Source organism: Camelus dromedarius, chromosome 35 (genome assembly GCF_036321535.1).
Source record: "Camelus dromedarius isolate mCamDro1 chromosome 35, mCamDro1.pat, whole genome shotgun sequence".
In the NCBI taxonomy this organism is placed as follows: domain Eukaryota; kingdom Metazoa; phylum Chordata; class Mammalia; order Artiodactyla; family Camelidae; genus Camelus; species Camelus dromedarius.
Genome location: NC_087470.1, coordinates 15,988,848 through 16,046,850, shown reverse-complemented (window position 1 = coordinate 16,046,850; position 58,003 = coordinate 15,988,848). Strand labels below are relative to the sequence as shown.

Below are 58,003 nucleotides of genomic sequence, written 5' to 3'. Positions count from 1 at the left end.
CTTTCAAAGACTCCTTCCATCACATCGCCGCCGCCCTGAAAGGGATTAAACGCAGCAGGAACTCAAAGTGAACTTGTCAGTGAAAGGGAGGTCCCCGTCGGCGGAAGAGTCCAAGAAGGGATCGGAAGGAAAAGGTGACAAGAAGAAGAAAACGGAGGCCCGTCACGATTATGTCTGACGGGCAGGGCAGGCGTGCGATGCTAAGTGATGCGTCTTCTTGGCTGCACTGGCTCGAAAAGAGACCTCTTCAGCCTCACAAAATATCATCAAACCTCTTATGATGATGCTGGCCACACTGCAGACAGCGTGGGGCTACAACCCCAGAAGGAGGCAAGGCCTAGACTCTCCACGGGCGACAAGTGGGGCCCCGCTCGCACGCACAGCTTCTGCAGGGCCAGACTGACCGGGGGCAGGGGCCCGTGGGGGCCGGCCGCGGGTGAGCCCCAGGCCCCTGAGCAGGGAGCATCATGCCCGGACCGGCCATTCCCGGGCCTAACCCGCCTTGGACCTCGTGGGACAAGTCACCACTGACACCCCCGCGCCGCTGCTCTGCCCCGAGCCCTTGTCTGACGGGGCCGGCCAGGCGGGGAGGTGCCGTTTCTGAGGCTGGAAAAGATCCGCAGTTGGAGAGAAGGAGGCTGGCCCAGTTCCAGACACTTGGCAGGTGAAGAAACAGTTATTCAGCAAATTTGGAACCGAGTATGGAAATGAGTTTGCTCAGTTCCCCAGAGCAGGTGGATCGACTTGGAAGCTTCCCGGGAAATCTATTTCAAGGAGAACTGGGGTGGGGGCGGGGGGTAGGGCAGGATATAAAAACAGGACTCTCTGGGGATCAAGACTTCTGAAATGTAAGCCCTCATTTCAGCGGACAGAAGCACCTGCTTTTTGAAAGTAGGGGCCTCCTTTCATTCTGAGAGACTTGCTTTCTCAGGTTGGGTTTTTCCAAAGTAAATAAATATTCAGGGCAGCCTGTCCAGTAAAGGCACTGATTAATTTTAAGAGTTAATCCATGCACCAGCCTACACTAACCCCACGGACCCTAATTACCCAGTCGGCCAGATCACCCCAACCAGGTCCTGTCTGTCTCTGCAGTAAAATGTCTGTGACAACACGCATCTTCTAATAAAGGGACATCAAAGCTGTTTCTAACTCTTGAAATGGCCTGGCCCTGCCTCTGACAATTCCAGTGTCTTCCCCATGTGGGTCAATTTTAGTTTCTTCGGGGATGGATGTCTGCCACTCAAGCTGATTTCCGCCCACGTTGGCACGGGAGGGACACGGCTCTTCCAACCCAGAGCAAGTTCAGGGGGATGCAAAGCTGCAAAAAAAATAAATAAATAAATAAATAAAATCAGGCAATTAGCTGCTGTTGCCAGGACAGATGGGTGTCCTGCATGACCAGGGAGATTTTTAGTCATATGCACCCTTCTTGTAGACGTGACAATTCTATTTCTCAGAAAAATGGACACTACATTCACAGAAAGAATTGTGTAAAAACGCTCACATCAGCTTTTATTCTGAAAGCCAGAAACAACCTGAATGTCCATCAGGAGGGGAATGGGAAAAATAGCTCTGGTGGAGCATACGAGGGGACGTCACTCAGCCATCAGGTGAGCAGCTCCCCGGCGTACGTGACACGTGAAAGCATCTCGGAAACGTTAAACAGCGAGTGAAACTGGGGACCAAAGACTCTTGGGTGCTCCGTGGTTCCAAGTATGGGAAGTCCTTAACCGGCAAAATGATGGACGTTCTCCGGGACTCAGGGGCGGGACTGCTGGGCAGGCAGAGAAGGGACTGACTGGCTGTAACAATGTGTATCTTGGTCGGTGCGCGGTAACACAGGTAACACACACTTCTCAAAATCTAGCCCAGGGTATAAAACCTGTGCAAGTGATTGTAAATTGTTCCCCAAGGAAGTGGTGCGAAATGCAATCAGCGTGCTGGAGATGCTCAGAGGACCGCCCTCATGGCAACAGGGCTGTGAGTTCATTTTTCATAGCGCAGGATGCAGGCCTGATGGTCGGTGCAATTTTAATCCTCGTGGACCCAATAAGAATCGGCAGTGACCCTTCATTCAGAAATACTGTCGTTGCGATGAGGGGGTGGCCAGTGCCTTCATGGGAGGCCATGCTAATAAAGCGTGGGGGTAATCTGAAGAGGGAAGAAGGCTGGAGAATCCAGGCCCCACCAGGCACGAATCCTGTCACCATGCTGAGCCCAGAAGGACCCACGGGCTTCCTATCCTGCGAGCAGCTACAGATCTTCAGGAGGGTTTGTGCCTCTGTCCCCGTAAACGAACGCGGTCCATTTCAGTTCCATTGGCTTTGTCGTTTATCTTATCTCCGATCTGTAAATTCCTTTCCATGCTTGCCTAAAAGCCAAAGCCTTTAAGAGTTTGTAGTATCTTATGTCTGTATATATTTAAGTGAAATTACAATAGAACGAATGTAAGGAAACATTTGGGGACGTGCGAGCTTGTTTCTCCTTTTACAGCGATCGATTCGTTATTCCAGGCTGGAAGATGCTGAGTATTTCTAAATGGTGCTGTGATTGGAAGGGACCCAGAAATCTTGATTGGAGGCTGGGGTTGCCAGGAAAAAAAAAAAAAAAACGTAGCAGGGCTACAGAGGCAGATTCGCTGGGAGTGCATGAAAGGGATTTTTGTGTGGAGAGAGCAGTGCCTGGGTTTCTAAGTGACAGGGCACCTTTGAGAAGATCGAGTAAAAGGCTCGAAGTATTCGCAGTCTAACCGTGCTGGTGGAATTTTGTGTCTGCAGATACATTTGGGGCCCCCTGTTCGAATGATGACATCGCTGAATTCCATCAATGAACCATTTCATTTGTCAGAGCTTTTGAATTTGCCAGGGAGGGGAAACTCCAGTTCAGACAGGCTTGGGCACAAAAGACATGCGTTGGCTTTGATCCCTGGAGACACCGTGAAATAAAATTAAAAAAAAATTTTTATTTTACTCTCAGATGATTCAAGTGGAAGTGACAGGCTTGGCTCTCGCGGCCCTCCCGAGGACCACATGCACATCCCTGAACCGTCCACTGCGGGGAGGGACCGTGATGCTGGCCAGACCTGTGATTTAGCCCAGCTGACAGCCCTGCCTGAGAAGCAGGTGTCTGAGAATGGAGCAGTGCTCGGTTCTCCAGAGGGAAACAGGCCAATGTTCGTTATCAGAAAAAGAGAATGGATATCGAGGGGCAATGTTTATTTATCTACAGTTATATAAATATGTGTACAGTATCCAATAAAATCAATGTGAGCCTGAATAAGGAAACCTCGAATGGATGCAACAATAAAAAGAATTTTGGGGCACCGTAGGAGGTAGAATTTGGATGCAAGATGAGGAGGTGGCTTGGATTGTTCGAAAAACTTTACTCCAAGAATATGAATCCGTGAGTGAGTTGCTTTCAAGCTGGAAGAAAGCCGGCAGTGAGAAGTCCGACCCTCCTGCCCTCGTCACATCTCTGGGTGGAAGTCTGGCTGGTGAGTTAATTTACTGGGAGGCAGAATGAGGATTATGGGAATAAGGGACCAGGCTCCCTGAACAGATGCCACGAATGAAATGAAGGCTGAAGATGACGTCCATGAGGCCAGCTCCACAATTATAGGATGCAGAACGCTTGCCCACTGTCGAACTCCAGTGGACCGCCGAGTGACCCCTTCACTGACCAGGTATGAAATCTTGCAAGCCTTAATCAAATCCTGCAAGATTTCCCTCTTGAATATTTCAAGAAATTAGAGCATAATTGGGATGCAGAAGGCATGGACAGAGCAAGAGAACAAGACTTCTTGGCTCAAGACTGCAGAGCAATTTCAGCCCTCCTTTTACCTGATGCTTAAATAAAAGTAGCTTCTCTTGACAGCCAGAGATGGAACATAACGTGCACACTCTTGAGTGAGGAGGAGAACGGTGAGAGCCTGGGACAGCCTGGCAGAGGATGGGGGAAAGTCGGGAGACTTCTGAGTGCGCCTGCAGGGCCGCGACACATGGCTAAGCCCAGCGTGGAGGCGGGGGAGTCGCAGGAGGGGCAGGCAAGAGCGAGGTCATAGAAGATCATGCTGTTTGCATTTCTTCCTTAACTCATCTGATAAACATTTGTCCTGTCCCTGCTACGTACACAGGAGCGAGGCTACAAATACAGAAGGGGCTTTTGGGAAGGGAGTTGAGGCATGGAAGGTGAGAGAGATAATTAAAGAAATACGTGTGTGTGTGTGTGTGTGTGTGTGTGTGTGTGTGTGTACAGTGGAATACTACGCAGCCATAAAAAAGAATGAAATAATGCCATTTGCAGCAACATGGATGGACCTGGAGATTGTCATACTAAGTGAAGTAAGCCAGAAAGAGAAAGACAAATACCATATGAGATCACCTATATGTGGAATCTAAAAAAGTGACACAAATGAACTTATTTACAAAACAGAAAGACTCACAGACAAAGAAAACAAACTTATCGTTGCTAAAAGGGAAAGGGGGGAGGAGGGATAAAGTGGGGGTTTGGGGTTAGCAGATAAATTATTATGTACAGAATAGATAAACAGCTTTCTAGCACAGGGAACTATATTCAATAACTTGTAATAACTTACCATGGAAAAGAAAATTTATACATACATAGCATAACAGAATCACTATGTTCTACACCAGAAACTGATGCTATGTTGTAAACCAACGGTACTTCAATTAAAACAAACAGACAAACAAAAGAAATAGATGCAACACTGTCTTACAAATGCTGCAGAGTGTAGATCTGAAAAGCAAAGAAAGGCAGTTGGCTCCGCGGGCAGTTCGATGGTGTCAGCCTCGTTTCTGGTTTGCAGGCACGAATCACCCCGCCCCCCCGGGAGGCCCGGTAGAAGACGTGGACTCCCTGGAGGGCTCTGTGAGCTGCAGGAAGACTGGACTTGTGCCGGGACTGAGCTGCTGTGAAGTCCAGCCCATCGCGCACGTCCCACTCTCCCCCTCGGTCCTTGATGCCTCCTGGGTTAAGCGCCAAGCACCAACCGGTTCCTTCTGCTTTTATCTCAGATCGACGATTCAGGCACTGTCCTTGTCCCCCTCCGCCCCAGACCCCAGACGTCCGGATGCGCCCACATGTGGGTTCTATTCGGAGGCAGTTTGGGGGAAGGAAGCACCGCCTATGACCGTGGGCCCATGGTCACTGGACCACGTGCTCACGTCGGAAGCCCAGTGTCTGAGCCCGCGGAGCATGCCTGGCTCACCGTTTCCAGAAGGAATCTCTTGTGGGCTCCCTCCTCGGGTTCCACCATCACTCGTCGCTGGTGACCCCCGGGAGAGCGTTGAGATGCCCAGAGACCTGCCAAATCCCCTCGGCGTACCTTGGAAGGTTCCAGAAGCCCAGCCACTTGGGGCCTGGGAGAGAAGTCACTGCACTCTGGAAATACCCTCCTTGCACTGCTCTGTGCTCTGCCCGCATCCTGCCTCGGGTGGGGGGCCAGGGAGCAGAGCTGGTCCCTGCTTGTGCCTGGCTTCTGGGAAGACCAGAGGCCGTGAGAAAACCCACCCCACCTTGGAAGTGCTCCAGGGTGGGCCCCGGGCTCCTTTTAGACTCAACGTGGTGCCCTGCACCTGCCACACTGCCTCGTTAGGGGCTGCCCAGAAGGAGGAGGAAACCTTAAAACCAGAGCCGCCGAAGGCTTGTCAGCCCCGCCCGAGGCACCCGGGCCCCCTCTCCCGGGGCCTGCGGGGTGTCAGCAGAACCCCGCAGGCCCGCGCCGTCCCCGAGCCCGTCCGTCCTGTGCACCCTTGCTTCCTTAGGGTTATTTCTGAAACTTTCACATCCACCTCCGTGTCTGTGGTCTGGGATGCGAATGTAGTGGGTGACTTCACAGTTTCTCAAAAATGGATCCTGGACACCTCCTTTCAAGAAACACGCTTCTGCCCCCAGTTTTACAGCAATACCCCTGAGTCATCCATTTGGTCACCTGGACAGGCGCTGGTGGCTCTGGGCAGGAGAGCAGGAGGGGTGAGCCTCCGAGGCGCGGGGCGATCAGGCCGCCTCTGCCACGGGCTGGCCCGGCCAGACACGCGTCAAAGGCTGAGCGGGGTGCAGCCACGGCCTCTGCCGGAGGGTCCCCGGCTCCCTTAACTGCCGGGGTTGCGCTGGGCACAGTGATAAACCTGGGCTCGCTAAGTTGAGCCCGTGATCCACCTTCTGCCTCACCACAAAACTGCTGGCCCTCGATGGCGGGTAGAAGCGGTTTTTATTTCCCTCCAACGTGGGAAGGTGAAGATTTTACAGCTTTGCCCCCGACCCCCTGGGGCCAAGTCCAGAATTCACGTTAAATGCAGCGTCACCAAAGGTGCGAACTAAAAATAAAAGCAACCCTTATGTTTTGTGCCCCGGCGATCAGCGACGAGCAGGACCAAGCGAGAGGGTCCGTGTTTTCTGCAAAGGCTGGGGTAGGTGCCCCACCCCCATCCCGTGCCTGGCACTGGGGTTCCCAGAGGGTCAGCTTCCTGCAGGAGCCCCTCCGCGTCTCCCCTTCTCCACGGCCACGCCTAGAGACGCTCCCCTCTGCACCCCCAAGAGCTCTTTGCTGGTGGAGAAGATGCACATGGTGTCAGGCCACAAAGCCCACCTCTGCCACCCCAAGTCCCCGCAGGTGACCGTGTCTCCGGCCCTCGGAGCAGGTGGCCGACTCCTGGCACCTCTTCTCCTGTGCTGCCCGGAAGGGACATGAGGACACACAGCCCGCTCTGGCTCCTTTCATGGTCGCCACTTCTCAGTGCTCTCAGAAGCACAAAGCCCAGGACGTGAAGTCAGGTGGGATCGGCTGAACTGGGGGGCGGGGGAGACCCACGTGGCCTGGGTCAGGGACACAAGGGAGCTGACAGGGCGCCACTGGAGACGGGCAGCAGTGACGCCTGGGGGCCGGAGTGCTGGAGTTAGCCTGAGGTTTCACTGTCCACCTGGCTCTTGTCCTGGGAGCAGTGACCTTGGCCAAGTCTCAACCTGCCCACCGGCAAAACGGAAACCAAGAATGGGGTCCCCAAGATGCGGAAATGACGGAGATGGCTCTGAAGGTGGCCGGCATGTGTGAGTGACACGCACGTTTCTTCAGCCTTTCTCCCTCCCTTGGTCCTTTCTCTTCTCCCTTCCTCCCTTCCTCGCTCCTCCTTTTCTGCTCCCCTCCTTTGGCTCACGGGGGTCCTGGCCTGTAAGCACAGGCAGGTGGATGAAGCCCCACTCGGCCCTCTGTTTGCTAAGCCACCGTTTCAGGGGTGGGTGCAGACACGCTGGTGCCCAGAGAAAGTCAGCCGCTGCCAGGCTGGTCCCAGAGACAGAAACCGTGCCCGGGTGACGGAGGGGAAAGGGAGACTGGCCACGCCCAAGGGGACAGGAGAGGCCACCTAGGAGGCAACTTTGACCCCGACCTGGGACCAGCCTGCTCTGCCCGCTGCTCCGGGTGGGCCTGGGTGAGCACGCACGCCCGGACTCGCTGCTGGAGGAGACCGAGCCTGTGCCGATGGGTGGCGCTCAGGCTCCTGGACAGAAAGACGGACGTAACAGACCAGGGGGACAGCGGGCAAGGGTCTCAGCGCACTTCGGGGTTCCTACCCACTTGGAGGCCTTCTTCTTCCTTCTAAAGAGGAGCCAGTGAAGATGCTCAGACGCCGGGTGATGGTCTGAGGCCACCAAACCGGCCCCTGCTGCAGCCTGAAGACACCCGTGTGACCTCACTCCCCGGCCAGGGCTCCTTCTCCCGCCGCCTGTCGCTCTGCAGCCGCAGGAGAACGTAGACCAAGAAAGAGAGCAAGGAAGAAGGTGGCTCAGACCCCTGCGAAGCCTGCGAAGTCCCTGACGTTTCCTGGCATCTCCCAGCTCATCAGAGCTGCACGGGCATCGGGCTTAACCAAGGGTGCAAAGCCTCCTGAAGTCCCCCTTCGCTCCTCTGCGCCGTCACACCGCCTCCGAGGGCAGCGGACAGAACCAGAGGACCGGGCCCCGGGCGGTGTGAGTGACGCCGCACTGTGTCAGGCCCCTCCCTGCGCGTCCCCGGTCTCGTCACCCTGGCTCTCCACGGCGCTCACACGAGCTGGCACGAAGCTTTCTGATTCAAGGGGCCCGAGACTGAGCTCGGAGCGGGAGAGACGCCGTAATTCTCTCCATCAGATCGGACCCCCAGCCAACTTTTTTAGCCATAAGTAGAATTGTTAGAGCAGGCAGACAGCTAGATATGTGCCGAGAAAGGGGGACGCTGGCCACATGGCAGGAACTGGGCAGAAAGGAGGGGCGTGGGCCAAACGCAGGGAACCACACATCATGTGAGCACCAGGGGTCCCCGGGCAGAGAAAGAGAAGCAGGGACCTCTGGGCTGACAAGTGGTCACAACTTTTGGGGTGATGAGCGACCTGGAGGCCGACAAAGAAAGGTGAGAAAAGGCAGGAATCTCCAGTGTCCAAATGGAACCTTTTGCTCATTCTGCCCTCATTTCAGTAACATTAGCCTTGCAGGTCAGAAGTCCCCATCATGCACCGAGGCCACGACACGTCCGATCCAGACTAAAGAAGGACAAAAATGCCTCCTCCCCTCGGGAAGGTGGAGCTGGGATGGAAATCAGGGAACACGACCCCAAAATCTTCCCTCCCCAATGAATATTCTGCCCATTCATTTTCACACCCTGTGTAACCAACTTGCCAAAGCAGCTCGGGGCAGCTGCTCACCTGAGTCTGCCCACTCCCCCCTTGAAAGTGTCCTATCCATCCTTTAATAAATCCTCACTTTCCCATCTCAATCTCTCCATCTTGTCTCTGAATTCTTTCTGGGACGGGACAGGAACCTGGACACCGGCTACATCCACCAGCAACAGAATCTTCCGTACAGACTATTAGGGTTTAATTCCTCTTACTTCCCACCTGTTTGGCAACCACGGGAGAGCACTTGTTGTCAAAACAAAAACACAAACATGATGTTTACCGACTGGAGAAGAATCAGTCTGGGTGGCCAGGCTCCCCTGCCCCGCGGGCAAGTGTGACCTGTCTCTTGCCGCGAAGTGACAGGAAGAAAAAAAGAGGGTGGGGACTGCAAAGGCAGAAAGGCTCAAATCTTCCTGGGCACAGAAACACCCCACCCAACTTTTTTGTTTTTTATTTGATCTTGGTGGATAAGTAGAAGCGCCTTGTCGCCCAGGCCTTCGCGGCCTCCCTGTCTTTTCCGAACTTCATCTCAACCTGATTTATCCCCTTGTAAGGTAGGGGAAAGTGGAATTTCCTCAACGCCTCCACCACCGCCCAGCCCAGGGCCCTTCCCTAGAGGGGAAAGTTGCGTGTTTGCACGTCTGAGCATTTTCAGGGGTTCTGCGATGACAGGATTAGGAACCGCGGCCTTCCGGATGTGCATCTCCATACAAAGTCCACTTTGGGGGTTAATTTGAACAGTTACCTTGTCTCCTTTATCCAAACAGAGCAGCGCATCCATTGGCCAAGATCAAACAGGAAAAGGCCTGAACCACTTGGGCCTCTGCTTAGCGGTTTAGCATTCTAGCCAAGTTAATCCGAACCGTTCCTGTTCGTGACCGGAGGAAGTACGCTGAACGGATTTTTATATGACTTTTCTCTCTTACAGGACTGTGCCTCTGGGATTCTGAATGTAAAGAGGAGGGTGCAGGGGAGAAAAGAAAAAAAAAACCCTCCAAAAGGCTGCTAAGCTAACACGGCCTTCGAATTCCAAACTGAACACGCAGTTCGGTTCAGATTTTTCAACAGTCGCAACACCGAGCTGTCCTCAGGGAGGAAAGCCAGAGGGGGCCAATTAGGGAGGAAGAAATTAAAGAATAAAGCAAAGGGAAATGGCGAGATGAAAGGGCCAGGGGAGGGTGAGTGACAGGGGAGAACGGGGGGGGGCGGCCGCGCGGGAGGCTGACAGGTGGGTCTGGGGGGCCCGGAAGGGAGCAAGCGGGAGGGAGGCCCCCCCCCAGAGGGGGCGCGGGGCCCGAGGCGGCCGCGGCGGGGGAGGCGGGGAGGCCGGAGGAGGGCGCTCGGGCTCCCACTCCGGCCTCGGTGCCACTCGCCCGCCGCGCTCCGGGCGTCTCTTCTGCGTCCGACGCGCCGCGCCTCGCGCAGCATCCCTGCCTGGTCCGGGGAGCCCGCCGTCCCCGCCGGAGGAGAGGCGCCAGGCCGAGGCGGGGTGCCCCAAGGGCGCAGTCCGTCTTGGGGACCGGAACCGCGGGGAGCAGACCTGGGGAGGAGCGGCGGAGGGCGGCGCGGGCGCTGACGCGACCTGGAGCCACGAGCGGCGGCCGCGGGCGGCGCGACGAGCCAGCGGGCGGAGCCGCCCTAGCCTGGTGCACGCGCGGGGCGGAGCGCGCAGGTGGGGCGGCCCTCTCCGCGGTGCGCCCCGCGCGGGTCCCCGGCCGGCCGGAGGATGGGCGCCGGCCTCCCGGGGCCGCGCCCGCCGCTGCTGCTCCCGCGCCCGCCGCGAGCCCGGCGTCCGGCCGGCGCCCCGCGCTCATGTACGTAGGGTGGGCGCGCGCCCCCAGGGCTGGGGGTGCGTGTTGGGGGGCAGCGCCCCGGGCACCGTTCCGCCTCCCTGCTGCTCCCAAGGCCCGCCTCCGAACTCCAAGTTCGTATTTCTGGGCGATTCGCCTGGGATGAGGGCCGCCAGGCCGGGGCTGGGGGTGAGCAGGGGGCGGGGGTGACCGGAGCCCTCCCGGAAGGGGGTGGGGACGAGGGGGAGACAGCCACCCCCTGGAGCGCGCCGCATTCGGGGCTGGGGGAGGCGGAGGGCCAGGTGGAGGAGGCTGGGTTCCCAGCACCCTGCGGCGTCTAGGGTTCTGTCGGCCCCTTGGGGCGGCAGAAAGTTTGGGACCCAGAGAGGCTTTCGGAGACTAGGAGAGTGAGGGGTTCGCCGCGCCCAGCGCCCTGCACCCCTAGCCCCCTCCCCCTCGACTGCACACCTCGGTGCTGCCGGGCATCTCTGCCCCGCCGCCACGATCCCCCCCCCCCGATCTAAAAAAATATTGTGAGACAGCGCTGCGACCCACGCAGGGGTCTCTTGTTAACGCCCCGAGTCGCTGAGCGACTGCCTGGGCGCCAGGATCCCCGACCTCGCGGCGGGGGAGGGGGAGGGGTACTGAGGATGGGGGGTCGTCGGGGACTTTCTTCCTGCCTGGGGGGGGAGGGGGCGGGGGCGGTTGAAAAGTTGTTGGGGATGAATCACCGGGCCCTAGGGGCTGCCTTCACCCCCGCCCGTCCCTCCGCCCCAGACGCCCTAAGGCGAGCGAGGGAGGGGTCCCTCGTGTCCTCCACTGCGCAATTCCGCGATGGGTAACCTTTAGGAAAGTGTGGTCAGCACCTCGGGAGGGGGACCCGGGGCTCCGGAAGATGGGGCGCCCTCCGAGCTTCGCAGGGGGCGCGGGCCCGGCTGGCCGCCTCCCCGCTCCTCACGGCCGCGGGAGCAGCACCGGCGGCCGGGCTTCTCCCGGGACTTGGCTTCCGCGGACGTCTGCGCCACGCGGGACGCCTGAGCGCCCCGGCCGGGCCCCGGCGCCGGGCGTCCGGCGCGCGGATGTGGGCAGCCGCGGGGCCGGGCGGGGGCCGCGCGCGCGCGGGCCGCGGGGCTCAGCTGTGCGCTGCTCTCTCTCCGCAGGGACGGCGGCTCCCGGCTGGCGGCGGCGCGCCCCCGGGCTGTGAATGCGACTCGCCCCTCGGCCGCGCTCCCCGCCCGCCCGCCCGCCGGGACGCGGTAGGGGATGCCCAGCGCGGCGGCGATGGCAGCGGGCGCGCTGTCCAGCTCCCTCCTGCTCACCTGCTGCCTGGTGGTGGCTCTGTGCAGCCCGAGCATGCCGCTGGAGAAGCTGGCCCGCGCGCCGGAGCAGCCGGGCCAGGAGAAGCGCGAGCACGCGTCTCGGGACGGCCCGGGCCGGGTGAGCGAGCTCGGGCGCCCGGCGAGGGACGAGGGCGGCGGCGGCGGCGGCGGCCGGGACTGGAAGAGCAGGGGCGGCCGCGGGCCGGCCGGCCGCGAGGCGTGGACCAAGCAGAAGCAGGCCTGGGCCGCCCAGGCCGGGGCCCTGCCGGCGCGGCCCCGCGGGGACACCCCGCGCGAGGAGCCCCCCGCCGCCCAGGACGCGGCGCGGCCGGAGCCCGAGCCCACGCCCGAGCCGCCGGAGGAGTACGCGTACCCGGACTACCGGGGCAAGGGCTGCGTGGACGAGGGCGGCTTCGTCTACGCCATCGGGGAGAAGTTCGCGCCGGGCCCCTCGGCCTGCCCGTGCCTGTGCACCGAGGAGGGGCCGCTGTGCGCGCAGCCCGAGTGCCCGCGGCTGCACCCGCGCTGCATCCACGTCGACACCAGCCAGTGCTGCCCGCAGTGCAAGGAGAGGAGGAACTACTGCGAGTTCCGGGGCAGGACCTACCAGACCCTGGAGGAGTTCGTGGTAAGACGCGAGCGCCCGCCGGGCGCCTCTGCGCCTCCCCGGAGGGGGTCGCCCCGCTCGCTGCGCCCCCCCCGCCCCGGGCGCGCCCCGGTGCCCAGAGGTGGGCGGCGCTGCTTGGCGGCCGCCAAGCCCAGTCGCTCTTTTTCAGGGCAGAGCTAATTTTTTTAAAAGCCATGTGCCCCAAGCCACATTCGCTATAAAAGGGTTTCCTCAGAGTGAAGCCCGTGGCACGGAGGGGAAGCTGACCGAACAAAAGTCCTGGTTCTGCTTTTAACATCAATTGACGGCTCCTAATTGAAGAGCGTTGTTGCCGAAATGCTCACCTACTTTCAAACACAGGGTAGTTTTCCGTGCCATGTGGGGTCGATCCTTCAGCTCGTTCTAAATAAGCCACTTTCCTGATTATATGTTGGGTGCCATGCAAATGCTCTAGAAATTGAAAAGGAAAAAAAATGCTTGCTCATCGGATGCCAAAATAGTAGACGGCAAAAAAAAAAAAAAAAAGAAAGAAGTACTGTTGATGGTTAAAAATTGTTTTATTTTAGGCGAATTCTGGTCGTAATACTAACGGCGTGGGCTATTTACTGAACGCTGGCTGTGAGATGTCAGTATTAACTGAGTTAAAACTCATAGCACGCTGCAAGGTAGATGACTGTTAGCCCCAGCTTATGAAGAAGAGGAAACTGAGACACAATAGTTAAATAAGGTGGAAGCAACACGGCCTTTAAGAAGCAGAGTCCTGTGTCAAGCGGGCGGGCCGTTAGCCCAGCCCCGCGGGGCCCGCGTGCAGGTGGAGATACTTCCCAGGGCGCTTGCATTGCCCGGGGGTGAACTCCAAAAGCCCTGCTGCTTTACTAGTGAGCTTGGGAGGCAACTGCCCGGCCATCCAGCCATTCCAACCCCACCACAGTCCGCTCACCCTCTGGCCTGGCTCGACTTGGCCTGTTGACTTGGCATGCCAGAGCTCTCCCGGGCAGCAGAGGGCATCCTGGGAGCTGAGCAAGGAAGGCGGCTGGGGAGGGCGGCTGTGGGTCCCCGGAACCTGGCCACACAACAGAAGTGAGTCAGGAGCCCTGCCCTCAGAAGGCTTCCCGGTTGCTGGGGAGCCGGGCAGGTACGTCTCCAGATGTTTTGGGTATAAATCAGAAGTGCTGAGGCACAGCTGGCCGTGGGAGCTGGGGAAGCCGGAAGGAGGGAACCTTCCAGGTCGGCCTGGGACAGGGTTGCAGACGAACAGTGCCCTTCTGCTTTAGGTGCGTACAAAAATCTCAGTGTGGTGGGGCAAAGACAGAGCAGTGAGTTTCTCGTTAATAATGTTGGTTTTTCACACTGCGTGCTGCTCTGTAGACACTTCTTTGGAGCGTCCCGTGGAGGGGAGGGTAGAGCTCAGCGGCAGAGCGCGTGCTGAGCAGGCAGGAGGTCCTGGGTTGATAAAAAAAAACCCAGCCACATCACAGAGCAAGAATCAGAGGTAGAAGGAAGAATTCCAACCTCTGTCTTAGTTGCTCATTGCCGAGCGCTGGGTGCCCTGGGGGAGGGGCTTCCTTATTCAGTTCCTGTTTTCAAAAATCGGTCGATAGCTCGAATGTTTCACGGTCTGGAGTTGAGAGATGTCAGGAACAGAATGGAGACCGGGGAGCTGATCATCTCGGGGCGAATCACAGTGCCCGTAAAGCTACTTTTTATAAAGTGCATTTTTCACCTTCCAGCAGCCCTTCGCTCACGGAGCCTTTAACCCCGCTGCCAAGGGGCCCACGTGCATGAATGTTGCAAAGCTGCCGCGAAATGTTAACGCTGTTCCTGCTCCTGTAAGCACAGTGCAACTATGTCACAAGGCTTGTTCCTTTCTGTTAGTATCGGGAAGGTTTCCAGGCATCGCCTGAAGGTACCCTGGCTTTGTGCAAGCTTCCTTCCACGTGCCAAAGAGCAGGAGCGCAGAAGGGCAGAGGGTCAGCGGGGAGGCCCCGGGGGTTTGTGCGCTGCAACAACGGGGCATTGTCGGGACGTGATGCTGAGCGCCAGGGCACGGCTGCTCGCGCGCCTGCTCCTCCGGGTACCCTGGGCTTCAGAGGAGAGCCGTTGCAGCCTGCAGTCTGCGTGGCGCAAAGTACAGGGCAAAGGGAGAAGGAATGCATTTTGTATCTGAAGCGCTTTGCGCTTCGCCAAAGAAAATGCAATTCAAATGGAGGTGGCGGTACAAAGGGTTGTGCTTGGAACGCTGTTGACTGTAGCAAGGATGGAGGTGGAAGGGAGGCCGGTTCTGGACCTCTTTCCCTGGGGGGCACTCGGGCGTTGAGGTGGTCTGTTCTCTGCTCTCTGAGAGTGATGGAGGCTGGACGCCGTCGGTGGGTGTCTGAAGTCAGAAACCGGAACCCAGATCCTTCTTGTGCCTGGATGCGCGCTGGGTCCTGGACAGATTGTAGCTTCGCCCGCCCTCCGGAGCTTCTCTTTGCCTGGGTCCGCGTCCACTTGCTGTCCTCTGCGCAGCCTTCTCTGTGCTCCAAGCCTGCCTTCCGCCTCCTCTCCCTGCTCTTTGCCCCACAAAAACCCCCTGTTCCTGTCTGCCTGGTGGATCTCAGCCGGATGTCCGCTGAAGACCTCACTTGCTTGGACGAGATACTGTTAAGGTGCTCATAATAGAGTCTTCTCCTCATTCCTGCAGGGGTGTTCGCGATTTATTTTGTGCAGCCAAATAAAAACACAGTTACTTGTAGGATTTCCTCCACTGCTGCTCACATTGTACCAAGTGTCCTGTCTTCACCTCATACCAGCCGGCATCCAGCTCTGAGTCAGGAAGCCTGCCTCCTGGTTTATAATTTTTCTAAATGAATGGTGCTCCCTGCTTCCCGTGGTATGTCACCTGCGTGCAAAGAACCACTGACCGGAGGCCGTCAACAACAAACATTTATAGGCTGGAAGTCCGAGGGCAAGGTGCCAGCAGGGCCGGTTTCCCCCGAGGCCGTCTCCTTCCTGTGCCCCCGCATGGCCTTTCCTCTGTGCGTGTCTGTGTCCTGATCCCTCCTCACAGGGACCCTAGGCGGACTGGCTTCAGACCAGCTCATATGACCTTTTCCCTTTGTCACCACTGGAAAGACTTCGTGTCTAAAGACAGTCACATTCTGAGATATTAGGGTTAGGCCGTCAGCATCTGAATTTGGGGGGTGACACGGTCCAGCCTGTCGCGTAGGTTGTCGGGGACCAGAGTGGCCGTCCCAGGCCTGTGGGGTGGGGGGCGGGTTGCAGTAGCAAGGCTGATGGGCAGAAAGAATTTACAGACAAGGCACAGCGTGATGGGTAATAAACTAATGAAGGTCTGATAAGCATAATTAAGCGGCCCACTGAGACCACCGTGAATCTGTGTATTCCACGCCGGGCGCCGTCAGGAACTGTCACATCACTTGTGTCGGTGAACCCTTTGCCCCGGGCTCTGCTGATCTCTTTCACACTTGCCCCTGGTGACGACCGCGGGGGCCAGCAGCAGGTCAGATTTGAAATCCAATTCATGTAAAACCATTCCGTTTCGAACCTCAAAAGAACTTGTCCCCCTTTGCCCCCTGCACCTGGGAATCCTGATCGCCAGGGACCCATGGAGCTGGAAACGAGGTCTGCAAGCTCGTTTCGGTGTTTTCTAGAACCTCATGGAATGCGTGTGCCTCCCCGAGATAAAGGTGTGCAGGAGAACCGAAATTTCACCTGCTTTTGGTCGGGGTGGGATCTGCCCAGGGTGTCCAGGCTGGAGCCCTGACTTGCAGTTGGAGGAACCTCGGAAGGAAAAGAGCACATGAATTATGGATCAGCGACGCCTGCTGGGCTGTCTTTTAACACGTGGGGACTGTTGGACGGGAGATAACTGAACGCAGGTGAAGTGGTTCAGGACCCGTGAGTCACACCAGAGCCTCAGCATTTGGCTTGCTGCAAAAAAAATCTCCTGGCTGGGAGTTTATGATGAAAAAAAAAGTCAAAAAATCTTACATGAAATTTGGAATCAAAAGCGCCATCTAAACAGATCTCTCTTGCAATTATGAGAAACTGCCAGTAAAGAGAAAGACAGTCTCGCGGCATTTATAGTCTTTTGGTGAATGCTGCTTAACCCGGAACAAAGCCATCATTATCCACCTTTGCAAAGTTTAAGTCCCGCAAGGTGCACGTTCTTTTCCATAAGTCACTCTCCTGCGTGTGCTGTTGCTACCATGGAGTTTCTCGTAGTTTCTAAGAAGATTTTGCAAGTTCTGGATTTCTTAGTTTCTGCCTTTCTGGCTAAAGCCATTTAAATGGCAACTTTCTTTTTTCTTTTTTTAAAGAAGAAAGTCCATGTGGTTTCTCTGGGCCCTTCAGACGTGTCCCTGACTCAGGCAGGGGAAACCCAACTTAAATAACTAACTGCTTATTAACATGTTCCACACAGTGCTTGACTTGCGCATCTGGTGAGACGAACGTTATAAAAATGTCCGAAACTTCCCTAAGAAGCTTGATCCACACCGACAGGTCCTTGATCCTTGGTCCCGTCCAAAACCACTTGGCGTGGCCCGAATATTCTCATGGACTCTCTGGATAGGACCAAATGTTGAGGACCTTTTGCTGTGGCCGAGGTGTCTTAGGGAGATTTTGAACCGGACCCGTATCTGCTAACCCCCCAAAGTGTAGGCTTTTATGATGGGGAAAAAGAAGCCAGCGTTTGTCCAGTGCCAACGCGCTGTCTGCATTTTGGGAGGATTTACACAACAGACTAATATTAATGGTATTTTTTATTTTTATTGTTTTAAAGGAGAGAAAATTAAGGCTCAAACCACTTCAGGAATTTGATCAAAGTCAGCAATCCCGTAACTAGGGAAGCTGGGTTCTGAGGCCTGGCCTGCCGGGCTCTGAGCATCGTGCCCTCCCCACGTACCTGCGGCTGCTCACGGCCCCTCGGTGATGGGTGGCACCTTCTGTGTGGCTGAGGGGATTTGTGGTCCGTGGAGGAGGGGAGGCACCCGGCCCGCATCTGTGTCTGGTAAATGCTGAATCAGTGTGGTGGTTTTTATATAGTATTTCAGTGGGTTTATGTTGTGTTTCACCCAGGCCATCGAGGACCCAATGAATAACTGTGTCCTTCAAGGCCTGAAATCTTGAGTTGTAGGGGGAACGGGACCCCCCTGAGGACAAAAGGGCGGGATTCCCTGCGGGGCGCTGGATCTGGACAGGTGGGCGGACCTCGGGGGTGACCAGGCCCTCGGCAGACACACCGCTGACCCGACAGCCAGCCCCGGCCCAGGGAGCTGCTCTGCGCGGCCCACCACACAGAAGACAGACGTGTGACTACTGCGGACATCTGACAAATGAGAAGTCATTGTCTGATTGCCACCTGGTCGCGAGAGCGGACGAGTCCCAGGTGGCAGCCACCTGCTCCTTTCCAAGGACACCTGCTCGCCAGCTGACCACACCCCTGCTTGGCCTGACTTCCCCGTGGTCCTGCGGCCTCGCTCCTAGGTGATGCCCTCTGCCCGCAAGGGGAGAAACTGCCCCTTAGAGAACCAGTGCCTTCTTCCAAATCGGCCAGCCGGCGGGCATCCGGGGAGGCCCCCAAGCCTGGTCCCACACCGTCAAGTCCTGCCCCGCAGTTCGGGTGGACAGGCAGCTCCTAGAGCTCCGAGGGCAGAGGACCCACCGTCTGAAGACGCCCCGGTGCCATGTTCTGCTCCGTCCTTGTGCCCCGGGCAACTCTCAGAGCCTCTGGTGGTAAAGCGTGGACGGTATCCTGCTTGTGGCCCACGTCATGAGGAGGGAATGAGGCACGTGTGACCCTGCAGAGCTCTGCACAGACAGGGGAGTGGGAGCCCGCTGCTCGTGTGGCCTTGGAAGTGCGCTCTGCGGAGCATGGACCTTCTGGGAGGTGCGGCCCGCAGCCGGAAAGACCGTCTTCCCCAGGCTCCAGTCTCGGGGAGGTCCTCACCGTTCGGCTGTGTTTTCCTGTAAATGACTCCTTCTTGGATGCTGCTTCCAGATCTGATGCTTCCCAACAGAAAACGCACTCCTGCATTCAGTTCCTCCAAAAAGAATGCATCTTCAAAGAAACATTTGCAGGCGTTGGGCTAGAGAGTGGATATGCGGAGACAAAGCCTCGGGTCCCTCCAGCGAGGGGGCAGCGACCCAGGAGTGTGCAACGTGGCGAGAGGGCCCTCAGGGTGGAAGGCCAGGTGGAAGCCACTCGCCTGGACTCCGGGGTTGCCGCTGGGCTGTTTTTAAGTGACGGAAAAGTCCTGGGGTTCTGGGATTTCGGGGTGGGGGGAGGACCCGAGTCTGTCTCCAAAAGAATATGCACGAGTTTGAGCCAAGGTGGTGGGTTCCCGCCCGAGCCCAGGGCCCCTGCAGCCATCCTTCACGGTCCGTTCTGCCCGCAGAGCCGGAAAACCTCCTTGCGGCGTGTCTGTTCCAAGGCTGAGATCCTGCCAGCTGGACTTCGCTCCTTCTATTTCTGTCGGGCCCCGGGGTGCGGCCAGGACATCCAGTGCCTGTCAGATCTGCAGAAAAGGATGATGTCAGGCCTCTGCCCGCGGCCCTGGGAGCTCTCGCGGAAGCCTTCGCCCCAAAGCCCAGGGATGGAAAATCAAGGTGCCAGGTGGCTCTGCACGTCCCCTGTTTGGGCAGAAGTGAGTTTTGCTTTAAGGAGGTGATGAGGCCACCCTTGCCGGGGAATATGGGAGACTGATGGCCTGAAAAGCCACAGTGCATGAAACAGGACTCGTGACATCCTGGGTCTCACATAAAACACATCTTCTTAAAAGCATGGCTGAAATGGCAAAAAAAAAAAAAAAAAAAAAAGAGAGAGAGAGAGAGAAAGATTAATTCCCAGGGGTGGGAGTCAGGATCCAGAGAGAAAGGCCAGCCTTTCCGGGGCGGCTGTGAGCATCGCTGATGCCTGGGGCCCGACCCTCGGTCCTCAGGGCCAGGCTGCCGCACGTGACACATCCAGGGCCCCAGAGAGACAGAATCAGACCAGGATGGGTCCCGGAGGAGCCTGGCCTGCCAGAGGTCGGAGCAGACAGACCCCTGGACAGGCCTCAGCGCCTGCAGAGCTGGGAGGGTCCTTCTCAAGTGTTTCTGTCTCCATTCACTCTTCCCTGAGGGGTCTGAAAACTCCAAGAGGCTTGTTTTTATTTAAAGGGGTCCCAGGCTGGCCACGCCCACAGGCGCCCGACGGAGGCCAGCACCCTCGGGAAGCACGTGCCGTCCATCCAGGCTGCACAGCGTCCCTGCGAATTGCGTTCCAAGGCGTGTGATGTCGGAATACAAATTACACAGCAGAGGGGAGAGCGCCCTGAGCCTGAGGCAGCCACGACCAACGCCACCAGATCGGGGCCCAAACAGTAACATTCCCAAAGAAATAAACGCTGGGTTACCACGGGGAGGCTCAGCCTGGGAGGGCCTGGAGGTGCAGATTACGAGATGACCTAGGGAACCAGCAGGTAGAGTTGAAGTTTCCCAGAAGGAAACCCAGGTCCGCAGACGGGACAGAGGAAGACGTTTTGATACGTGGACACGAGACAGAAAAGGTGTAACACACACCCGATTAGAATTTTGAAAGATGTAGCAGAGAACGTGGAAGAAACGAAGACAGAGTGTCCACGATCATCTAGTCGGAAGGCCCCTGCTTTCTGATTGGGGAATCCCAGTGCGTCTAAAGAAAGATAAAAAATATATATAAATGTATATATATATAATCTCAGCTAACTCTAACATCCCGCTGGGAACAGACTGAACCCACAACGTGACAGGAATTAGGCTGACCGCCTGAAAACCCAAAGTAGCGAAAGAAAGTGTTTAAAAGAACAAAAAGTAAGTGTTCATGCAATTTACGTCCCAGCCAGGCTGCCCTCCAGGAAGGAGCTTGGACCGAAGTGGTTTCAGACCAAAGCAGCGAGCGGACCAGCCACACACCTTCCCCGAGAGGGTTTGCAGATGCAGCCTGAAGGCCGAAATGCAGGGAGAAGGGCCGCGACCCCAGACGCAAAGTCAGGGGGTCGAGGAGGAGCGGAAGGAAGCCTGTTGCTTCGCGGAGCTGGGGGCCGGGGAGCCTGGTGGCACGTGGAGAAGATGCGGTTGTCGTAACGGGATGCGGTGGGAGGATGCGTGGGTCCAGGCGTGCTGCTGGAACCCGGCGGGGCACAGAACAGCCCCCAAAACCAACGCCAGGAGGCATTGTCACAGTTCTGAGCAGACGGGAAGCACTGTGAAATGCAACCTTTAAATGCTTCTGGGGAAAACGGCATTGCTGGGGGCGAGTGCAGCTTCTGACCGAATCGTGAAACAGATGGCCGTGTTCACAGGCCCCTCCTTCTGCCGGTCACAGGTGCCACCAAGCTCCAGCCGGCCATGCACGATGCTCCGGCCCGTCCTGCGATCAAATTCAGACCACTTCTGAGTGGAGTCTCCCTCTTGCGTGGCTGTCGGTGCCCTCTGCCCCCCGAGCAGCCCAGAAAAAGCGGATGGACCGGTCCTTCTGTGGGTCATGGCTTTGCTTTTGTCGTGGTTCACAGGCTGCCCTCATTTCTCGCTCCCTTGTCCAACTTTAAAAAACAATTTCTTGCCTATGTTTTACTTTCAAATTTGGCATGTTTTTGGACAAGGTATGGCAATATTTTTGTTTCAGAAGGCCGGAGACAGCGGGGTGGGGAATAGTGCAGGGGTAGAGGGCGTGCTTAGCATGCACGGGGTCCTGGGTTCCATCCCCAGAGCCTCCATTAAAAAAAAAAAAAAAAAGGCTGGAAACAAATAGAATACAAGATTAGTTTTGAAGCAAGCCACGACCCACGTTTATTAATTCCCGTTGAGGGGTCAGGGTAGCCCCGTGGCCCTTCACCCTGCTGCATTGTTGACACTTCTGTTCTGGGGACGCAAGGCCCTGGGCCAGTGGACAGGGTGTCACCGGGTCATCTCTGTCCCCTGGGGCCGCACGGAGGGAGTCTGCAGGTGGCCGGGATGCGGGCGGCGCCTTCCCACGCGGAGCAGGGCTGCCCTGAGCCCCTTTGCATTGATCAGGTCACACGGGCAGACGTGTCAGGGACGAGGAGGAGGAAGAGAAGGAATTGTGACAAGGCCGCTGCCTTTCCCTGGGTCTGTGAGGAGCTGGGGACGCGCGGCAGGACCGCCCGAGGGCTGAACTGTGCTCTGATGTCAGCCTGTCAGCGCAGCGCGGCTCCCGCGGGAAGCAAGTTGCCCTCCGGCTTCAGGTGCCCTCCAGGACGTCAGGGCAGTTCGCCCAGCCTGCTCCAGGGTGACCGCAGGGACCGGCCAGCACTCAGGGACGGTCTGAGCTCAGAGACGGACCCTCTCCTGTGAGGGTCCCTGCGTTTTCTCCTCCACCTGAGCTTAAAACCCCTCGGAAATGGGCTTCCTTACCTGGAGACACGGCTGGCGGTGACCTGCTGGAGCTGCAGGATGCTCCGAGAAGTGTGGGACCAGAGGTGACAGCCAGGAGCGCCCGCAGCCCCGGCTTGGGCTGGGGCCCGGCGCTCTCTGGGTGATGGGCAGCCGAGGCCGGCCGGTGGGAGCCCGGCTCCGACCTCAGAGGGCGTCCAGCCGGGCATCCGGTGGCCGCCATCTAGTCCCCCGTTGTGAGTCTTGCTCTGGAGCTGCGTCCGCTTTGGGCAGGGGCGGCTGCCACGGTCCTGGGGTCACCTGCATTGCATTCTTCCCTGCTGAGCGTCTCAGATGAAGAAAACCACACGGTTTTGTCGTGTCCTGGGGTGTGTCTGTGGCAGGAAGAGGTGTGCATGCTGGTTGGGGTACATTAAGCGTCTCCCCCGTTTGCCGCAGTCCCCACCACTCCCTATGCTGCACCCAGCTCCCGCCTCGTCTTCTTAGTTGACTTAATTCCCTGGAAGAATCTGGATCTGGTCCCCAGGAGAACCCATCCCCGGGTCACACACTCACACCCGTCTTTCCAAAGCTGACTCTGGGAAGACACTTACTTGGTCATTTATATATTAAGGGAAAACCACGTCTCTGTGTCTTTCTCCTATGGATCCCCTATCTTCAAGGCTTTACACTAATTCTCAAACAGAAGGGTTTCGATCTCCGCATTGTTTTGTTTCTTTTTTTTTTTTAAAGAGGAGGAGTTTGTTCAGCCTTGTCCCCCCAGGCTGCCGGGTCTCTAGGCGGTCATGCCCAGTGGGCGTCATGCCCCTTCTAGTAAGGTCTGAATTTGTTAACCCATGCACGAGCAAAGTGTCTGTGAAATTAATGCCATCAAAATGCCACCGTCCCCCGTGCTCCCAGGTGGGAGGAGAGAGGCCACGCCCTGACAGGCCCAGTGTTGGGGGGCAGCACGGAGTCCGGCCGCCGGGGGCACCTGTGGTCACTGAGCATCTCGCCGGCTTCTGCTCCGCTCTGCGCTGGTCTGTTCGCAGCTGCGCGGGGGGGGGGGGGGGTCAGGGGAGGGAGGTCAGGGGATGCCCCCCCGACCCCGTGGGCACACATCTCCCTCCACTGCAGAAGTGGGGTTGCAGGCGAGGCCTGCTCAGGCTGCCGTGACAAAATGCAATAGAGTGTGAGGCTGAAACTGCAGAGATTTACTCCCCGGAGTTCTGGGGGCTGGAAGTCCAAGTTCAAGGTGGCTGCACCGTCTGGTTCCCTCTTCCTGGCGGGCACACGGCGCCTTCCCACTGTGTCCTCACGTGGCACAGAGCCATCGCTGCCGCCCCTTAGAGGAACACTAGCCCCACCATGAGGGTCTCACCCTCGACCTCCCATTATTACCCCACAAAGGCTTCGCCCCCAAGGCCGTTCTCATTTAGCTGCTCACCTGTTTCCCAGAGCAGGAAGCCCACTGTGCGAACGCTGCCAAAATCCACCCCCTTGCTTACGCCAGGACCTGCGGGATCTTAATCTGAGCCAATTACTCACAAGAGGGTTTGAAAGACAGTTTGAGACAGAGGGTCTGGCCTCCGGCTAAACCGTAAGAAGGAAAAGCCGCTCTTTGGTGCCTGAGAAGAAAGCCGGGCTGTGTTGGGGGTGTCAGCCCGGTGCCTCTCGATCCGTGGTACTGACGGCTCCCGGGGCCAGTTCTTAATTAAGCCCCTTTGTGTGCGGATCCGGTCTCAGCCCGCGGAGGCACCAAAGAGAACAAAACAACAGGGCGCAGGAGACAAACAGAAGCCGTCGGCTGGGGTTGGAGGCTGGAAGGCGCTGCCGCCTCCCCCCGGGAGGGAGGGCGGATGGCGGACACGGAGCAGGTGGAGCGAGATGGCCGAGCGGCCCTGACTGACGGGCGTGGAGCCTGGAGGACGCAGGCTGCCCGGCGGCCGCGGGACCCGCTGCTTCGGGGGGGGGGGGGGGAGACAGAGCTTGGCGACGCCTTGGCCTCGATGGAGACAGGTTCACCCAAGGAACCCGGCTCAAGTTTGGGGAAAGATTTAGTTCGAGGGGACTGTTGAAAAGAAGGGTGGGGGCTGCGCAGCACCGCCCAGACTTCTTGCAGGGAGTCAGGAGAGGGTGTTCGATGGAGGCAGGGGGCGCAGGACGTGCTCGGGGAGGTGGCACGGGAGTGGCCCCCCGAGTTCTGGCCGCTGCCCCGACCTCCTGTGTAGATTTCTTGGCGATTCACCAGATCCGTGCGTGTGTTTCCACCCCAGAAAAAACCAGAGCTGGAAAGCATTGTTCCTGCGTGTCCCTCCAGCCCCAACGTAACAAGACTGCAGGTTATCAAAAGCTAACAGACCTGGCGCCTGGAACAGACGGAGACTTGGCGGTTCCCCTCAAGGGCGTCACGTGAGCAACCGTGAGGCCGGACGCTCGGCAGCTGGAAAGGACACTTCCGCCACCTGGTGACAAGACGGTGCCAGTGGCGTTGCGAAGGGCCAAAGCCAAGGCTCCTTTTCGCGGAGGGCGGTTTTAGCGCCAGCCTCCGGCCGCTTGTTTCTGGGTTTGAGGTTTTCAGAGTAACGAAGTCCTGGGGTCATAAGGTGTGAGCTTAAGCCAGAGGCCCGACGGGCACAAAGACCTTGCTCTTTTCGACTGAGAACCGGTCTTTGAGTTCTGCAGTTTGCCACGTCGGCGGATGCTGGGAAGCGTTTGTTCGTACCAGTTTCTGGGTCTCTTTGGGGCAGGTCGTCGGCCCAAGAGGGACCTCCGAGGCCCCTCTTTGTCTCGATGGTGTCCCTCCATCCTCCCCAGCTGACTTAACCATATTCCAGTCTGATCTTTCCCTGCCCCTCCCACCAAAAGCGACAGCCCTTGCCTTTAAAATACGTAACAGGCACCCAGCTCCCAGCTCAGCTGGCACCGACCGTTCCCTGCCATTCTGCTAGTTTTTTTTCCATGCATTTATGTCTCAATGTCCCCGACCTCTGGGGAGCTCAGAGGTCAGTGACTTGGGTGTTTCCTTGCATCTGTCCTTGAGAATACGGGATCCCGTGAGGCAGTGAGCCTCTGGCATTGCTCCCTGGAGGATGGAGGGCTTGGTGATGCAGCCAGGGAAAGCCGGCTCCTGGCATCACTGTCCCAGGACCCGGGCGTGTGTCACCCCGAGTCCGCAAGACGGACGTGCCCGCATCCTGCACCATCCATGTTTGCATTTGAAGCTTGTGGATTGAATGCTTGAGAGAGTCAGAACCCTCGGCGACTCCGTATAAAGTTCAACCATTTATAGGAAACATTGACAAAACACAGTGGAGCAGTTAGAAAAGCTGTAATTAATGGGCTGTGGGTGGCGTGACGTCCGCCCCCAGGGGCAGGATTTGATTGCTCCAGAATCTTGAAGTTTTGCTTTTTTTTAATTTAAAAAAAATTGTTTTTAATTGACATATAGTCGGTTGCAATGTGTCCTTTCTGGTGCACAGCGTCATGTCTCAGTCGTATATATTCACATGTGTTCTTTTTCAGATTCTTTTTCATCGAGTAGCGTTCCCTGTGCTACACAGTATAAACTTGTGTGTCTATTTTATGCACCATAGTTAATATTTGCAAATCTTTATCTCAGACTGTGCGCTGAGAGACCCAGGGTCCACACACTTCATTACACAGCATCCTGCCCCTACTGTCAAGTCGCGGCTTTAAAGTGCATCTCATTCCAGGGCCGGTGTGTCCTCCTTCGGCGGATTAAACGTGCCATCCGCATCGTGAACCCTCGGAAGAGGACAATTTGTGTCTGATCCTTTTTCCTCCTGAGTGGGTGTGTGATCCCCGGGCAGCTCCTGCCGAGGCGGGGAGCAGCCCTTCCTGAAGCCAAGGTGCAGATTTTTCTCGTTCAGCGTTTTCCATCAGGCGCCCGGCACGTCGGCCTCAGCTCTTGTGTCTTTCCGAGCCTGTCTTTCCTGACTTGGTCAATGTTCATCCAGCCTTTTCAGTGTTTTGCACCAGCTCCGTCACTGGAACGATTCTGGGTGTGACAGAGGTGTGGCCCTGGCCCCCGAGTGGCACCGAAGCAGGTGTCAGCTGCCCGGCTGACCCGGAGCAGGGCTCTGGGTGGCAGGAGGACTCAAGGGGACCTGGGTCCTTGGGGATTCGAAGGAAATGGAATCAGGAAAGTGCAAGGGAGAGACGGGCCCGGAATTCGGTGTGTCTCTTCGTGTTCATGTTAATCTTCTCTTGTGTCCCTGCGGAATCCATCACTTTGGGGTTAGAAGGATAAACAGACCCTCCCCACGGATGGAAGGAATGGAGGAATGGAGAGAGGGGTTTGTCTGGGGCTGCGCAGGGGCTGCGCTGACGTCTGTTATCTCTGCTGGTCTTTCTACTCTGTGTGTGAATTAATCCTATCCGTGAAAGCACGACAAGGGCTGGAAACTGTTCTGGGGGTGTCACGCGTCCCCCGTGTCTGCTTGTGGGGAGGCCTCGGCGTCCAGCCCGCAGTCGCTTTGCAGCCACCAGGAGCCACTGCGTCCGGCGGCAGCGGGGTTTCAGGGCACCTTCTCCAGCAATCACAGTAAAAAAAAAAAAAAAAAAAAAAAAAAAAAAAAGTCCCAGACTGGGAATGTGATGGTGGTCGGTGCTCAGACAGCAGGACGCGGGTGACACAAGGCATCTCTGACCTCCCACCCAGCTCAGCTCACTGGCCTTTTCTGGCAGCAAAGATGAGGAAGGTGTGTTTGAAAGCAGGATTTGAGAAAAGCTGTGTTGACATTGCCAAGTGGGTGGGCATTCTGGTGGCTGGTGGGGGAGTCCCGCTGTGTAGGCAGGAGGGAGCTGGAGGAAATGTCTAGAAATCAGTTTCGTGTGTGTGTGTGCGCGCATGAATTTTCAGAGCAGCTTTTTTGGTCACAGCCCTAAACAAGAACAACCCAAACATCCCTAAACAAGAAAGTGGATAAAGGACCTGTGGTACATCCATTCAGTGGGACATTATCCAAGGGAAAGAAAGTACTGGTGTGTGTTCCCACATGGACGGATCTCAGAGCCATTGTGCTGAGCGCCAGAAATCAGACAAGAAAGGCATTGTATGTCGTGCAAAGGTCATTTCTGCCTTCCAGGGTGGAAGGACGTTTGGGACACAGACCAGGTGGGAGTCACGTTCAACCTGCTCTCTGCTACACTTCAATAAAAATTATATATATACCAAAAAAGAATGTGGTTGAAATACATGCCTCTATATTGTTGTGAGATTGGCTGTAGCTTCTAAGTCTGTGATGCAAAGCAGAGGAAGATTTTGTCCATGGCCACGCTCTACGGGTTTTTTAGTCTTTTTTTCCTCCTTTCCTTCCTTCCTTCCTTCCTCTTTCTTTCTTTCTTTCTTTCTTCCTTTCTTTTTCTTTCTTTCTTTCTTTCTTTCTTTCTTTCTTTCTTTCTTTCTTTCTTTCTTTCTTTCTTTCTTTCTTTCTTTCTTCCTTTCTTTTTCTTTCTTCCTTTCTTTCTTTCTTTCTTCCTTTCTTTCTTCCTTCCTTTCTTTCTTTCTTCCTTTTTCTTTCTTCCTTTCTTTCTTTCTTTCTTCCTTTCTTTCTTTCTTCCTTTCTTTCTTCCTTCCTTTCTTTCTCTTTCTTCCTTTCTTTCTTTCTTTCTTCCTTTCTTTTTCTTTCTTCCTTTCTTTCTTTCTTCCTTTCTTTTTTCTTCCTTTCTTTCTTTCTTCCTTCCTTTCTTTCTCTTTCTTTCTTCCTTTCTTTCTTCCTTCCTTCCTTCCTTCCTTCCTTCCTTCCTTCCTTCCTCTTTCTTTCTTTCTTTCTTTCTTTCTTTCTTTCTTTCTTTCTTTCTTTCTTTCTTTCTTTCTTTCTTTCTTTCTCTTTTCCTTCCTTCCTTCCTTCCTTTCTTTCTCTTTCTTTCTTTCTTTCTTTCTCTCTCTCTCTCCCCCTCCCTCCCTTTTTCCTTTCTTCCTCTCTAACTGTACTTGATTTGCAATATTATGTCAGCTTCTGGCACACAGCATAGTGATTCAGTTAAACATATATATATTCTTTTTTCATATTCTTTTCTATTATGGTTTATTACAGAATATTGAAAACACTTCCCTGTGCTGCACAGTGGGACCTTGCTGTTTATCTATTCTGCATACAGTAGTGTGTGTCTGCTAGTCCCAAACTCCTAATTTATCCTTCCTCAGCCCCCTTCCCCCCCTCCCGGTAACCATGATTTTGTTTTCTATGTCTGTGAATCTCTTTCTGTTTCATAAATAAGTTCACCTGTGTCATATTTTAAATTCCACATATAAGTGATACCACATGGTATCTGTCTTTCTCTTTCTGACATACTTCACTTAGAATGATGATCTCCAGGTCCATCCATGTTGCTGCAAATGGCATGATTTCATTCTTTTTCGTGGCTGCATAGTATTCCATTGTATAAATAGACCACCGCTTCTCTATCCAGTCCTCTGTCGATGGACATTTAGTGCATCCATGTCTTGGCTGTTGCGTAGATATATTTAGTCTTTTTCAGATGCTTTTCCATTATAGGCTGTTACCAGGTATTGAGTATAGTTCCCAGTGCTGTACAACAGGTCTTTGCAATTTGCCTATTTTATATAAAGTAGTACATATCCTTCATTATTTTTTAAGAGCGCACGTGTACGCGCACACACACACACACACACACACACACACACACCCTTGAGTCCTGACTCCCAGCCGGGCTGACCGTGGCCTGGCACCTGAGAAACATGCCTTTAAGTACAAGTCGAGCTTTTGCTCCGTGAAATAAGCAGGCCATCTGGTGGAGATTTCCGTTTCTCCCTTTTGCTGTGTGTAGGCAAAGGCTGCATTGCCGAGTGTCGCGTGTGTTCCTTAACCCTGTAAGTGCTGGTTGCATCCTGGGCCTGGTACCCAAAGCCAGCCCCTGTCCGGGAAGCTCGGTTTGACAACCCCCGTGTCCACCGCCCTTTAAAGCACGTATTTCCAGCTTCTGCTTCTGATCACTGGGTCTGCATGTGCTGTTTCTGCTTGGTCATGGGTCAACCCACATGAAAAGTCACTGCGTGGGTGGTTTCCAGGAAAAAGATCCATCCACATCGTGGTCCATAAGAGTTGTTTCTAGGAGGATTTCTTGGCAGGGTGCAGCCTTTCCAGGAACGGCCATCGTGCCATTGGAGTGATCCAAAATATAGAACTGGGGCCAGTGGCTGGAGGCAAGTTGGAGCCAGGATGCGGGAGGACCAGGTGACACTGCGTGATGGAAGGGACTGACCCACGCGAGGCCTTGGAGGGGAGTGGCACCACCGCGGACTTGGGAGCCGGAGCCCTGCCTCGGGTGAAGGGTCTGCCCACGGCCAGCTCCCTGATGCTTCCGAGTTCTGCTTTCCTCGTCCGTAAATAGGGCGGGTCGTGTTGGTAGGTGCAGTTTAGGGTCGCCTGGGAGTTAAGAGAGGTCCCGTTCAGACAGCTCCTGGCCGGGCCCCGGGCTCCCTCCTCACCCCCGCCCCTTCCTCTCCGGTCCTGCCGCTTCAACACGGAGATGCGGGGAGGGGGGTCACCTGCAGGATGCCTGCTGCTCGGGCAAGAATTCAATACGCTGCCTTGATTGTTGCACTTTGGAGAAACAAACTTGTCTTCAACAGAAAGCTCATTATGTGGACGAATTAAAAATTAGCTGCTCCATGGGGAGCAGAGAGGGAGACAGAGACCCGGGGGGCCACCTAGTGTTTACGCCGAGGGGACCCCCCTAAACCCCGGGGCTGGGTACGTCTGTATGTTGTGCGGTGAGGACGCTGACCCTGACTCTGACCGTGGCCTGTGTTTCAGGTGTCCCCGTGCGAGCGGTGCCGCTGTGAGGCCAGCGGGGAAGTGCTGTGCACGGTGTCCGCGTGTCCCCAGACGGAGTGTGTGGACCCCGTGTACGAGCCCGACCAGTGCTGTCCCATCTGCAAGAACGGTAGGTGTGCCCCCTCGCCGGCTTCCCGGGGACCCGGGCGTGCAGGGCCCCGGGACCTGCGCCGCGTCACTCACACGCATCTCTGACCGCGGGGCCCCGGGGGGGCCGGCGGGTGCGGGGCTGCAGGGATGCAGGCTGGCTCTCACTGGTCTCAGCACCCACCCCTGCCCCGGCTTTACAGACGTTGACATTCTTTGGGGAGAAATTCAATTTCCACTATCGAAGGGAGTCCCTTATTTTAATTTCACTTTGTTTGTTCTTGCAAAGCGGTTTCTCCGTTTCCGAGACAAAAATCAAACACGCTGGCTGGGCTCATTAATGTTTCATTACTAAGCAGGTGACACTTGGAACACGGCGGAATATTTTCCGTAAGCAGCTTGGGCGGGAAGAGAAGGTGGGAAGAGAGCCTGAGGTGGGTGGATCAAAAGCCGCGTCTGCACGATGCGAGCGAGGTGGCAGGGCGTCCCCGATCGTGCAGGGCAGCTGTTCCCTCCTCCCGAATGGCGAGGACGACGTGGTTCGCGGAGTAGGGGGCCCATCGGGGCATCACCTTAAGGGTGCATTGACAAGAGTGTGTTCCCGGGGCGGATGGGGTTAAGGACTGGGGCTCCAGGAAGGAGCCGGTTTGATAGAGCATCTGAGTGCAGCTTGGAAGGGACATGACCGCGTCTTCAAGTCCACGAACGTGTCCCCTGGGGACTGGGATGGGACTGTCTCTGCGTGGCCCCCATGCATGGTGCTGGGACGCAGGCGGGGACGGAGCATCTCAGAGAGACGGAGCGAGCCCCCGGCCTGGGCGTCTCAGAGAGGCAGCCGGCCAGCCTGCGAGGTGGGTGGCTGAAATCAGTGTGGAGCCGGACGGCTACCGTCCTCTGAACGTAGGTGGACAGTGTCCGGAGATGCTCCAGAGGGCACTGCCTGCGGGGCTGTCTGCTCTTCTGTGCACATTAGTTATGAAGACGGGGGACCATCCCTCAAGGCTAAGAGCAGGGAGCCCATTGAGCGTGGACAAATTCTTTAAAAAATAAATGGACAGCTCTAGCCGTGGGTGGGGGGAAGTGGACTCGGTTAGGGCACCGGGATGGCGAGGTCCAGACAGCAGGTGGCGGGCGGCCCAGCCCCTCAGTGGCTGGAGGGCGTTCAGCGATGGCCCGAGTACCAGTCGCCCCGACGTCTGGCACCTTCAGTGTCCAACGTGCTGTGTGCTCCCCTTGTCCCTTCCGCTCAGAGACAAAGCTCTGGCGTTGGTCAGGGGGCTCCCCTTGGGATGTTTGCAAAACCTGGGGAGATGCGATGTCCAACCCTGAGGATTTTTTCGATTCTCTGAAGCCTTCTGGACGTTTCAAAGCTACAGACAAGTTGCAAAATTGCACAATGAACGGTTGTACGCCGTTCGCTGTATCGGCCTGTCGCTAACATTTTGGCACATTTGCTCTGTCTGTCTTGATCTCTGTCTTCGTCCCTGTCTGTATATAATCCAGCACCGTCCATTCATTTACTCTTTTGTCCTTTCCTGTCACACACACGCAGGATACACACCTGCTGAGGGACGTTCAAGAATTTTTTTGTGTGTGTGATTCTTTTCTTCCTTAGGATTTAGCCCACTTTAGAAATTCTTTGAATTAATTCTTTGCCGTGTGTGGCTAGGTTAAAAATTTTGATAAAATCGTAAAGCCATTCTTTTTTTGTTGTTTGTACTCAGGTTTTACATGAAGACATCACTTTATTTTTTTGAATAAGCAAAAAGCGTTCAAAAATAAAATCTGTACGAATGAGGTACAGAGAGGCGTGGAGGGTGTATGTTTCTTAAAACTAGATTAAGAAGGGTCACAGGTTACAAAAGGATTTGGATGAAAAGGTTTGATCCAGTTAAGTCAAAACATCCCAGGAAGACACTTAAAAATAAATTTAAATGTGTCGAATCACAAAAGTCGTCTTAAGGTTTGTGGTAACATATTCACTGGATATAATGTGGCTTTCGTCCAGCTCTAGTTCTGGGGTATTCCCACTGTGAGCGGGCAAATGGTGTTTGGACGTCTTGGTAAAAAAAAAAAAAAAAAAATTGGCTTGAAAAATGAGAACAGTTTCCATGAGAAACAAACATTCTGTAATAATTGGTTGGGATCAGTGAATAATTTATGGTCGTCCTTCTCTGCCGCTGCCCACGGAAGGCAAGGTTTTCGTAAGAAAAAAGAGTCCACGTCTGATGGAGCACAGGTCACAGGGCATAAAAAGTGATGCCTTATGTAAAATTAAACGTTTTTTATTTCGGATTTTTTAAATAGACTTTATTCTTTTAGAGCAGTTTCAGGTTCACAGCAGAGCTGAGCAGAAAGTACAGAGAGGTCACACGGAGCCCTCCCCACCCCCCCCGACCCTCAACATCCCTCATCGGTGTGGCATCTTTGGTGCCATCGATGAACCAACGTGGACACGTTATTATCAACCAACGTCCACAGTTTACATGAGGGCTCACTCTTGATGGTGCACATTCTGTGGGCTTTGCCAGGTGCATGATGACATGTGGCCACCACTACGGCGTCACACAGACTAATTTCATCGCCCTAAAAATCCCTTGTGCTCTGTCTGCTCCTCCCTCCCTCCCTCCCTCTCCCCAAACCGCTGGAAACCACGATCTTTTCATTGCTTTTGCAGCCGTGCCTTTTCCAGAGTGTCACTTGGCTGGGATTGTACAGTTTGCAGCCTTCTCAGGCTGGCTTCTTCCGTTCAGCAATACGTCTTTTAAGCTCCTTCCGTGGACATGGAGGCCTTAGCCCTTGACCCCAGGAGGTCGGCTTCGGTTCATCATATTGTTAACGTTTTGACCTGTGGCACCGTTAGGACGGAAAGTCGCAGTTCAGCAGCAGGCTGCGCGAGTCATCTGCATCCGAGGAACAAGAGTTTGAAGCCAGGAATGCCTGGGCTGTAAACAAATAATAATAAATAGACCATCGCTCGCCACAGATGAGTTACTGTGTATTCACTGTGGGCTTGTATACAGCCATCTCCCCAGGCTTTGCTTTGATAAAAATGGATGTTTGTGGGGGGACTGGTTTGGGTTTTTTTTCCCTAATGATACAAAGAGTACTGTATCAACACAGAGGACTTCAGGTTTATCTCTGGTGCCGGGTGCCCTTCGTCTTGGTTGCGCCCGTGAGCATCAGACACGGGAAGCCTCGCTCTGCATGCGGGCGCACTGTCTGCCTTTTTGTGCTCAGAGGAAGGAAACTGACCGCCGTAGGACCTTGATGCCGGGGTCCAGTGCTGGTTCTCCAAGGTGGGTGGAGCAGCACACCCCGGGGGGACGATGGACCCCCAAAAGCACAAAGGCCCTGGGTGTAAAGACGGTGTGTCTCCCTCAGATAGTCTGCGCCACCGGACGCTGGTTATTTGCAGCTTTCTGTCCACAAGGAAATGAATAGGGCTGTTTTGGGGAGGAAAATGGAAACGTTCATGAAGCTTTTAAGCCAAATAATGAGACTTCAGATGATCAGAAGCGTTTTCATGGGGGACGTGTGAGCGGCACTGAGAGTTAGACAGAGTTCTGTGTTTCCCCTTGCGGCTTTCAGGCAGCAGGCTGAGGTCATAAGCAAACCCCATGCAGGGAGTTGGACAGGAAGGAATGGGTTGTGTGTGTGTGTGTCAGATTCACATCAAGACCCGCTCACAAGGAAAGCCTGCTCCCGTGTGGCCTCCACGTTGAATTTTTCCAAAATTCTTACTGCAGAAATGACACCGATCTCATGCAAACACTTTTCAACAGATGGTGCCGGGGCCATTTGGGAGATAGAGATCCTTATGGAAAAAGAAAAATAAACAGAAAAAAAAGCTTAGATCTTTACTTAGATCAGCCCCATCTACAAGCATTAACTCAAAATAAATCATAGACCTAAATGTAAGAGTTTAAATGATACTTTTGTATAAAAATTTTGTATAAATTTTGTATAAAAAATAGAGCATTTCCATGATCTTGGGGTGAGCAAAGAGTACTTAGATTCAACACCGAAATCACAGCTCCTCAAAGGAAAAAAAAAAAAAAAAAAAAAGAAAAGCCGATAAACTGGATGGCGTAGACATTTAAAAGTGTCACGTTTCAAAACACATCATTATGAAAATGAGAATGCAAGCGACCGGCGGTGAGAAAATGTTTACAAATGATGCACCGGAGAAGAATTCCGGCGTGCAGTGTTTATAAACAACGCGTGCAACTCAGTAAGGAGGTAAACAACCCGAAACAAAATGGGCAAACATTTCCGCAGAGAAGGTAAACGGATGGTAAATAAACCCAGAATCATATGCGCAGCGTCCTTGGTCCTCAGGGAGATAAAAATCGGAGACACGGTCAGGTAACCAGTCCACCCGCACTGGCTCAGTTCTAATAAAAAAGAGAGCGTAGCAGGTGTTGGCAAAGATGCGGAGAAGCTGGGACCCCAGAGGATTGCTGATGGGACGGTCAGATGGTCCACATGCTCTGGAAAGCGGTGGGGAATTTTCTTAAAAAGCGAAACAAGAACTTCCCGTCTGCCCCAGCCATTCCATCCTGGAATTCAGTCCCAGAAGACGGAGAATGTACGTCCACAGCATGACGTCTATGTGAATATTCATAGCAGGATTCTCCTTAGACAAATAATCTGAATGGCCGTCAGTTGGAGAACAAATAAACGTGCGGTTAATACCCATTCGGTGGGCTATTATTCACCAATAAAAAGAAATATATGTGCCAACGGGGTTGAATCTTAAAAACATTATCCTGAATGGAAGAAGGTAATTTCAAAGACCAAATAGTGTGTGATCCTGTGTGTTTGCAAAGTCTAAAGAAGGCACGTTTACGTAGGTGGCCGAGAGCTGGAATCGGAGGATGGATTAACTGCACCGCGCACACACACACACACACACACCCCCGCAGGTGCCCGTGGCTTTTTGCAGACTTCCTGTGCTCGGGGCCCCTGGGTGCGGCACGGAAATACAGCTCCGCCCACAACTCTTCTTCCACCCACGTAGGTCCCTCTCTGCTTCCATCATGTGCTACACTTCCCCAGGTCATTCTAGACTCTTCCTCGTGAGGACCCGATTTCCCGGGACCTGGGGCGGCAGATGCAGGGAGCACGAGCGTCGCCAGGGGTCTCCAGACCTCCTGCAAGTCTTGTGGTCTTCTGGGACCCCAGACTCTAGGACACAGGGTTCACCCCGCCACACCTCCAGGGCCTGTGAGCACTCAGACTTCCTGGGCCCCCCTTCGGCCACCCCGACTCCCTGATCCAGTAGGTCTGGCCTGGGGCCTGGGAATCTGCACGTTTAATGTGTGCCTCGGCGTTTCTGGGGCTGCTGGCCTGGGGACCACCCTTGGACATCCACGCCTTTGAGGCCCTTGTTTTCTCCCTCTTTGATTATTTCCTCCCTGTCGAGTTTAACAGGAGAAGCACCCAGCGGAGATCTTTTTGAGAGCTGGATGCATTTTTCAAAAGCATGATTCCGTATTTGTTGTTTTTCTAGAGATTTTGGAGCTTCTAGAACCATGCAACGTGTAGTAATATTTTTAAAATGGAACTCTTAGGGCAGAGAGAGAATAATTGTTGAAAGGCCAGCAAGGAGGAGTTACTGCAGATAGATGCCTGCCTTCATCCTGTGTTTTGTAATAGCTTGTTTTTAAAGACGGGCGGAGTTGAATTGACCGTAAGCTTTCTGGCAGCCAGAGCCAAAAAAAAAAGAAACTTAGTAACTATTACCTACAGAGACAAACGCACCAGAGGAAATGACTTCCTCGTGAACCATTTTCCTAAAAAAAAACCACATAAATAAATGTATTTTTTAGTGTAAAAGCTCTATCCATCTTCTTCTTGGCTTTTTCCGACCTGAACCAAAGTGCTAGTGTATTTCTTCTCCGTGTGTCTGCTGGGTCCCTGTGCTTTGGTTTTGTGGCAACAGGATTCAGGTGGCACTCTGTTAGTCCTGATGGAGCCCCGCGAGCATCAGGTTCCTGCTTCGGAGAAGCGCTCGGATCCCCCGCAACGCACCCCATCACGTCCTCAGCTAGCATCCACGCTGGGCTCGCGGTGGCCCCTGCCAGGCTGGGATGGCCCGTGTCCTCAGGAGAGAACTCAGGTAGCTCTCAGAGCTCCTCTCTGCCAAGCTGGACAAACAGAAGGGGTGGGTAGGTTTTGATCTCTTGAGTTCAGGAACTTAATTTTATTCTCATCTCCTCCTGAGGGCTCTGCGTGAGCGGCTCCTCTTTGTAAATTTGGGGGTCGCTTAAAATGAACTTGTGTCCGCAAACACTGTGGCAAGAGTCTGAACTCTTCAGGTCAGTAGGGCAAGTTAGGTGCAGACTGACCCCCATGATCACGATGAAGCCCTTCTCGGAGTTCAGCACATTTGCTAAACTTCCAGGTGGAAAAAAAAGTGTCTTTTCCAGTGGCTTTATCTGGATGTTTCCTACAGCCCTGGACTTCAGACAGAGCTGGGACTCAGGTCGCAGACTGGCCTCTGCCAGGCGTGGCCACGTCCACCGTCCACCGTGACCTTGGACCTTCCCCAGGACCAGGCCTGGGGTCCCTTCTTTGTAAAGACGTGCGCTCTCATGCCCTCACCTGGAGAACTTTCTCTGTCCTGTTTCCTAAAGCAGGTTAATTTAATTTTATTATTTTTTATTGCAGGGTGGTTGATTGGCAATGTTAGTTGCAGGCATGCAGCAAAGTGACTCAGTTACACACAGACATGCATGTATTTTTTTTTCTGTTCAGATTCTTTTCTTCATAGGTTGTCCCAAGAACTTGAATGTAGCTCCCTGTGCTTTGCAGCAGGTCCTTAATGTTTACCTCCTTTATGCACAGTAGTGTGTGTCTGCTCGCCCCACACTGTCTTCTGATGGAAGGGTCGAGCAGACACTGCAATTAAAGATGCTCTTTTGTTGAACATTTGGTGCTTTTGTTTAATGTCTGGGGGTTTTCTTTAGATTTTTGTCGAGGAGTCTGGGTGCGTGCGTGCGTGTGCGTATATGTTACTTTTATAAAACACGCAGACCCTTATATATATTTCACTGTGGACCCAAAGATGACTCAGGATGCGGTGCCTGCCCTTAATGAGCTCACCATCTGGAGGGGACGCGGTTCTGGAAATAAGCTGTCTGCTGTTTGACTTGAATTACGATGAAGGTGGCGAGGGAGGGAGGGAGGCGGGAAGCCTGAGGACCAGCTCAGAAAACATCCCATGTACGCGGCCTCTGTTTGCTGCTGAATTATTTCATTAGGATGGAATCCCAGGAGTGAGGTAATTAGGTCAAAGGCTTGGAACGTTTTTTCTCTGATTCTGATATGGATCGCCCTGTGGTTTTCCAGAAGGTTACGCGCAGTTTGAAACCTCTGGCTTCAGGATAACCTTAACCTTTTCTTAATTTAATTTGTAGAAAATGACGCCCACTGTTTGAATATTCATGTAACCTTTAAAATAGTTGGATGACTTCTTTTTTCCTGCAATGCATTATACTTCTCTGCTTTCTTAATAACTTTAAAGAGAACTTAAGTGGTTTTTTTTTAATTGTAACACTCAGAATGTGCTTTTTTTTTTTGGCTTTTATGTTTTTATTGAAGTAGAGTTGATTAAATGGTTCTTGATGGTTGAAAGTCATTGACATGAAAACCACGTGAATTACCAGACAGCCCCAAATAGAGTGAGGTCTTCAGATTAACAGTTGGACCGAGGAGCCTGGGTCCTTTCTGAAATGGACACAGTGACTCTAGCCACAGCTACGACGTCCTGTGACAATTAAGTAACGCAGCGGGTTCAGAGGAGTTTCATTAATTCGACTCGCAGACGTTGACTGATCCGTGTCCATCCATGGGAGATGAAATGGCAAAGAGGGAACAGGTCGTGCGAGGGGAAGGGGCGATTTCCCCAGAGGGCGAGGATGCTGAAGGGGAGCGGGGAGGGCTGCGGTCGGGGTGGGGGGTGAAGGCACCCCGTCTGCAGGCTGGGATGGTCCCACCAGCTGGGGCCTGGTGGCGGGGACAGAAGGATGGGCACAGACTGGCCATGAACCACCTTCACAACACGTTAGGGGTCAGATTTAATCCCGAGGCAACGAGGCGCCAGAGATGGAACATTAAGATGGAAGCGGTCGCCCTGATGGTGGGACTCAGAGTCCTCGGAAGAGCAGGCTTTAGGCTCTATTGGAAGATGCCCTTCGTTCAGCATTCTGCACGGTGAAGTCAGACTGCACTCCTTGAAGAAGTGGTGTGGGACACCGCGGCTCTGGAGCGAGGCAGGTGCAACCTCGCGGCTGAATCCCTGGCCCCTTGTGGCATCTGCTCATCTTCTGCAGAGTCTCCCCCTGCAAGTGGGCGATCTTCCCCCGGGGACGGAGTGGCTGGAGGTGGGGAGGGTGTAGCTCAGTGGTACGGCGTGTGCTTAGCATGCACGAGGTCCTGGGTTCCATCCCTAATACCTCCATTAAAAAAATTAGAATAAATAAACCTAAGTACATCCTCCCAAAAAAAAAGCAAGCAAAAGGAAAAAAAAAAGTGCCACCCAGCACCACATTTTCTTTCAAAGGGCCCCTAAATTTGTCACCACGGTGGGTCCCCAGCCTCAGCCAGGAGGAGGGCCCAGAGCAGCAGAAGAGGTCAGGATTCCCGGAGTATTTCACAGGCAAGGCGCTCTGTGCTCTGGAAGGCTGATTACCCATCCACACTGCTTGGTTATCATTCGTCGGTTAAAACCTGCCTGGTCATTGACACAGCGGTCTCAGGAATGTCCAGCCCATGTCCCCAGCGGAAGGGAAGTCAGTTGTCCCCACATATGATAAAGCAAGCAGTTCATCCGAGGCAGATGGCATCTTTGCCAAATCCACAGCACAGTGGTGATCAGTGGCACCACTACCAGAGGTAGCTTGAACCACCTCAAAACCCTTAGGGGGGATGCAGACGGGGAGGAGTGCGCTGTCGGGGTGGACGGTGTGAAGACGGGTGCTTCCCGTGGACAGTCTGTCCAGCCTGTCCCCAAGCCAGCAGGGGCGGCCACGGGACATGAAGTGCCCGCTTTGTGGATCAGACGACGCACTGTGCTCCTACGCCAACAGCAAAACCCCAGACCCTTTCCTTGTCCTTCAGGAAGATAAACTTCAGGTATAAAAAAGAGCCCGTGACCCCAGGAGGTGTCTGTAAAGCACCGGTTCTGAAAACTGCCTCTCATCTCTCCTAAACCAGATGGCGTCACGTAAGGGCAGTTACAGTCGGGGGATCTTGACAGCTGGGACCTGAATTTATCTTCAATCACCCGTTCGCCGAGGGTCTATGAGAAACCACGTCAGCCAGGAATGAGGAAAGCATTACTTAAACCGGGGGAAAAAGCATCTCCAATTAATTGGGCGCACTTCCCTCTTTTAGAAAAGAAGAATTGTGGGTCTCTGAAAAGAGGGTCCCTGGTTAACCTGCGTTGGGACCTGGTGCTCAGTGTAGTCGTTGGACCCACTCACCGAGGAGGTGAGGTCGCCGTGGGTACAAAGGTTCCCTTTAGACTCCGCCCCCTGAGAGCATCCGATGCAGGTGCGCCTGCATCCAGGTCAGCTCAGAAGGTGGATGGAGGCAGGGAGGGTGTAGCTCAGTGGTGGAGTGCCCGCCTAACGTGCACGAGGTCCTGGGTTCCATCCCCTGTACCTCCACTAAAAAAAAAAAAATTTTTTTTCATTAAAAAAAAAAAAGTGGGTGGACACTGAAAGATGGGGGTGCAATACAAGATGGACTTTTCTGACTTTAAAGCTATTTCTTGGAAGCCTTCAGAGTCTGGGCAGCTCGATTCAGAGAGAAACACTTTCCAAACTGGACCGGAGGACTGGAGGAGCCCGTCAGGGTTAAACGTCTGTTGGTCTTTGCCACTGACGCCGGCGAGTCTCGGGCATCCTTCCTCAGCCGTCCCCTTTGGCTGCACCGAGAGGACCGCCTCCCTTTCCTTGGTTAATTCAGACGTTCTCTCGTGTTTGCCCCCCTTAGGGGTATCAGGAAGTCATTCTGTAAACGAACAAGACAAACACTTAAAACAAGAGGAACAGTTATTCTCTGAAGACCCGCCCCGCCACCCCTTCCCCTGTGGGGCTTGGAGAGATGCGTGAAGTGCGGGAAGCGGGGCCTGGGGGAGGCTGGGCTGCTGGCTCCGCTCCACCCGCTGCTACGGCCACATCTGGACATCACTTCGCTCATCTGGAAGAGGCAACAGATAAAATAGAATGCACATGAGCTTGCCTTTAATAATTAAACCATATATATTATTTAAAGGACGGAATATGCTTTGGCAAGTCGAATACACGTGATTAATATTGACAAAAAGTATCACACACGTGTCCCCCCCAAACCCTGAAAGTTGTTTATCTCGTACTATTTGGATTTTTAAAGGCCTCTGGCGGCCGCTTGGAGAGGCCCAGCGCGCACCCAGCCTCCCAGCCGGCCCGCAGGGCCCCGGCCCCCCTGCAGCCAGCCTTCGGGGCCGAACCCACCCGGAGACGGGGCCACATCCCGGGTCACTGCCTCCGCTGGGAAAGCATCAAAACCTTCCTGGAACAAACAAAACCCCACCTGCTTTGAAGGGTCAGTGCCGAGGCCTGCGTCCTGCTTTCTGCGTGCTTTGCACCGTCACAGAAAACGCGGCAGGTGTCCGGCCTCGGCCTCGGCCGCCGTGACCTGCTCTCTTCCTGGGCGGCAGTGGATGTCCCCAAGGCCAGGGCACACGACTTGCCCCTGTCGCCCTCTCCACCCCCCGTTCTCCCCTCCTCGCCTGTGCCTGCGGGCGGCTGTTTACATTCAACTGTCAACTAACGTCCCTTTGCCTGTTTCCAAGGTCTGTCCCTTCTAAATAAGACCAAGCGTCCTGCCCTTACTTTGAGAGAAGGACGGTATCAAGCCCCCTGAGACCCAGGAAGGCAGTCCAGTCTTTCCAGCTGTTGCAGACACCTTCCTGGCCCCCCACCCCACCGCCCCCCCCACGCTCTGACCTGCCACGAGTGGCGGGAACATCTCCCGCCCGAGGGCTGCGGGCCCCAGGCTCCTGGAACCTTGCTCACCGAGACAGCCCGCTGTTCATTATGTAAAATACAGCATCAGAATAATAAAGAAACGGAGCCGGCTCCCTCCGGGGCCCAGGAGGAAAGAAAAGCCTCGAGGACGGGCTCATTCATGAAGATTTTATGAGCAGAGGGCAGAAGAAAAGGATATTTGTTCGAAAGCTATTTTGGTCCGATCCAGCCTTTAGAGGAACTTTGTAGAGGATGTAAATTTGGTTTTTAAAGTAATAATAATAATAATGAAATCCAGTGCCTGCAAGATGGTCTTTCCCCTCCTGGTAACAGCCTTCGCTCATAACATTTTGCCCACAAAATCCGATCAAACGGACCCAAATTTGTCTTGTGTTCTGGAGGCGCGTGCAGGGGATACAGAGGAACGCTTACCTGAATGTCTCCCATGATTTCATCTCAGGCTGCCTCTCCAGGGCCTCACAAAGTGGGGGAAAAAATCCAAAATTTCAAAATCCTTTTTGAAAAAATCAGCAGGAAGATGCACTCGTCATCCCGCAAAGACGCAGCAGCGCTCTGGCAGGACGGGAGATCCCGGGGAGGTGAGGGGCGTGGACGGAGGTGAGCTGTCCCACGGCCTGAGCTGTGCGGCCCTCCATCTGAAGCGTGCTTTCCTGTTTAGCAAATAATCATTTCCTTTGCCATGAGCTCCAAAGGGGGAAAAAAAAAATTTCTTTTTAAAGGAATGAGATGAGGAAGGAGGTGAGCAATTAGCAAACGTTTAGTATCGATTTTCCGTGTCTCAAAGTTGTTGCAGGTGAACTTGTAATTGGCACAGACCTTGTCTAGTCGCGGACGGGGCTGAAGTGAACTCGGGGATCAGGTGCAAATAAATCGGAAAACGAACCTGCTTAAGAGCATCCATTGTTTCTAGGTCCCACGTTAGCAGTGACCAGCTGTCACCCCCCTCAACCGGGCATTCTCACTGAGAGCCTCTTACCCTAGATCAACCAAACTCATTTTCTTTTCTTTACTTTTCTTTTTTTAAGATCTTATAACAAATTATTTTATTGTTTGGGCTCATTTGCAATTGCAGGGTTTCTGTATTTGCACAGAAAGAGAGACAACCACTTAATATGTTGGCTCCCATCGTGGACGAACAACAGTAAAAACTTAAATACTGCGAGTTTCATATCAGTGTTTTTTTTTAACAATGTAACATTTTTTATTGATTTGTAATCATTTTACAATGCATATCAGGTTTTTTTTTTTGTATGCTTCAGATAGAGAATCAGTGTAGCTCAGTTTTTTTTTTGTTAAATAAATTCAATTCCCGGACTTGGAGCAAAGCTTTCGGAAATGAATGTCGTCAAAGGTAAAAACGTCTAGTGTGATTGCTCATTCTATTGGAGATGCAGGTTTTAAAAGTTCAGTGTCGAAAGTTAAATCATTTTTTGATTGCTGTGATGAACACATTGTTGGCAGAGCAGAGCGTCCTTATAGAAACATGACCTTCCTGTATCCCTTAGGGAACCAGCAGAGCAGCGATGCCATTGGGGTGGACTGTGATGACATTATTATTCTTAATTTGTTCCCACATTGGTTGCCTGGACCCACGCGGGGGTCTTAGGCCGGGCTGAGACCCCTTGTCTCGATCAGAGACATTCCATTTCTGATAGGATTTGCACAGCCAAGAACGAAATCGACGCTGAGGCTGGAACAGCACTGGAATAGAGATGGGGAAACCTCATTTGCAAATCAACTTCCTAACCCTGTTCAGGTGGAGACACCAAACATGCAGGAGGGCGGAGGCAAAGGAGGGGGAGCTGGTTAGAGAGGGAGGGACGTTCATGTGTTTTATGCGGATCTGGAACTGATGCAAATCTCCTTTCCAGTCCTTGTACGGGGGTTTTCCGGTGGTTGTCATGGCAACCGTCACCTGTCCTGGCGTCAGTGGGTGTGTCACTCAGCAGCTAACGCATCGCAGTGGGCGGACAGCGAGGCTCAAGGTCTCCTGGACATCATCCTGGGCCCGGCTGGTTCTGCCTGGTTCTTGGTTGGTTTTTTTTTTTTTTTTTCTCTCTGGCTCCTGAAGTTCAGACAAGAGCCACTGGTTTCTGTTCGAGGGAGGAGCAGGGGTGTGATTCTGGGGCAACAGCCTTGGCGACAGTTTGTGTCCAGACAAATTGATACCCCAGAAGTAAGTCGAGAAGGTGTAGTTGTCCAAATTTTAAAATATTTTCAGAATTTTGAGATACACACACACATATATAGTCTGAAAACTGAAAAACCAAACCATTGTTTACCTTCAGACGCATCTAGAGTGTATTTCCTTTTGAGAGAGAGTTCAAGGCAGAAGCTCACACTACCTGTGTTCTGCCTGTGAACGAAATTTCAAAACACTTCTGAACGTGCGCGCCGTTGACTGCCAAAGAATAACCCCTAACAATGTGCAGTTTGCATCTCTGAACTCTCAGTTCTTCGCTTTGTGTGCTATTAAAAATTGCCTTTACAGCTAATAACACGGCAACTATTGAAGTTACTCGAGAACCTTTACAAAAATGACCCAGTTCTTTTAAAAAAGAAAAAAAAAAAAGGTTAAACCCATCCCATAGAGATGTGCGGACTTTAAATTAAGAATTGCAGCCGCGTTGCTCAGGGAGCGAATTTAAATACCCAGAGCTCAGTGGACCATTGCAAACGTTTCTCACCCCGCCTTGTGTAATCAGACTTAATTAAATTTAGACATTCCTCGAATGATCGCTGAAAATTGTCTCCAACCTTTTGCGAAAACCGATCTTAAACGCAGGGGAAACCGGTACCGACAAATAAGCCCAGTTATGAAGTTGCCGGGCCAGGCAGGGGCACGGGCGTCCCCGGGACACGTGAAGGACTCTGGGGTCCCCTTTATTGGCGGAAAGTGAAGAATGGGCCTTCACTGGAAGATCCGCCTTGTAATCCCAAAGGCTGGATGGAGGAGTGACGTTCTGGACGCGGACCCAGAGCGCTTCATCGGAACGGGGTCGGGGGGCGTCTGTTTGGGGGAAATCACTGGCTTTGTGTGTCTTCTTTGATCAAAGCTGGAAAGCATCCATGAAAAAGCGAGCTTTATCCGCTGCATTCCACTTCATTTTACAAAGTTCTTGACGAGGCTGATAGAAGACACCGGACTATGAAGAGACGTCAACTTTAAAAAAGGGATGCGATTTGAAAGAAAGGAGAAAAAAAAAAAAAGTAAGTTTAATAGCGAAGTTAGGAGCCCCGATGCTTTCCAAAGGTCACAGACACGTACTGGAGATGGAAAACAAACTTCGCTTTACATTTTCAAGTGGCCAGGGGGGCAGAAATTTAAAAAATCTCATCTCTTACGTGCCCCCTGGTGTTAATAAGACAGATAAAACGTTTTGCTGAAGAGGACGGTGTTTCTTTCTTTTTTTGAGGCCCTGGAGGAATTGTCCCATTAGTTCTTATGATATAACATAATTTTTAAAAACATCTTTGACATCCTTACAGAAAATAGAACCATGAGGTTGGAAAGTTTGCTTTTAGCCTCCTGTGTGTGCGATGGGGTGGCGCCAAGCGGAGCTCGGAGGAAGGGATGTGAAGACAAGCCGGAGCTCTGCAGCCTGGATGAGGGGGTCTGGAAGGGTCTGGGGAACCCGAGTGGGGGTTCACAGCAGCGCTGGGGCGAGGACCGCTGCCCACATGGGGGAGCCTTGTGGTAGGAGCCGGGAGGCAGAGTCCGGGCTCTGCCTCTGGCCAGTGACACACAAAAGATGACTCGCTCTGCGACCCTTAGACATTTCCACCCAGGACTCCTGAGTGGTCGTATGTGCAGGACGTAGGCTGAGATCTACCTGTAACCTCTGCCTTAAACCTCGGCTGCATTTCCTAGGAGGACTGGCTGGACTTTCCAGGGGGTCTGGCTTCCTTGGCAGAGGCACGTGGAGTCTGGGGAAGGGGCTGCTCAGGGCTGGAATCCTTCCCAGGGATGGGGGACGAGGGGCCCCCACCAGTGGGGTGGGGGTGCCCCGGGGCATTCGCCCTGACAGTTGCATGAGATTCTCTACTGGTCTTGGAGTGGCCCACAGGCCGAGTTCTGAAGGATGGATTAACCAGCGTGCTCGTAATATTAAGATGGTCATGATCATAACTGTCATGTATTTTTCAAGGCCCCCGAGTTTCTGGGAAATCCTCTGAGCTTTTAATCAATATTGTATCATTTAGATCTCATGAAATAAACATGATGTACATTTTACAAATCAAAAAGCAAGCCTCAGAGGCGGTGTGTAAGGTGCCCCCCATCATGCAACTATTAAGAGTTGCTAAGGACTGAATTACTCCCCCTTTGAAATGCAAATGTTGAAATGGTCCCCCGACATGACCAGACTTGGAGAGGCCATGGTGTCCACGTACGAGCAGTGTCCGGCACTCCGTCACACGGCCCTGATGCCGTTAGAACTGAGGAAGTGTCTGGAGTCCCACCGACATTCTTGTTTGTGCTGAAGTCTGTTTCAGTCTTGTGCCTGAAGCAGAGAGAAACCTGGGGGAGGTCTGGGGAGGGTGGACGCCTTCCATACGAACAGACATGCAAGCAGAAACTGCGTCTGGCTTCCATTCCTGAGGCCGAAGGCCCCCGCATGGTGCCCGGGGCTGGGGGCCAGGACTACGTGTGTTGGACCAGTGCCCGTCGGAGCCACACGATCACAGGAAACGTCCTGAGATGAGAGAGCTGCACACAGAAAGAACGTCACTGGGGATGCAGCAGGGTGGGGGTTGGGGGACGTCCTCCGACGGGAACCCAATTTACCACGGAGGTCAGAAGCCCACGTTTCGAGAACCCACAGTTACTGCACTGGCATCAGAATCATGATTTTACAGTTCATCTTCCCAAATGGGTGAGTCTCACTGGGAAAGTGTAGTCAGTTGACAGTGTCACATTAATTTCTGGTAACCGTAGTTTGTCGGCTTTCGTTTTGTTAAAATGTTACGGTCTTTTCTTGGGAATCCTGACTTGGTGCAAAGGGATCTTGGAAGGTTGGTGTCCTGAAGTGTGGACTTCCTGTGGCTGAAGACAGATCTCTGTTTGGGGCAGTTCCTCTTGGCCCCAAAGGTTCTCTGTGGGAGGCAGGGTTCCCAGAGACGGGCCATTATGTGCCATTTTAGCGGATGGGCAACATCCCTTTAGTGGTTAACTTACAGCAGAAGCAGTAGAGACGGAGGTGAACGTAAAGGAAACAGACCCAACGTGGGGTCAGAGTTTCTCTCCCCCGTTACCCCCTGGCCTGAGCTTCTGATGTCCCCCGAGGGACATGCCTTCCTAATTTGGGGCCCTGCAGAATTCAGGCCAAGCGTTTCCTCCTAGAAAGCCTGAGAGTCTGAGACAGACAACTTTTTCCCTGTATCCTCATCACTCCACGTTGTTATTATCACTTGCCTTGCTTCTCCCGCTGGACTGTGAGCACCAGACGGACATCTGTCTCGGTCTCCACGGTAACCAAAGAGTTGCTGACACATAGATTCACCCCCGCACGTCCCTGCAACTGCCTATGTCTCGAATTAGTCCGTAATTTCACGACACAGGAAGGCGTCCATCTCCCCTTTTCTGTGTACTGATCGGTATGTAAATTTCCCGAGCATCACTTGACAGGCACAAACCCCGGCGTCTCGATCCCTCTGCCACCTCGGCGCTTTTTGCCATGATGAGGTAAAATATTATGATCCAAGTATCTGGTTGTTTCTCGCTGAAGGAATAATTAGCGGGCTGGCAGATTTTATCGGTGAATTATTCAGCGTGAGGCTGTGGATTTGCTCCCCACAGAATTTCACTCTGGCTGGCAGGGAGCAGAAGGGCCGCGCTGCAGAGCCTGGATGGATGTCTTTGAAAATGTCGTCTCCGGCTTTGCAAAGTGTTTTAAGAGGACACCAAGCCAGAGAGGATGGATGGGTTTTATAAGGGACACTGGCAGGGTGTCAGGCCTTCCCGTGGGAGGCAATATGAAGAAACACAGAAGGTGGAGGATTTTTATAGCATGGTGACCGATGAGGCTGTGACCCCACCTCTGGTAACACCCGTGTCGGGACCTTGACAGGCGACGCACTGTCTGTAAGCCTCGGCTTTTCCCATTTCACCTGGCGGCACGATGTCACCATGTTGCAGGGCTGTCACGTGGGGCACGTGGGAGTGCACGTGTGGCCCTGAGCACAGGCCTGGGCTGCGGTCCTTGAACACCGGTCCTGTGCTGTCACCGTGACCCTCTTGGGGACACACGTTTCATAGCGTCGAGGAATTATGTGGCCAACAGAGCAGGAGACCACTGCCACTAAAAACAGACTTGGTTTTGCTTGCATCTCCCGGGAGGAAGGGGCCGTGGGCAGAGGGTCAGCCAGCAGGCTCAGGGAGAGGACACTGTGTGCAAATGAGCCTTTACCATGGTTTCTGCTTCCATGGGGAGGATCAGGTAAGGCAGGGTGCGCAGGCTGAGGACTAGTACTTTGAGTAACTTCAGGGCTCGGGGCCCCAGGGTGCCCCTCGCTATCCGGTCCCTGGCCCCGGGGGGGGCGGGGGTCACAGCAAAGGGGTGGTGGCCCCGAGTGTGAGCCCCTTGGGGAAGAGGCTGGAGGTTAGATCACATGTGGAAGGCGCCCTGGGGGTGCGGGGGGCTGGCTTCCTGTCTCTAGGAGTTAGCCGAGCTGGGAGGGGCAGCCCCCAGGGGCAGGGGGCCCCGGACGTCACAGCCTGAGAGCTCAAGAGGTCAAACACTGGCCGATGGAACAGGGCTGCCCCGTGGGCCTCTTCCCTACGACCCACGCATGGGCTGGACCAGGCTCCGTGAAACACCATGGGCATCCTTTTTCTTTTCTTGTTTTTTTTAACTGAAGGATAGTTGACTTACAATGTTGTGCTAGTTTCAGCTGTACAGCAAAGTGATTCAGTTATACATGTGTATTTGCTTTTTTAGATTCTTTTTCATTATCGGTCATTACAAGATACTGAATATATTTCCCTGTGCTCTACACTAGGACCTGGTTGTGTATCTGTTTTACATACAGTTGTGTGTATCTGCAAATCCCAAACTCCTAATTTATCCCTCTCCCTCCTCTTCCCCCTGGTAACCATAAGTTTCTTTTCCATGCCTGTGAGTCTGTTTCTGTTTTCCAAATAAGTTCATTTGAATCCTTTTTTTTTTTTAGATTCCACATATGAGCAATCTCATATGGTATTTTTTTTCTCTTTCTGGCTTACTTCACTTAGAATGACAATCTCCAGGGATATTCATGTTGCTGCAAATGGCGTTATGTTGTTGTTTTTCATGGCTGAGTAGTATTCCATTGTATAAATACACCACAGCTTCTTTATTCACTCATCTATCGATGGACATTTAGGCTGTTTCCATGTCTTGGCTGTTGTAAATAGTGCTGCTGTGAACATTGGGGTGCAGGTGTCATCCTTAAGTAGGGTTCCTTCTGGATATACGCCCAGGAGCAGGATTACTGGGTCATATGGTAAGTCTATTTCTAGTCTTTTGAGGAATTTCCATACTGTTTTCCACAGTGGCTGCACCAAACTGCACTCCCACCAGCAGTGTAGGAGGGTTCCCTTTTCTCTGCAGCCTCTCCAGCATTTGTCATTTGTGGACTTTTGAAGGATGGCCATTCTGGCTGGTGTGAGGTGATACCTCACTGTGCCTTTGATTTGCATTTCTCTGATCATTAGCGATGTTGAGTGTCTTTTCATGGGCCTGTCGGCCATCTGGACGTCTTCACTGGAGAAATGAAGGGTCTTTTCATTTCAGCACCTTCCTGTGAAGAGACTTGGACTTTCTTGGGTCCACGTCACTTAATGAGTCCACAGGGAAATGACATTGACCAAAACGGCACCAAAAGACATATTTAAAGACTGTTTACCCCCGAAGATCCCAGGGAAGGATGAGTTATGAGAAAACGGGAGAGGCTGTGTTTTCATTCACGGATTTTGTGTCAGTATTTGCTGCTCAGCACAGACAGGAGGGGACGGAGGGGACAGGAGGGGACAGTAGTGACAGAGATGCCTGGACTAGGAGGGGCGGGGCTGCACAGCTGACATAAACAACTCGTTTGTTACAAATGAATAAATGGATGGACGGATGACCCCAGAGACAAGGAAAGCCCGAGGAACTCACTCCTCCGAGCCCTGGCTCCCCACAGCTCGGGGCCGGAGACCCAGGGGCCGGTCCTCAGGTACACCTGTCAATCAGCTGTGAACCTCAGGCGGTGACGATGTCCCCAAGACCCATGTGCAGAGTCAGGAGGCCAGCAGACCTGCCCACGTGGATTCCGGGGCCCACTGCTTACAGCAGCACGGATTTTATGGTGGGAAAAGGACATTGACGGTGAGACAGACTCAGTTAATAACCCATTTTCCTGACAACACCTGTATTCTTGTGTTTTGAGGTGACATTAGTGGTTTGTCTAGAGCTTAGAGAACAGGTTTAATCAGGTGGGGACAAGCTCTCTGTTTTATTTTTTATTTTACTGAAAGAAAGTTGACTTACAGTGTTTCGTTAGTTTCCGGTGCACAGCACAGCGATCCAGCCACACATACATTCCTTTCCGTATTCTTTCCCATTATGATTTATTACAAGACATTGAATATAATCCCCTGCACGGCACTCTTCTTGTTTCAAAGCAGGCGCCAGGTGTGGCCCTCTTTTTCCAAATTTACTTCTGTGCACATTTCGAAATAGCCATCGCTGGTTTATTTCCTTGGTCACAGAGCAGCGGAGGACGGCACTTACTTAGTGCTTGGGCGATGAGGCGCGCCCGGTTCAGGGCCGCTGTGTCTCCCTGGGGAGTGCGTGCCTGTCTCGTAAGGGCGGCAGAATCGTCCAGAAGCAGAGAGAGGACGACAAGGGTCCCACGGACGCACCACTCAGCACCGACAGCAGACTCTCCTGAGTGTTCACGTGCATTCAGCCGGTCTCGTGGAGGGAGGTAGTGAAAGATGGTTATAAGGAGAGATGTTTTCTTGTCTCAAATTTATGTCGGGTTTTCTAGAATATAATTTCCAGATAAACTACAACTTAGGAAAATACCAGCCGTTTCTCTTTCTGAATTATGAGTTTTTCAAAACCCTGCAAGTGAGGGATCATTTACTCTTTCATTCACTTTTTTCTTCCCCATAAATATTCACAGACCGCTATGTGCTTAAATCCTGCAGCAATTCGTTGGCATAATTATGAGTAACGTGTGTCATGACAACGTTTAGGGGAAGAGACAGACATTGGCCGTGAGTCCATGTGATGACTGCTGTAAATGAAACATTCACGAAATACACAGTAAGGGGAGGGCTCTCTCCACCCAGGGGCCCAGGGAGGGATGGGAGGAGGTCTGAAGGGTGTGTTCACCAGTCCAGGTGGAGAAGGGGATGGGGGAGTATTCCAGAGAGAGGAAAGATTTTAAAAATGAAGGCCTACGCTAGGTAAGAAAAATTACAGATAGGACAAAACCATGACTCACGTGCTATAAAGTTAGGTACTAGATACGGGGACCCCAGTGTTCATGGCAGCACTGTTTACAGTAACCAAGACATGGAAGTAACCTAAATGTCCATCGACAGATGACTGGGTAAAGAAGCTGTGGTAGATTTACACAATGGAATACTACTCAGCCATGAAAAGGGATGAAATAATGCCTTTTGCAGCAACATGGATTGACCTGGAAATGGTTATGCTAAGTGAAGTAAGTCAGAAAGGGAAAGAAAAATACCATACGACATCACTTATATGTGGAATCTAAAAAAAAAAGGACACAAATGAACTTATTTACAAAACAGAAACAGGCTCGCAGACATAGAAAACAAACTATGGTTACCAAAGGGGAAAAGGGGTGGGGAGGGATAAATTAGGAGTTTGTGATTAACATATACACACTACTACATATAAAACAGATAAACAACAAGGCCCTACTGTACAGTACAGGGAATTATACTCAATATCTTGAGAATATGAAAAGGAATACATGTATGTATGCGTAGGACTGAAACACAGTGCTGTGCACCAGAAATTGACACAACATTGTAAACTGACTATACTTCAATTTTAAAAAATTAGATGCTACAATCCTTGTGTCATGGTTACTCCTAAGTTTTCAAAATAACTTAGTTTTTTTTTTTTTCTGGATCCTTTTGCAAAATTTTAAATCCCAATTTTGCTATCTTTTGGTCCAAGAAATTATAATAAAAGAAAGTCTTGAAAAACGATCCGTTCCTCCCACAAGGGTTGAAATGGGAAAGCTGGCCAAGAGAAAGCGATGGGGAGGAGGAAGGTGGGCTGGACGTCTCTTGACTTGCCTGGGAAACTGAGACCCACGGCCCCGCGTGGCCCAGTTCTTCTCCTAGACGCGCCCCCAAGATGTGCAGCGCGCTGTCCACAGAGAGACGTTTACGGTAATGAACGTGTCTGCCTTAGTCGGGACAGTCCCAAACTGGAAACAGCCTCAGTGCCCGTCACGGGGAGACTGGATTAACCAGCGATGGCAAGTTCCTGGAGCAGAGAACCTCTCAGGTGTTACTGATTCTGATATGCAAGGCACGGCCGAACCTCAGAAACATGCCGCTGAATGAAGAGTTACGTAATCTACGATTCTGTTTATTTGAAGTTCAAGGACAGGAAAAACAATCACTGGTAGGAGAAGAGAGGATAGTGACTTAAGTAGTGAGGGGCCTGAAGAAGCTTCCTGGGGTGGTGGCTTCACACGTATGTACGTGTGCAAATAGTCATCAAGCCGTAAGATTTGTATCTTCTGCTGTATAGAAAAGTGAAGAGTTAGGAAGATGATAAATGACGGTGGTGACAGTCACCTGGGTAATAAAGGATAGGGCACGTCACAAGGGTTGAGGTTTTCACACATGCACAGGTGAGCTGGGGCCGCAGACCCCACGTGCGTCCAGAACGCCGACCGACATGGGCTCCTGGTTTCAATAAGAGGTAGGCAACCCTGACGGGACTGTGAGCAGATGACAGAGAACTTCCCTGTCAATCGAGACACCTGATAGATCAGGAAATTAGCCCCACTGTCTCTTTTCATTCTGATCTTCCTGGGGTTTCCTTAATTCAAGAAACTATCAAAGCACGGATTAATTAACGTAAACCCAGGCAAGAAGCCGTGAAACTGCTCCAGGGAACACGCTGGGCTCTCTTAAAAGAAAACGCCTTCGGAATATGAGTTTTCATCAAAAATGATCAAACATACCGAAAAATGCAAAGCCATGAACTAGACCCCATAGAACCAACAAGTTGGAAATTTGTCCCCGTGTGCACTGTGACAGTGACGTCACAGGGTAATTCTGGAACACCACCCCCCCCCGACAGTGCAGATTAAGTGCTCAAAATGCTCAGAGCGTGGGACCCGGGGATTCTGCTCCTGGAAGGTTATTTGCAGGAAATAACCCACTGCGAGGGCTGTGACTTACATGGGAGGCTGTCGCAGGCTTGTAAACATTTGATTTTGATAAGGACCCTAAGAGACAGAGGCGGAGTGAGTTGAGTCCATATGGAAGGAGACTAAAATGTATCGTCCAAGAACACTGGAAAATGCAGGGGAGTGTCCCACATGGGGGAGCAGTTCTGGTTGGTTCTGTGGGAAACACATATGCCTCTCAGGGAGGAGGCCAGGTTTTGATTTTCCTGCTGGCCGCTTTGTGGTTGCCAGGTCTTGCCAAGTCCCTGAGTCTCCGTGAGCCTCAGTTTCCAGATCTGTAAACTGGGGACACAGCGCCTGCCTCATGGACTCCTAGAAATGACTAAATGTACAGACAAGCTCTTTTAAGACCACCAGCTCATACCTCAGTAGAAGGCCATTCTCCAGGTGTGTTCAGGGATGTGCTTTTTGCATAATTCAGATTTAATTTAGTGCTTCAGTTAAATTCCTATTTGGGGAAAGTTGTATGAGGCAGCTCCGGGGCGGGGTCGGGGGGAGAATTTCCTTTTCAGAAGCCTTGACACTCCATCCTATTTCCAGACCCCCCTTCCTCCTCCCTGTCTCCTGACAGTGTGTATCTGTCTTCAGTCGTTAGCTGTCAACGCGGCTTTATTTGCTGTGCATAAATATGGCTTAATTAGCGTGACGACGATTCCTTAATTACAGTTCTAGAGCTCCTCTCTGTGCGCAGCCTTCCTGTCTAAGGGATGGGACGCCACCTGCCAAGTCAGCTTAAAACCCGACGTCTGAATGCATCAGCACGGTGCTGGGGACGTGGTCCTCCGACGGCGGGTTTGCCCAATCCTTCTGACAGCTTTGGGGGGTTCGCACGCACCTTTGTCAACACTTGTTAACTTTTTTTTTTTTTTTCAAGAATAGCTTAATCCCGCCTGACATCGCCTTGTGGGTTTTACGTGCATTTATTTCTCTGGTGATGAGCGATGCTGAGCGTCTTGTTGGGTCCTTCTTGGCCACTTGTAGCCCTTTTTTAGAAAAATGTCTACCCAGGTTCTCTGCCATTTTTTTCCCCACTGGGTTATCTCTTTCTTTGTTTTTGCCACTGAGCTGTATACGTTTCTTGTGCGTTTTGGATATTAACACGGTTTGCCGTGTTCTCGCCCCTTCTGTGTGTTGCCTTTTCATTTTGCTGGTTGCACCCTTTATAGTCTCATTTGTTTCTTCTTCTTTTTTTTTTTTTTCCTGTGCTTTCCAAGAAATCATTGTCAAGACCACCGTCAAGGAGCTTTCCTCCCCCCACCCCAAGTTTTCTTCTAAGAGTTTCATGGTTTCAGGTCTTCCGTTTTAAGTCTTTACTCCACTTTGTGTTGGTTTCTGCGTATGGCCCATTTGCGTGCATAACACCAGTTTTCCCAACACCATTTTTTTTCCTCACTGTGTTCTCGTGCCTCTGTGGGAGATCCGTTGATCTACACGTGTGTTTTACTTCCACAGCCCTTCAGTTCATTCTGCTGGTCTCTGTGTCATTGTTACGTTTTGATGACTATTAACTTTGTAATATAATCTGTTTCTTGGTAAATTTATTTTTTTTAATTTTAAAATCTTTTAATTTAAAAAAAATTTTTAATTTTTAAAATTTGGGGGGTAGGTTAGGTTTATGTATTTATTTCTTCATGGAGGGACTGGGGATGGAACCCAGGACCTCACGCCTGCTAAGCACGTGCTCTACCACTGAGCTGCGCCCTCCTCCTGCAATACACTGACGGAAAAAAATCAAGGAAAAGAAATAAATGGGGGTGCAAATACCACATTCATGGGTTGGATGAATTAATACAGCAAATATATCAGTTTTTCTATGTTGATATACAGGTTTAATGAAATTCTTATCAAAATACCAGCAGTATTTCTGGAGATACTGGAATGTACCTGGAAAGGCAAAGCGACTGCAATGCTAAAGTAATTTTTGAAAAGAATAAAGACCATTCTACCCCCAATCGAGATTATAGTATTGACAAGAGTATAGTATTCACAGAGAAACAGAGGAGAACCCAGAAATAGAGCCATGACTTATTTTTGACAAAGGTGACAAAGCCACCCCATGATAGGATGGTCTTTTCAACAAATGCCTCCGGAAGAATTGGACAGCCAAGGGCAAAAAAAAAAAAAAAAAAAAAAAAAAAAAGAAAGGAAAAAAATCTTTTTTTCCTGACCTAAACTTCACGCTTTATGCAAGACGTATCTCAAAATGGGTCACGGATTTAAATGTAAACCGTAAAACTATTAAATGTTTAGAAAATAACTTAAGAGAAAATCTTCAGGTCATGGGGCTTACAGAAGAGTTCTCAGGACACCGAAAGCATGGGAGAAAATTGACACCGTTGACCTCGTTAAAATTGAAACCTTTTGATCTGTGACAGATCCTGTTAAGATGGTGAAAAGGCAGACTGCAAACTAGTGACACGTATTTGCAAACCACACACCCGAGAAAGGACTGGTATTGAGAAGCCTATAAAAAGCGCCTGCAGAATTCAACAGTAAAAACCAAACAATTGCATTCAGAAATACAGGAAGCGTCATTCCACCAACGCGGGCGCGTCAGTGTCACCAGCCACGAGGGGAACACGCGTTAAAACCACACTGCGATCTCGTCGCACGCCTGTCAGAGCGGCTAAGATGGAAAACCTCAGAACACCAGATGCTGGCGAGGATGCGGATAAACCGGACTGCGGGTCAGGGTGTAACGCTTACCGTGACTTTGGAAAACAGCCTGGCGGTTTCTTACGAGACCGCCAGAATTACACTCCTCGGTCTTCATCTCAGAGGAATGAAGGCTACGTTCACAGGAAATATGCATGTGAGTGTTTCTAGCAGCCTTATTCTCGACGGCCAAGAAACTGCGGGAAATGCAAAGTATCCATCAGCAGGTAAACGTTTAAAGTGAAGCCCGTCCAGTCCATGGGAACAGACGCCGTCTCTGTAAAGAGACACGAGCTGATGCTTGGCTGGGTCTCCAGTGCGTTGTGCTGGGTTTAAAAAGCCCACCTCGAAAGCTGACTTACTGTGTGACGCCACTTACGTGACATTGTTGAACGACAAAACTACAGATGGGAAAAGCACGGTGATTCCAGGGTGCGGGTGCCGCGGTGGGGCGGGCATGAGACGTGGCTGCAGAAGGGTGGTCTCCGTGGTGGTGGACGGTCTGTATCTTGGTCCCAGTGGCGTTGACACAAAACCACGCAGACGGAAAAATGACGCGATTGTGTGCACACCAATTACACTGGTCAGTTCCGGGCCTGGATGCGGGCTAGAAGTACATCCCTCGGGGAAAGCTTTGTGAAGGGCACGTGGGTTCTCCCTGCACTCCCTTTGCAATTGCTGGTTTGACTGATGTTTTAAGATTTTCTGGATGAACATTTTTCATCTCTATCATGGCTGGGGTGGTCTGATCAGACGTGTTTTGGGGGTGAGCACATTATCAGAGGCACTGGCGCCGAGGAAGGGGGAGGGAGGAGGTGAGCACTCGGCTCAAGTTCAAAGCTGGGGGCGCTGCTATAGGCTGCGGTCACTACCGAGGTCTCCATTTTCGGGGAGGGCGTGGCTCGGGGGCAGCCGTTCACCTCCACGTCAGGTGCACGAAACAGAACGTGAAAACCATGTCTCAACGCACACTGGAAATCTTCCTGACACCCGTCCCTTCGGGTCCTTGACTGTACGTAAAATGCAGATGTGGCACCTCTGTGGGTTGATGAGCTCACGGGTGACCTTGACTGAGAACTGCGGGGGCCCCTCAGTTCTCGCAGGGGACTTGCCAAAGACACAGCCCCAGGGCGGGCTGAGACGCCGCTTTTGGAAATGTGGCCCCAGATGGGCGGCGTCAGTGCCACCTGCGAGCCTGTTAGCAAAGCCGATTCCCTGCCCCCATCCCGTCCCCCCAAGCCTGTGAGTCCCAAGTGCTGGCGTAGGACCTGCAACCAGGCTTTCCTGGGCGGTCCCGGTGATCATTCTGTGTGCTGACCTTGGAAACGTGCTCTAAGAGGTGTGGGTTGCACTGGACTCATAGCGGTTCAAGCAGTTTGCTTGTTTAAAAGCCCCTCCTCTGAAACTGCCATGAAGAAGACTGGCTCTTTGAAAGTCACATCTAAGTTTTTCTCTGATTGCTTGGAACTAACTGAATCAGATGACTGTCCCCAAACTGAATAATCTGTTAGTGAAAATCCAGAGTGTTGTCATTTATAAAAATTGTGTGTCGCTTGTAACCTCTTCACTGTCCTTCGTACAAGAGAGTGAACGCGACATAACATAGAGCTGACGACGTCGCGTGTTCACGCCCGCCCTGACCACGTGTCCCTCTTCTCCCCAGGTCCCAACTGCTTCGCAGAGACGGCCGTCATCCCAGCCGGCAGGGAGGTGAAGACGGACGAGTGCACCGTCTGCCACTGCACCTACGAGGAGGGGACGTGGAGGATCGAGCGGCAGGCCATGTGCACCAGGCACGAATGCAGGCAGATGTAGACCCGGGGCCGCGCGGGCGTCTCCCGGGGGACCGTGCTGGTGTCTGCATCCTGGGCGGCTCTGAGAAGCACCGGCCGGGGAGGGGGAGACCCTGGCCGAGGCGTGATGGACACCGGCCGGCACTTGTGCTCTTCTCGGTAACAGTGACTGCAAGAGAAGGACACGGATCTATTTCAAGACATCCACAAGAACTCGGGGCCATCGGAGCCCTCTCTCAATAAAATGTGCTATTTTCACAGCGAGGACACCGCAGTCCACTATTCTATATGAAGTGTATTTCTATAACCCTCGATGAGAGAGCTTATATAAATGTTTTCTATAGATACAGATTAAAAAGCCTGGGCTGCCCTCCTGGTGTCCCCGCGTGTCTCTTCCAGCTCGGATCCCCGAGTCCGGCCCGTGCGGTGATCTGCGGTTGCTGGGTCTCCTCCGGGTCTCGGGAGGGCGTGCCCAGTGACAGATCGTCAGATAACGGAACCGATTTTTGCTGAAAGCCGGTCCAGGTTCTGCTCCATCACAGAGAGACCAGTGGTGTCTTTTCCTTCGAAGACCCAGGCAAACTCACACCGATACAATACGTCCTTCTTATAACCTGTGCCGTTATCAGCTCCATCCTCGGTCATTTGGGAGACGCAGGTGCAGAGGTAACGGACACACACAGGCTTCCTGCTCGTTCAGAGCTCCCACACCGCGGGCCGTGGATGGAGGCGTCTGTGTGTTTCCGGCCGCTGGTCCAACACAAGTAGGAAGTTATGGTCACCGGGATGGGAGCTGAGCCAGAAGGCAGCAGGGGCGGTGGGAAGGGCTTCCTAAGATGAGCAGAGACTACAGGCAAAACAATTGCCTGTTTTAAGAAGTCATTTCATCATCCAAGGGGGAATAATTGTATGTAGAGAACAAACATAAGAGACACAAGCCTGGCTGGGTTGTCACTCTATGCCCCGCCATGGTCTTCATTCAGGATCTAATTTTAGCATCATTTAGAAATCATACCATGCTTTGCATTATAGTTCATTTTACTTTTGCTCTATTTTTATTCCAAATTTAATATTAACAATTTACTCTTTTAACAGGCAAGAGAGCAAGCCTGCTTTCCAATAACTTTTAAAGTCAGAAGGGCTGTCCAGTGCCATGCCATCAGGAAAGGTGACCAGCGGCCCCATTGGTAACAACAGCCCACGTATGGCTTGTTTGGCCAAAACTATTTGCAACGTTAACATTCTTGCTAGACCCGCCCGCCTGCTTTTTTCTCCACTACTGGCATCCCTGGGCGACGGGCGCAGTCATCCTGGGGCAGAATCGGGTTGTGAGAGCGGTCGCTTATTCTGGAACGCATGCGTGCTGACGGGGCACAGATTTGACATTCCAGCCGCCCCTCCTCGATGTTCCACGGGAGACCTGCT

The 58,003-nt window shown here is 52.8% G+C and overlaps 1 protein-coding gene across 1 annotated transcript; it reads left to right on the top strand.

The window, feature by feature from the left end:
* Positions 1 to 11,719: 11,719 nt before the first annotated feature.
* On the top strand, positions 11,720 to 57,519 carry VWC2 (von Willebrand factor C domain containing 2). The gene is made up of 3 exons (XM_011000061.3): positions 11,720 to 12,403; positions 29,545 to 29,674; positions 56,449 to 57,519. The coding sequence occupies exons 1-3, from the start codon at positions 11,720 to 11,722 to the stop codon at positions 56,598 to 56,600; spliced, it is 966 nt and encodes a 321-aa protein (XP_010998363.3). The 3' UTR covers positions 56,601 to 57,519.
* Positions 57,520 to 58,003: the final 484 nt, after the last annotated feature.

Bases quoted from the DNA above. Each gene is read 5' to 3' on its own strand.
- VWC2 (XM_011000061.3), top strand. From the start codon at position 11,720: ATGCCCAGCGCGGCGGCGATGGCAGCGGGCGCGCTGTCCAGCTCCCTC. The intron at 12,404-29,544 runs GTAAGACGCGAG...CCTGTGTTTCAG, and splicing joins AGACCCTGGAGGAGTTCGTG to GTGTCCCCGTGCGAGCGGTG. The intron at 29,675-56,448 runs GTAGGTGTGCCC...TCTTCTCCCCAG, and splicing joins CTGTCCCATCTGCAAGAACG to GTCCCAACTGCTTCGCAGAG.